At 40.8% G+C, this 66,136-nt stretch overlaps 1 protein-coding gene across 1 annotated transcript; it reads right to left on the bottom strand.

Moving 5' to 3' along the window:
* Positions 1 to 25,032: 25,032 nt before the first annotated feature.
* Positions 25,033 to 33,455, bottom strand: meox1 (mesenchyme homeobox 1). Its single transcript, XM_035403631.1, has 3 exons — positions 32,622 to 33,455; positions 27,082 to 27,254; positions 25,033 to 25,899 (listed from the first exon to the last, which is right to left on the bottom strand). Exons 1-3 carry the CDS (start codon positions 33,088 to 33,090, stop codon positions 25,777 to 25,779), a joined length of 765 nt encoding a protein of 254 aa, XP_035259522.1. The 5' UTR covers positions 33,091 to 33,455; the 3' UTR covers positions 25,033 to 25,776.
* Between the last annotated feature and the right edge of the window lie 32,681 nt (positions 33,456 to 66,136).

Raw genomic sequence — 66,136 nt, 5'->3', positions numbered from 1 at the left:
GTGACTGGTTAGAGAACTTTTAACTCAACAGCTTTTTTTCCCGAGTGGAGCACTGCTGTTGTACACTTCAGCAAGGTACTTAGCCTAAATTGCTTCAATAAAATATGAAGCAGTAATAAATCAGCTGTAAATAGAAAATAAGCTGTGTAAATCACTCTGAATATGAGCATTTGCTAATGCCTAAATGTAAACCGCCTCTAAAAGCATTTTTAGCCAGGTCTAGCCATTGCCTATCACATCTAAGTCCATTTGTTGAATGTTATTTTAAAAAGTTCAGCATTGATTGGTATTTTTTGTGCTATTTTATTCTTCCAACTGGTAATAAACTCCAGAGGAAAAAGGATTTAGTTAGGTATGTGCTCAATGGCCTTTGCTAGGCTGAAGTAGAAATGTTTGAAACCCTCCAACAAATATGCTTGCTCTGTATTTTAATTTCTCATACAGCACCCTTAGGTACATTTCCTAGCTCTTAGCTCTGAGTCCAGGTGAGTGTAAATAACCTAGTGACGCACGCAAAGGCACATGATGGTGATAAGCAGCAGATAAGCTAAAAGGGGATTAAACAATAAAAAGAGCTTTATGCACCACCACAAAAATATAACGACGTTCAATGTGTGTTCAGGTGATCGTGGATTAACACACGGCAGCTGGCTCATTTTGTTGTGGTTTTTTCTACTGTTAAAAAAAACTCAGACACTTATCATGTGTATTTTTTCTTAAGTAAAAATGCCAATAGCTTTGCAGTCTATGACAAGGTGAGTTGAAAAGACCTGTCATGGCTGAATGGTTTAAATCACAGGTGTCTGCAGTGTCTGCTGGGTTTTGATGTTTTACTACAAGTGATTGATTTAAGTTGTTGATTGACTGAGGAACCCACATACCTCAATCCCAAGGCCTTAACTGGTGCCTGACTGAAATGAAACTACATATACCTGCAGACACTGTGGCCCTCCAGTTTCCCACCACTGCCTTATGAACCACAGTGAGATAGCTTAAGCACTCCTTTCTGATCTTGCCATAGCACACCAACTGCAGGCACCTGTTACAGTTTGCTGCTCAATATATCAAACAATGTGATACTTCAGAGCAGTTCTTTGTGTGAGGACATTTTTTAAAACCATTTCTTCATCAGATTCATATTCTCTTTGCCAAAATCTCAATGGATTGCTGAAAATTCACAGTGGACGAATGAAAAATCAAAGCTTAGGGTAGGAAAAAACATGAATTTTCCCATGGTACACAGTTACACTTACTTTTACATCATTACTAAACAATACAGTGAGTCTAGAGAAGTGTTACTCAAACTCTTTGTGCAACATTATATTTTTTTGGTCACTGTAAAGTGTAGTGCAGTGATATCCATTTCAGATGCAAACATAAAATTGCTTGTACTGATTTCCTTCTGCTATTAAGAATTCAGAACTACAGATGTTATTGACCTGAATGAATGGAGGGAGACTGAAACAAACAAACAAAAAAACTGAACATCAGGATTCATTCTCATTGGTCAATACTCATGGCATCTCAGCAGCGCAGGCTTTTATGCATATCTCTTTAGCCAGCATTATGTAAAACTGAGCTGCGCCAATCAGCCTGGCCTTGAACCGTGCCTGTGGATAAGTAGAAATTTTCCTCTCCTCCATCGTATGCCCCACTGTGTCCGTGCATAATAGCAGATGACATCTACGATGGTGGGCCAACCAGTGACCTGATAGAAGGAAGGCCATTTAGCCACAATCAGGTTTACAGTGGCATCGACTGGCAAAATGGTCCAAAGAGGGCTGTGGTTTTTCGGTGGGGAAAATATTTGTTGTTGCTGAGCCAGCATTTGCACCAGAGCACCTGACTGCTGCACAGTCAGCAAGCCATTTGAAATTTATGTTTATAGGGCGATGGGACGTGGAACTGCTCCCGGGAGGGAGGGGCCTGCGAGCGCCGGCCTGACTACACGTTCACAAGGCACAAGGAACACGAGAGACTGAACGTTCTACTGACTCGCTGTGGTAGTACGTGGCATACTTAAGTGTATTCGCCTGTCAGGCCTTGTTTTTTTGCTGTATATTTTAAAAGGTAATTATTTCTTTGGTGTCTAAAGATTATGCATCAATTTGCATATTATCCCCCAAAAATAGATCCCCCATATGGGATGAACCTGCAGATTTCATCCGAACGCAATACACAAGAGTTTTCATAAATGGTGGAACATTTTTTCACCTTCCTTAGTTACATTGTTCACAGCCAAGAAAAGAAAAGAAAACTCAAGTACTGCAGTACAGTGGCATTTTTAAGTGTGGAAACACCACCGTGTGGTCATTTATGATACAGTTCTATAGGCGATAAGATTAAGATGTTTTTCAATTGTTAAAATAAATGTAAAAAAAGAATTACCAACCCATGTGCTCAAAGACGTTTTAACAAACCATATACCAAATAAATTGGTGCGTTGGCTTCTCAAAGATAATTATAGAAAGGAAAGACGGGAGCCCACACTCTTAATGAATGAGATATAAATTATAAATGTCTACGCAACAAGATCATCAGGAAATATAAAACAAGTATAAACTTGTCATAATAGCCAATTATATATATAATATAATTAGCTTCTAAATAATTGAATAATTATATAATCAATAATGACCAAAACCTGTCTTAGGCCAATGTATATGACAAAAAGGCTAGGCAATAATATTAGCCTGCTTAGCCTTTTTGTCACGTTGCATAGACATTTTTGATTCATTTATCTCATTCATTAAGAGTGCGGGCTCCTGTCTTTCCTTTCTTTTTAAAAAACAAATGTATACCATTTCACAGAGGTGCACAACAGGTTGCTTGAGTTTGTGGGATAGCCCTCTGCAGTATATAAAAAGTTTTCTGCCACACTACTTCTGGATTGCCTAGGAAAACCCACAGTACTCGGGAGTTACATGAGTCGGTTGGAGTTTGCAAGGTTTATTATGCAGTAGCACTAGCACCAGCTATTTTCATGGGGTTTCTGTAACATTAGTGTAAGCTTGGAGGTCTGGTGGTGCTATGTTTGAATCAGAGATGAGCCTATACCTATAGTAGTACATCCGAATATTGCATTTTATTTACGTTCTGGTAGCCACCTAGGCTAGCTGTCTACTACAGATGGATGTAAACAGAGGTCAACTGGAAGTTTGAACCCAGCATCTACAGTTGTCAAGGACGTTGTTATAGAAAGGTCAGGAGTTCAGGAAAGTACCCGGATGTGCAGCGGTGTAGCTGCAAATGGAAAATGGATGGCTGTTTTTAGGGGAACATTAAAAGAATTAAAATTATAATCTTACAATTATCATGTTTCAGAAATTCCTGTCGGCATTTGGGGCCCCTCTGCTCATCGGGGTCCATTTCATTTGAACCTGTCGAAACTGCCATGACACTCCTCTGCATTTCATGGAAGTGTTTATCTGATTATAGTGTTTATGAATTAAAGATTCAGATTAAAGTGTGCAGTTAAGACCATCAAAACTCATGAAGCTCCTCACATGCTTTTGAAAAGGCTTTTGTTTTTTCCCTTTTCTTCTCTGGTCCAGAGTCTGGTGGCATTTTATATATTATGAAGAGATATTTCACTTCTCTTGTTTAAGCATGTAGCCTCAGTAACATCTTCAAGTTTCATCGTTGCCTTTGTAATGGACTCTTTCAGTATTCATATGTGTATAATGTTATATAATTGACCAATGACAACTGATGAAAACTGTCGGTGCACTTTATTGCTGGTTTCTCCTTCTTCTTCTTCTTCTAATTATTATTATTCATTTCAGATTTTGTTTTGTCTGAAAATAATTTAACAGTTTTTTTGACAGTGGCTGTGCTTATTACACCTATACCTACAATCATCAATAATATTTTCAGATCACATGCCAAGTGCTCATTTCAAATGTAATCCTTAAGTAATCTTTAAAGACTCTAATCTACTGCAGGCGATGGAACATGTGGACACACAAGGCAGAGGTGGCCATAGAGGAGAGGGATGCTAGATGCTGCTCTGCAGTCAACACTAGGTGGCAGTGCTGTGTCAAAGATTTTCAAGGGAGCAGTCACATGTCTCATCGTGAGTGACCACTTCTTGGTTTAGCCTTGCTGCAAGACAGTCTTATCAATACATGTTACTAAAATGAACCAGACATGCATGCCCCTTCAGCCATTAAGAGCACTTTAGGGGAGGGTCAACTCTGCCATTGATTTTAAGAGGGCCTGCCTGTTGTGTGTACTGAGACTCTTATGAGTGGTACATTTGGAAAACTGAACCTGCCTTTTTGTGGAATTTCAGTGAAGTGTGAAAAATGTAACTTAACTGTTACAAAAATAGTAACTTGAAGGCTTCAGCTATGATTTGTTGTGCATTTTAATACATCTCTCTCTCTCTCTCTCTCTCTCTCTCTCTGTATATATATATATATATATAGAGAGAGAGAGACAAGGGAGAAAACAAAAAAAATACTAGACTGATACTGGTTAAGCTATAATTTATCTAGTGATAATTGTAATGTAATGTAATGATACTATATAGAAATTATGGGCGGCATGGTGGTGCAGTGGGTAGCACTGTCACCTCACAGCAAGAAGGCCATGGGTTCAAAAGACTTGGACCTTTCTGTGTGGAGTTTGTATGTTCTCCCCATGTCCAAGTGGGTTTCCTCTGTGTACTCCAGTTTCCTCCCACAGTCCAAAGACATGCAGGTAGGCTAATTGGAGACTCTCAATTGCCCATAGGTATGAGTGTGCGAGTGAATAGATTGGCATCCTGTCCAGGGTGTAATCCTGCCTCTCGCCCAATGCACGCTGGGATAGGCTCCAGCGTCCCCTGCGACCCTGCCCAGGATAAGTGGGTATAGATAATGGAAGAATAAATATAAATTATACATTATTAAGTATGCCTCTTGCAAGAAAAGGTTTTTGAGGAGTTACGAGTGATAATAATGAGCTTATAATTATAATGAGCATATGGTTTCAAGGAAAAATTAGCTAGGCTCATTCTTAAAGGGGCTTGTTGTGTTTGACACCATTTATCTTTCTGCAATGTATATATTACGGTTAGCACAGCTACAAATATGATGAATATGGACTACTTCAATCATGTTAAATATTTAGTCTTTATTTTATATTTTTAGCATATGTGAATTTCATGACTTAATTTAATAAGTTCAGAAGAGCAACAGATCTAAAAATGCATTTACAAACTGGTCGTTGGGGCCTGTCAATATCTGAGGCGATTAAATAGTCAGGCACGTGTCCGCCATGCTGGCGCACACTCCACCAGCTTTTTACCATTTCCTCTGTGGCCCAGAGTGACAAAGCAGCAATGACAGAATAATTGCGAGCTCTTCTGTAATGGGAAGAAAAGCAATAGTTAATAAAAACCTGGAGTATTGTCTGTTCTTGGCTGCCTGCTCCCACTGTATTTTTAGCTTTACAGGAGCAGGTCTGCTGATAGGGACATCAAAGCCTTCACAAGGTCCCACGGTTCCACACTTGCAGTGGAGAATCACAGTAAAAATAACACCGGGCACAGACACACCTTTATTTACAGAAGAGGGGTCTATTCTTTCGTGGTAGGCCACTCAGGGATTGTCGCAGTGCCAGGCAGGTGTACATGCCAGTGGCAAGTGATTTAGCAAGGGGAAAAATGAAGATAGTAAGTGCAATGATTTATTATTTCAAGAGTTTCATAAATATTTGAGTCAATCATGCATTTCAGAATTATGTACTCACACACACACACACACGCACGCACACACAAACACACACACACAACCACACACACACACACACACACACACACACGTGTGCGCGCGCGCGCACACTCGCCCACACTCAAAGCAAAGCGGAGCACTTATGCAGTGAGCTTACACAAACACAGAAACATAATATCTTGAAATCCATTTAGAAGGCGCCTTGAAATAAACCTCACCCTCATTGAGTTTGTCAGGACACTCAAGTTGAGACAGGGCTGCATGTTGATTGGTGGTTGGGCATAATAATGAGTTTCATTGGCTCTCCCTTTCTCTTTTCCTTTTCCTTTGCTGGTGAAATATGGTCTAGCATGACAAGTGAAATCCTGCCTGTGCTGAAACATATGGGCCTTGTGTGAAATTTGGCAAGATGGCAGGCAATAATGGAGGATTTTTAGGTGCTACAAGCCCAGTAGCGCTGTAGGTTTTATTTTTATTTTTTCCTGGGAGGGTGGGTCGTGGCAGAAGTTGACAGATCCCATATATCTCCCCGCCGTATCTGTTTGGGACCGGCACTTTCTCTTTCTTTACGTCTCATCACCAAATTGGAGAACCTTGCCTTGAAGCCATAAAAAACATTGAGATCAACAGTACTCATGTCTGGGGGATGGTCTCAGAATCTTCAGAATCCCTTTCTACTGTGCCCTGAAATTACATTGGAGGTTATCAGTATCACTTTAACTGAGCTGGATAATGTAGCTTCACACATGTTCATTTATAGTAGAGACAAGCAATGCAGATTGAGGAAAATGGATGATTGAATAAGTGTGTCTGTGAGTGAGTGAGTAAATCTGTGGGTGAATAAGTGAGTGAGTGAGTGAGTTAATGAGTGAGTTTGTGAATGGGGCTTAGTGATTAGATGAACAGGTGGGAGAGTGAATGGGTGAGTGAGGGAAAAAAAAGGTTGAGACTAAGAAAAAGGAAGAAAAACAGAAATAACAGAAGTAATATAAAGAAATATTAAGTAAGGTTTGGTAATGTGAGTATTTGTACCTTTAATGTTTAGCAAGGTAATAGGATTAATAAATACAGTTAATAATTATTTAACTAATGTTAAACGTGTTCTGTTCATGCAGTAGTTAATGGCTTATTTATGATAACCAAGACATGAAATAATGTTAGTTAATAGACACTTATTGTAAAGTGTTACCAAAATAAATAAGGAAGAATTTATTTGTGTAGGGACAGAAGGAAAGATACTGACATGATGATGGTTGATGAGGTATTTATAACCGATCTGTGAGCTGTATGTCTTATAACCGTGCAACTGACATTGTTAGAATCACAAATGTTTGTCGTGACCCGGGGGTCCATGTGAAGCCCCCCCGCCCCCATACCAGCCCCCAGCCCAATTGAGTACCCCTGCTGGGCCGGACCTGTTTATCTCTTCCGAAGCCGCTATGATTAATGAGGCCCTGAACACATCCTCTTTCCCCTGGACCTGGGGAGCGCTGCAGCTGAATAAACAGCTGCCGTTATTCCTGCCTGCCCAGCCCGGGAGCAGAGCCACAGGTAGCCGAAAAAAAACACCCCGCCACGCACTCCCAGCCCACGACCCCCCTCCCTGCCCCCCCTCCCCCCCTTCTCTCCTGGTACACCCCAGGGAAAGCAGAGCATGGGGAGCAGAATGGTAAGGGGCTGGCTGAGGCTATTGCAAAGCACCCTCCTCTAGCTCCATGAGGTCTGTAGAGGAAAGTGAGAATTATCACTTGCAAAAGTATCACTGGACTTTATATCCTTCCCTCATATTCCCCCAAATGATAAATTGCATTTATCTCTACCATGTATTTATAAACAAGCTAATTAGGCTCACCATATTAGGATCTATTCATTCTTAAATTTTGATAAGATTCTTCAAAACTGGCTGGTTAGTTTAGTCTTGTTTTATTATCTGTCATACTAGACCCATTTCACCCAGACTTACTATTACATTTGGTCTTCTAGAGCAGTGAGAATTGTGCCACCTGAGGTGACATGTTGGTGTTAATGGTGTTTGGGGGAACGGGGGAGACAAATGGATTGTTTTATGTTTTCTGGTTAGGGGTGGGTTGCCTTGACGCAAGATGAGTTTGATGTATTTTTTAATGTTTCATATCATTATGTTCCATTTTAAAGGGGGATTTTTCTAAATGGTCTCTGGCCATGTTTCCTATGAGATAATCCTGTAGCTGATCTCTTCATTCATGTGCCTTACTGTAGACATATAGCATCAAAGACCTCAAAAATGTAAAAATTACTTGCATATCCATTTCAATAGTTTTAATTTTCACCCTTAATTTATTTGGTCAAGATGTTATTTTTATTAATGCAATAGTAACTGTATCTACCTTGTTTACTTCCAACCAAATATAATTCATCTATTGTATGTATGCATTGCTTTGTACATCTAGGTGTCTGTGAACTCAGTAACATTAAAGGGCCGGTCCTCTTTAGGAGAGTGTTTGTTTAATGCATGTCCCACAGGGCAGAACTTATTTTTTTAAGGACACAGGTGCCAAAAGTTTGTTTCTTGCTCAGTGGCAGAGTGTCAGGAGTTGAGGTCCACCTCTCTACAGATGGGCTGCTCCGTTTTTTACTGTCCGTAACTAATCCAGTTTGCCTGTGCGTGCTGCTCCTCTCTCATTCTCAGGTAATGTGACTCCAGGAGGGGCCATATCTGTTTGTGAAGCCCATTTGCTCATGCCCGTTTCTCCACAACTCTGTTTTTCTTACTGGTTCTTGGCAGAAATCATTGAGCAGGACTGCTTGGGTGCTCCTACACACAATTGGCTATCCTCACTAGGGGTAGTTGAGTTTTGATATCCTCAGGGAAGATAGCAATTTTTTGGGGCTTCATAATTTTTATTTGAGACCAGTACTCATATTCAATTACATGTATCCTGATTACCATTTAGAACGGTTTAGAATCCTGGCTAGCAGAGACATAATGCCATCTTGCTGTCTGCAACCGCAAAGTCGCATGCCAAATTTCCTGCTTTAAGATTCCCCGATCAAGGGGGTTTGGGTAATGTTTGGAGAAGACTGGCTCAGAGTTGTCAATAGGGCCAGATGTTCTTGGGATATTCCTCAAAGTGGTGAGAGGCGAATGTGCGCCTATCAGCTCGCATTCCACCGTGCGGTTGGGGCGGAATGGGACTGGGAAGTAGGTGTAGGGGGACGCCCCAGACCCAACCTGCCCCGGTGGTGTGGGTGAGGAAGCACGTGAGCGCTGATGCAAAAGTACCCCATCCCGCCGCGGAGGTGTGGGGTGAGGAATGGGGAGCGGGCAGAAGCCGGGTGATTACTGTTGACAGGGAGACGAGCCGGCGGCCGGCGGCACTGAACGATGCGTGCGGTGAGCCCTGGCACTGGAGCCGAACGCGGCGTCTGGCTCCATCCCCACCCCCCCACCCCCCCCACCCCCCACGCCCTCATCAATATCTTTACTTTTTACGTCTGGTGACTGAACAGGAACCACTGGCGCCGAATTAGGACTGGAAACCATCAGGGTTGCTCTGTCAACAGTCGCGATTAGTGTTGTAGTGTTGCGGCGACCGCAAGCTTCTTGGTTTGAAATCCCATAAGATAGGCAGTAATGTATTCCTTGGCAAGATTTTACAAAATCCATTGTTTTTTTTTGTCTCAGAATATATGCAGAAGCAGTGTTTGAGTTGGAACAGTGCTGTGTGAAGGTTCCCCCCACTGCTTGTTTATGCTTGAGTCTCGCTGGTTGTGTGTGACTGTGTGTGTGTCTATGTGTGTGTGTCTGCATTTGCACGTGCTCATCGTAGGATGTCCCATTGTCTCTGTCTGAGCGTGTGCCCATGTGCACGCCCGTGTGGGCGTGGGGTCAGGTGTGCCCAAATACTGGCCGTGCTGCCCCGTGGATGCCGGTCAAGGCACCCTGGCAATCGGCGGAAAAGAGCGCTGACGCTCTTCCTCCTCCGTGGCGGCGCTCTTGCCGGAGCCGGGCCCGGAGAACACAAACAGAGGTGCAGCATGAAGCACAAATCCTCACTTCCTCTGAAACTTCCAGCCAACTTTTTTCCTGTCCAAATTCCACGGCCATTAAACTTTCCTGGCAACTGTACAGAAAACAACAGAGCCACCTCGCCCAGCCCCATCCCCCCCCACACTTCCCCACTTCCCCTCCCTGGATATCAGGGGTCTGTGGCCAGGCTCCTTAAAAAAGGATCTGACTTCATACTTGTTTTTTTCTTTCATGGCTCAGATTCCGTCCAAAATGTCTACTGGTTTTCACAAAGGGTCAGAATGAAGAGTGGGTGAATGCAGGGGCTCTCGTCTCCTCTATTTAGTCTAGAAGTCTGCCTTACTTTGGCCCCTGTGCATGTAAGGCTGATAATAAAAACATGGACAAATTAGCACAAATCTAATATTTGTGATACATTATGATTTCAAGGCAATTTTCCTAGCTTTACTGCTGACAGGCATTGCGAGTGGTCCAATTGTGTCACAGAGGTGCTGTAGCGGATTTTGAGACTTCAGAGTCAGTGAACATAACCTGAAACTGATTGTTTTCATCAGCTAAAGTCTGCCCTTTGAGGTTGATTGCTGTGGTATCATGTTCAAAATTCCCATGAAATGACCACTAGGCCACAAAGTGAACACAAACTTAGAAGGGTATAATAGGTGTAAAAATTATGGGGGGGGGGGGTCTTTCCTGTACAGTTTGTGAGCTCTGAGAACACGTTAGCATGTGCTTTGTACAGTCTTAGGAACTAGGGACTGAGGAAGAACCAGCTGCTTTCTGACACATTGAATTAATGTTATATAGAATCATAGTGCTGCCTATGAGGCTAATGTATACCATTCACAGGAATAGCTACTACCCAGAAAGCTTGTGATCCACTCTGGATTTTCAATCAATTGGCTTTTCATGAACAGGCTATGGTATGAAGTCCCACATCAATACAGCACTGAGTGGTGGGCTGTCAGGTTTAAAACTAATCTCTGACACCGTAAACTGCACACTTGGATGCATGGTGCTGTGGCACTGGGAAAAAAACTGATTCATCAGAGGAGAAGCTATTGACATGGCATTGAGAAATGAATGATGCAATTTCACTGATTGAACTGGTCTATCTCAGCTGTAAAGAGAGATCTTTCTTAGAATCTGACTTGACAATTGTATCTGAGATCATTAATGTTACAGCATAATGTTAATGTCCAGTATGTTCTGACATTCACTGAATTACTTGAATGAATTACTTCATGGATAAACATGGGCAACTTTTCAGTCCAAATCCATGAATCTACTATGAGCATAACAAGAAAGCACCAAAATTTCCTTGTGAAATATTGATAAAGGAGGGATATTCCTCTTAACTTTAAATTTAACCTTTAACCTGCTTTGAATATTTAAATTGATTTTGAGAATGCAACAGCATGAAATAATTAACATGCTTGATAATGAAGCAAAATAAATGAAAACAGTTACTATTACTCTTACACACATCTCATAGATCATGCCTTATCAGAAATTACATATGTGAAGCTGAAATGGTGTGGATTCCATTGACACTAGAAATACATTCCCTCTACAGTTGGTGATGCATAAACGACCTTTCACCACATCTTCATTTGATGAAAAGCAGATCCAAAAACACCATTACACTGTAGTGTAAAGATGGGCTCAGTCTTTCCCTCTGTCACTCACCTTGGACCCTATCTTTTTAACAATAGAAATTCTCAAGAGGTTTACAGGCCAAGCCATCTGCTCAAACCTGTAAAAAAGGCAGGAGTGGGAGGGTGTTGGAAGAGTGCTCTCCTTGTGGGACAGAGGCCGACCTTTACAGCTAAATGAGAACAATCTGGAGCTGCTCGTGAGTGGAATCGTGTGTGTGTGTGTGTGTGTGTGTGAGAGAGAAAGAGAGAGAGAGAGAGTTAAAGAATTACTGTGCTCGTCAAAAAAACCCCACATCATAACAGGAAGAATAAAGGCCCTGACACCTGTGCTGGGAGCCCGGCAAGTTTGGGATCTGGACCTGGAGCTCACCGCTGTGATGGGCCGCTCTGCAATAACTCAGCCGCCCAGACTGAAAGCCGATAGGCTGACAGGGATTCGTTTACAGCCCAAATGCTGGGCTCCTGAATGCAGAGTGGCGAGGCAGGACTTAGGAGCTTTCAGACAGAGGCAAATTTCACCTTAGTCACTGTAAGGGTAGATTTCCTGTCTTCAGCTAATATAAACTGAGGAAGTGAAAGCTGGTGGCCTGGGGACTTGGGTGATGGCAGGGTGGGTGACAGAGGGAGGTGTGTGACAATGCAGTGGTGAGGGTGGCAGGGGGGTGAAATGAGCACATGACGCCTTTGCCTTTGTATCTTCTTGGGGATTTGGATTGAATGTTGCGAGAAGTTAGAGTAGGTTTTCTGTTGGCAAGGTACCCATTTCAGATTTGGCATAATGGCATGCAATCCTGTTGTGAACGCAAAACAGTTTGCTCACAACGTCGGCGATTTTATAAGCAGCTGGTCGCTTTCCACCCTACCTCTGGGGTCCCTGAAAAGATCCCACCGCGTTTGATGAATAATTTTATCATGGGCTCAGCTTAAGAGACGTATGCGGGATTCTAATACCAGTAATCCGGTTGAATTTGATATTTTAATGCTGTTTTCGATTATGCCCTAAATAGTGTTGTGATGCGGTCACAGCTGCTGTGCATTCTGATGGGCAACCTCCACATACCCAACTACAGTTATCAACACTAGTACCACACTATGAAACTTGACTTCATCTACAGGGGACAACTTGAATGCAATGTTAATTTTCCATCAGAACTCAGCAAATACACACGCCACCTTGCACAAAGAGAGTGGAGAAACTGCCTTCTGTTTTTATGCAGCAAAACTATGGAACACTCTTCCAAAAAATATTTGAGAGGCATGCTCAGTTTGCATTTTTTAAAAGAAAAACATACCTATTCATTCTTGCTTTTAACTGAAAGTTTTATATGTTGTCCTGTTCTTACAATGTTATATTCCTTTTCGATTGCGCTACATTTAATATATGTCATCTTTTGCTTTATTTATTCTATTTTTAATGTATTTACTTTTTATTATTCTTTTTCTTTGTTTTTCCTATTTTATTTATTTTTAACATTGTATTTTATTAATGTTTTCTTTAGTGTTATGTTGTAATGCACTTTGAGCTACATTTGAGCTACATGAAAGGTGAGTTATAAATGAAGTGTATTATTATTATTATTATTATTATTATTATTATTATTATTACCCATAAGCCTCTAAGCCTTTTTACTGTTAGTGATGACTCACTGATGCACTCTAATTGGCATTGTCTTTATAATTTGCAAACAGTGCTCTGCATCCTCTGCTGCCTAAAACTTCCCAGAAGACTGTGCTCCCCATAGAAATGGCTGTGGATGAGTAATATAGAAGCTAGCAAATAGGGAGGTCTGTTATATATACAATAACAGGATTAACAATGGTCCACGTGTATTGTTGCTTTCTGGCATTCATGCGGCCCTGGGTGATGAATGTCTTTCCTCGCCCTGTTTGACTGTTGTACACCGCTGTGTGGCCCCAGTCAGTGTATGTTCCATGACCTGTCCCGGCCTACAAACCAGCCCATTTCCTCCAGAGGACCAGGACTTGTTATAAAATGTTTATCTTTTTTTATCTTCCCCGTTGTTTTTCTTATTATTTTTTTCAGTGCTGCCCGTGGAAAAAAAAAAGAACTAAAGAAAGAACTACGTATCTTGTGTCAAACAATGCAGCAAGGGGGAGAGGTAAACGGCTGGATAACCGACATTACAAGAAATTATATCAAGGGAGTCCGTTGGTCGGACTTGGCTGGAGCTTAATTAGATTTGTTCAGTTGGGCCTCAGTTTCCCCCGATCCCTCAGGAGAATCCTTGGGATATTCCATCTGTTGTCTTTGGCACAGTTCAGCTGTAAGGACAATTTAACCAACTGCGAGGTGTACAAACCAGTGCCATCGTTCTCTTTCACCACTGCGGGGAGTGGGGGCTTTTATTATGATACACAGTACCCAAAATAATAGTGCTGATGTCATTGCTGCTCTTGTTATTAATGAGTTCCCTCTACAGATTTTTGTGTGCTGGGTTATTCTAGCCAGTTATTCTAGACAAAGTCTGGGCAATTCCTCTTTCTCCTACATACCCACTGTATGTATTTATGACCCCAGAGGATACTCGCAGACATAACAGTGAAAGATGGTAATACAATTAGAATGCTGCATGACAGATTCCTTCAGTCTTAGAATGTACCACCAGCTATACAGATGTAACAGTGAGACTTTCAGTCTGTGGATAGCAGGCTCTTGGCTCTTGGATAAGGCACCACAGTCTGAACATTGCACATTTACTTATCATGATCATAACGCCGTATGTCTACGATTTTCATAGTATCTATTATCAAGAGATAAATATTGTGAGAATGGTGGTAAAAGCTGAGTGCAACTAAGAAATGAAACAGCTTAAAAGGTTATGAATTATTTTATTTTATTTAGAAAAAATATTGCAATTGTCCCAATAAAATAATCATGACCATTTAAAAAATCTTCTGAATAACTCCCCAATTCACTTAAACACGTCACTTATAAATATTTTCATGAATCTGTGTGGATTTCAAAGAAGAAATGAAATAGCATTGAGAGGATAGAACAAATTTTAATACTGCCATGCACCCCTCCCGTATGCCAATTTGAGTACCAGGAAGGCATCAGGTTGGAGTAACACAATATCCGTAACACAAGTATGAGTGGAGGTGAAAGGAGGCAAAACTGGGGAATCACAGACATTAGGATATTAATCCCATGGATTAGAGGGAATCCCTCCCAAACCAAACAGCTTGTTTTGTCAAGTTTGCCTGGCACAAAAAAGGTTGTGAAAACAGGTGCTAATAAGTGCTGGAGTTTGGAGTCTAGAGGTGGGTGTCTGAAGTGTGACATCACCGCCCCTGTCCCGTCGGGGGAACCCGCGCTCACAGGCCCTCCATTGTTCGCGTGGAAGGAAGTGCATGTGTTTGAAATCATCCTCCCACGCGCTCGCTGCGGTGGGAGATTTTGAGTGAAACCCTAAACTGGGCCCTCGTCTGGGAGGACACTTCTGATGAAAGACAGTGCAAGATGTAAAATAATAACGCGAAGGCTGGCCTGTCACGCGACAGCTCGGGCCCTGGCTGGCTGCTTCACCTTAGGAGCTGAGTGCTGGTTAGCATGTGGGGGATGGGAGAGGGGCTATGGTATGATTATATTCTGAGTACTTGTACAATTGGAGTAAGGCACAAATACAGTCAAGCACACACAGCAAAGTCTTCCGGAAAAGCTAGGAAAAATTTTACAAACAAAAAAAGAATGTATGACGATAACTCGCCTGAACTGACTGGGTTTGTGATTTGGTGATGCATCAGCTCTCAAAGGAAAAGATTTGAGACTCTTTAGGCACATTGCATGAGAGTGACAGAGGGAAAAATGTCATCCAGTGATTCACTATTAAAGATAGTATAAACCATGATATCGATAAATCTTTCTCAAATGCACATTAGCCATGCCCTGCTTCAGATCTGACATCAAAACTTCATGACCTGTCTATTGCTTAGTACGAGATAAAATTCCATCTATTTGAGTTTAGGACAATGAGATTATTTGGTTTGTAAAAAAAGTCATGTAGAGCACTGACAGGGCCAAAGATGTGCGGTTTTACAAGCCATGGACCTTGCGGATTCTTCTACTTCCTGGAAGCGCTCTTGCATGAAATCTGCTTCCCTTTCCCCAACTGTTCCCATGGCTAGCCTCTGTGATGGGATGACTTGAGTATCGACCCATAACTGGAAATCCTCCAGCATCACTGACACAGTCCACAAACCTTCTGCCCCACACCCCAACCCTCCCATCCCAGTGCCTGATTCCACTGCTGGATCCAGGTTTTTTTAAGAGGGGGTCTAGTGGTCCATCCCCCCACATTCACATACACCAAACCCACACCTGCACCTAATAGGGGAAAGCTCATTAAAGGAGCATTGTACCCAATTCACAACAGAAAAGCAATAAAATATACAGTACATATTTTGCAGATATAATTATTGAAGCTAAATGAAAATTTCCTACTCAGTTTACTGAGACTACACTCTCCCACAACTCTCCTTGAGAATGGAAAAAAAAAACTAATAATGTACTGAATAACTGTACATTTATTTTTGTCATCATTATGATCAAAAGATCCCACATTGCACTTAAATTTGAGGTGAGAAGGTAGAAGTAGAACATATTCAAATATCTCTTTGCTAGCACCAGTGATGGTGGATTTTTTTTAAATTTAATTTGAGGACTTGCAAATATAACTAAATTCCATATGTCATAATTTTTCTCTTGCATACAATATATTTTATCATAGTTTGGTGGAAAAAATATATTGGAATTTTTAGTAAACCTATTCTTTCACAAAGAAACAGCCTCATTTAGCTCACAAAGTCAGAAAAAAGTTTTGTTTTCTCTCCTATTATGTTTCTAGAATACTAAACAATGCTGTATAACTAAACAATCAAATGAAACAAGACAACATAAAAAGACAACATAAAATGTCAAAACTAGAAGGGACCTCAGATGAATCCTGCAGGAAATGAACAGGCATGACCAGAGCAAGGCTGTGGCCCAAGGTGCTAGCTAATTCTGCTGCCTCAGAAAGCCTGTATTTGAGGCTGTAGCCATAACCAACGTCCAAACTTCTTCTCTTTACAATCCCTCCTAGTGAACTGAAACTGTATGAGAGTGTTTCACAACCACTTATTTGTAGTCTGTAATAAGAAATGCTGAAATAGGCTGATAATTCTTACAAACATTCATGAACATGAGGACAAGCTTTAAATGAAAGCAAAATGAAAGCAAATTTAATCACTTGGATCCATGCTGAAACCAAAGGTGCTAAGCGTCATTCCAGCAGTTAGAGAGTTAAAGTTTTAATGCTTTTAACTCTCAGGTCATGCTCTCCCTGCTCCACAGATGTGCCACAGCATGACTCATCATCATGTGAGGCTAAAGTTGAAGCTGTATTGGATACAAAATATGAAATTAAGTTCATATACAATAAACATGTTTAAACATGATTAGCAGTATCAACAGTAAGTTGCTCCTTTGATTTATTTATTTTTTAAACAATTTATTTTAATTTTTAATACATTTTGAAATGTTTTCACAGAAAAAAATGTGAGAACTAAATTCTTTAATAATTATCAAAGCAATCAAGCATTACATTTCTGATAAACGTTTTTTGTGATAGTCGTTTCTGATGAGGTCAACACAACATATCATCGAGAAGCTCCTCCCAAGCGGAACATTTCATCCAAATGACCTAGCTATGATCTCTCAGCGTCTCCTTCAGCTGTCCTTGTGAATGGCGTAATGAGCTGAGAATTTCACTATCACAGTTCTGCAGTCTTGCTCTTGATCCCAGAGCTGAGAGCTAGGGCACAAGGGCATGGGACACAAAAGGTGTCTCGTATGTGGTGGAACATTACTTGCCAGTCCTAATGGTTTAACAAAGGCCTAGGTCTCTTTAGAAAAACAGACATCAATGCTGATGGATGATCGCGAGGCCTTCAGCAGCAATGTGGTGGTTCTGCCAGTAGCAATTTTCCACAGCCTCAGTCATTACAAATCCTACTTCTAAAGCTTCACTGCCTCTTTAGCTAATCCACACATTATGTGTGGGATCCTATTTATCACAGAAGTAGACTGAACATGGAAGCTACCCTCACAGTTTCTCATATCAAGGCTGTGGTACAAAATATTTTTGAATCCATCTTGTGGATCTTGTCTACCGTGGTGATTCATGGCCATAGTTTGGAATGAGCAGCTTCCTCACTCCATCTTCATTTAATTGCTGGAGTTGTCTCCCTTCCAATCATTGCAACAGAAAGTTAGGCCCACACATATGCTTTTAGGAACATCTGGTGGCACATTTCTCTTTTCCACAGTAGATCCTGAAAGGAAGAAGCAACATAAGCCTATCCTTTCATACTGTAAAACCCATAATCTGCTAGCTATATTAAACATTGATTAAAATACATGGCTGTTGGAGACTAATGTTGTAGCCCTGTTCACAGGCATTTCTAATTTGGCTCATGATTATTTATGTACCAGCCATTTTTTTATCTGGGTTTATCCTTTTGAACACGTTTTGTAGCCTGTTGGAGTGACAGCTATTCCTGTGCCATACAGATGTTTACAAGTGCTATTTTTCTGTATTGAACAGCTCTAGCATAAATTGCATGATCTCTGAATGCATGTCTGGTTTGTGGAGCATAGTTTTATGTTTTAAAGCAAACAATTTGCATTTTCTTTGCATTTTAAAAGAAAACTAGTTTCTCATTTGAAAGCTGAAATCTATAATTAACTAACAGGTTTTTTGAGAATAATTCTCTGGAAATGGCAAAAATGAGCTTTTCATCACAAAAGTACAGTATGACAAAGTAAGTATAAAGGGAGTCCATCAAGAATGTCACATAGATAATAGCTGAAAATAGCTTTAATAAATGATCTTTTCAAGGAGAGTATCATATATTAGTATAGTATCAGTATATTCTGGCAAGTGAGAAGACAATTGATTTACCTATGGAACATATAAATTGAAGAGAGATGATCAACTTGATTGTAGACAAAACAGTCAGGAAAATCTTCAAGAAATCTGTACTGATTCTCATATTTTATTCAATATTATTGTATATTTTACACTGCACATAATTGAATATTTGGCTTTCTAATAACGTGTAATGATTGTGCCCATATATAAATAAGTAATCCATTCTCTACATTCATTCATTATAAATATTTATATTTCTGATTATGAAATGGGCAAAATGAGTGCTGAAATATAAGTAGTCAAAGGTGCCACAGCATTGCCCCACTGAAGATTTGGGTCCAATGCTCCAACCAGAACAGCACAATGCTGTCAGCAGCATGTGATTTGTGTCCCCACAAGGCATTTGCAGGGCCCTTGCTCAGGTGACCCTATGTGGCCCTAATGGGGAAAGGTTGAACGCATGGTAAGAAAACCAACCAATTATCCCCCCTCCAAGACTATACTTAGAATTGTGGCCTGAAGATTTCATTCAAGAGAGATACTGTCTACAGGGGCTTGACTAATCCTGGCATCCATTTGGCTAAACAAACCATCAAAAGAAACCTTGGAAGAAAGCTGGATAATTTAAGGTTGTGCTGCATGACTCTTCCTGATGCAGATGGAGTTCTGCGGGGAGGACATGGAAGATTTATCTCACCCAGGGGATCCACTAATCATGGTGGTTTCAGTGCACGGCTGTTGTGAGACGGTGAACAATAATTGTCCTACATGCAAGCTTTTTCAATAATTCTTTCCATCTTCTCCATCCCCAACAAAAATGCTCACACACACGCACACACACACACACACACACACACACACACACACGCACACACACATACAGGCACACGAACCCACACACCCACACACATACACACACACACACACACACACAAACTTCATTTCCCTTATTCCACCTGATTGCTGTCTTGGGAGGATGTGTGGAACACACTGCACATTTTCTCTTTTTTCTGCCTTGTCCAACAGGTTTGTCCTTGTGCTGCAGGGAGGCCTCCCACTGAAAAGCAGACATTGGCGGCTAAAAAGAGGAATACATTTGCAGGTGGCTTAAAATAACAAAAAAGGAGATGATGTGTCTAAGGTTTTCTGGAACCTGTGCACACAGGTGAGTAGGGGGGTTGTAGAACAGGGCCTGTTAAGTAATATTTCTCCTGGGTCCATTTTCTTGATAAAAGACAGTCTGATGCCACATCTTTAGGAGTGTGGGGATATGTGAGGAAAACAAAAAAATTCTGAACGACAGGATAAAACACATAAGAATCAGAAATTCTTGGTGTGATATTGGAACTCGCTGAGTGTCAAGCACTGAAGTATTGGCAGTTAATGCATGATGCCAGTCTTCCTTCCACAGAACAGTTTCCAGAACATAATGAATTAGCTGGGAATGTCAAAAAAAGAAGAATGGAGAAAACTCAGGCTTCGCCTCAATGACCGGCTGAAGGCTGTATGTTTTCCCGGGTTCAATTAGAGGTGCTGGGCTGCTATCCATAATTCAACAGCAGTGTCCAAATGGCCAGGCCTTCCGATTGATCTTCCTCCTCTCCCTGAGTGAGCTGACTGAGTGCAATAACAAAAGACTGCATGGATAGTTGATTCTGTTCTTTTTAACAACATTATTCACATTTGAAGGTCATAAAATGTGATGTGCATTTGTTCATGTTTTTGATTTTTGGTTAGCTTTGCAAATCAACGTTTTTGTTGTTCTGTTTAAAGAATTAATAGCCTCAGTGTTCCGCACCCAAGATTTTGGTTTTCCCACTCATATTTTCCTACAATAGTTTATTTCAGAAATTGGATTGAAAGGTCAGTTTGATGTCATCAGGGAATTGTTGCCTCAGTAAACAATAACATAAAGCACAAGGATACAGCTTCACATCAAGCATATGGACGTGCAGGACATGGTTTAATTTCAGTGGCTTTTACTGTGACCTTCCTGCCCCAAACAATCCATCAAGGCCACATTCCCACTTGAGTCCTGCTTTGGCCAGGGTACTTCAAAATAGAGGCCCTTGGTCTGGCTTTAAGAACGCTGCCAGGACCAGGTGGTCAGAAACCCCAAACACACTGTAGAATGAGTACGCAAAAATCTCATTCTGAACCATTTCACATATTTTCAGAAGGCATGATTGGGATTCTCCTTGTGATTCTCCAGAGCATTCCAGAAGTCTGGATCCATAATGTAATTTTTCATGATTAAAATAAGTTGCCAGAGGGTTGAGACAATTGTGCTTTGAGGCATGATGTGAGATATCTTGCTGTTCTGCCAACTGTAGAATATCAAATTGAGATTATCTGTCACATTTTGAAAATCAACACAGCCTTTTCTTTACTTCTCTTAGCGGATCCCCAACTATTTCAAAACTTGTTTTAGTTACAACTGGAAACAGGGACCAGTGGAGATAGCTTCTTCTAGAGTCTGTCTGTGTATGTACCCAGGTAGATAGTGAAATCAGTGTATATTGCACAAGATGAAGTTGAAGGATAAGTTTTAAACTGGTTCAGAGGAAATTACATCTTCTCATACTGCAGCAAACATACAAACAAAAAAAGGATCCTGGGCCACCACAACACAACACAGCGACAGAACACCATCTATTGGATCCCATAAATTGATCATACATTAAAACCATTGGCCAACATCTTCAAAAAATAAAAAAATGTGAAAAAGTAAATCCCCATGTGAAAAAGTAATTCCTTCCTTAGTTACTCGATCAACCAATTAACCAAATTTAATTCATAATTGGATTCATCTGATTGATCATAACCAGGCTTGATTGCAGCCGGACCTGTTGACCTAAACCTCAGTCATATTGAACCTTACCATCAGATCAGAGTGAAGTAATCACCACAAAGTTTCTACAAGCACACTATGCCACTATCAAAGGAAATTCCAGAAGAGATTGTTGTTGAAATAAATCAGTCAGGGAAAGGGTTACAAAACCATTTTATAAGCCTTGGGTACTCCACCAAACCAAAGTGAGAGCCATTGTCTCTAAACGGAGAACGCTTGGAACAGTGGTGAATCTTCCCAGGAGTGGCCGGCCTTCCAAAATTTCTCAAAGGGCACTCCTCCCAAGTTGTACTCAACTATAACTTGAGAAAATAATACACAGTATAGTTTGTATTTGAACAGTCCGTATTTTTTGTTGTTTTGGCTCTGTAACCTCCATCACATGGTGATATTTATATCCACATTGGGTGATCTGTACAGGAATTACAACCCTTTTATACATAGTCCCCCATTTTAGGGGACCAAAAGTAATTAGACCATTACCTGCTCAGCATTTTCTTCTTCTGTGTGATGTTGCATCATTAGCTCATGCACAGAAAAGCTAGCAAAAGGAATAGAGTTGATTTTGCTGCTTTATCTCAACATGAGGACCAAAGACGTGCCAATGCCAGTAAAGCAGGCCATCATGAGATTGAAAAATTAGAATTAATAAGACATATCCAGAACAGAGTGTGTCAAAATCAACTGTTTGAAACATTGTTAAGAAGCAAGAATGTACTGGTGAGCTCAGCAATAGCAAACAACCAGGTACACCACAGAAACCACTGTAATGGATGACAGAAGAATACTCCCTTTTGTGAAGAAAAAACCCTTTTCAACTGTCAAACAGATCAAGAACAGTCATCAGGATCTAGGCAGAGATATGTTAAAGACCACCATAAAGAGAGGAGTACACAGGCAGAACCTCAGAAAGTTCACTGCAAGATGAAATCTGCTGGTAAGCCTAGAGGACAGAATAACCAGATTAGAGTGTACTAAAAAGTACCAAAAAAACTTTAGTCCTGGCAAAAATCTTATGGACAGATAAGAATAGTATTAAACTGTACCAAAGTGATGTAAATAGTATGGAGAGAATAGAGAACAGTGTAGAGAAAGAAAGGAACCAAAAGCACCCCCCCCCCTCCAATCTGTGAAGCATGGTAGAGGTAGTGTTATGGCTTGGCCTGCTCCTGGAACTGGCTCCAGGAGCAGCCCAATATAGATGCTCCAGGAACTGGCTCACTGCTCTTTATTATGACGAGTCTGCTACAGCAGAAGCTGGAAGAATGGTAAAGTGTAAACAAATGTCTTATCTGCTGAGATCCAGCAAAACCCTCAAACTCATTTGATGGTGATTTCACCTTGCAGCAGTACAATGACCCCAAACATACTGCAAAAGCAACCAAGGAGTTTTCACCAGGGAGGGAGAGAACATTTGGTGATGTCTATGGATGTCAGGCAGCCATAGACTTTAGGTTTTTCAACCAAGTACTAAATATGTTGACTTTATCTACAATTAACGATTGTTAATTCGTCCAATCACTTGTGGTCCCGTAATAAGGGGGGTGTGGGGGGGGGGGGGGGGGGGGGGGGGGATCTGGTTGTAATTCCTACATAAATCACCCAATATTGATGTAAATACCCTCAAATCAGAGCAGTCATATTCATTTTTTCATTTCAAAGTTTATCCTTGCTTTCAAAAGTGATATCTCCTGCTTGCACTGAAAGGTCATTAGATAGCTCCTGCTGTTACACTGCAGAGGGAAATAACTTGCTGTTCTTCCAACTGCTAACAACTGTTTTGTTTTTTGTGTGTGCATTTATTGTACTGCCCACAAAAGAAGCAGCAGAGGTCATATTCACAAAGCTTTAAGTCAGGAGTTATTTAAAGAATTTTCATTTTGGGGTCTGCTTTAATAATCAAACTAGATTTGATCATAGTAGAACTGTCCAAGCCTTATTTTGGTAGCCAGAAATAAAGTATTTTGAGTCTTTGCTCCAGTCAGTGGAGCTTTTGCAGTAATGAGAAATTTATTATGATTAAGCATTTCTTATTCCACACTTTTCTTACACTTTGCATATGTAAGCATTGTGTTCTGATGTCATTACAAGCTGGAGCACAGCATCAAAGACAAAATAAGAGTGATAGCAAGGAGAGTCTTCCTACTGCTTTTGTGCATTTACTATTCATTAAGACCTGTCGGCACAACTAGAATTAAGGTTTTATAAACTTTCAAAACACCCAAATGTGGATTGCCACATCAAATATCATATTTACATATTTCCTATATCTTGATATCCAGACATCACCATCAATTATACGTCTGTCTCAATGATTCATACTACTCAGCAAATCATCTTATCTTCTAATATAAAATATTAGGCTTGAACGTATGGCTGCGTGTGTTGAGGTAAACATTCATGTCTCTGGTTCAGGCTTCTGGACCAGCAGGGCAGTTGGGCAGTTAAACTGTTTGTACAAATGTGTAACATTTTAGCATTGGTTTGTGTATTGCCACTGTGGATGAATGTTTGCTTTACATTTTGACATGACTGAGGAAACAACCAGTACTGAACTGTTATCATGACCAGTACCACTATAAATCCTACCATTATAACAACCTATTATTTCCACTACTTTTCTCTTTAAACGTAGTTCTGATGATTTAGAACACAGGGCTATCTTTCGACAGCGGCTGTTGTTTTGAAGGGTCAGTGGCACAGTACGGGTTAAAGGCAGCAGAGGGTGTGTATGGAATCATACCTCTGTCAGCAGTAACCTCCAAGGGCTTTGTGTAGCAGGCCAAACAGCACATAGGCCCACCATTGTGTGTCCCCTGGACTCCAATGCTTTATGAATGTTTTCTTTGGGAAGCAGGAAATTGGATGACTGGCTACCTGCTACAACAACATCCTGTATTTGAGAACTCAGGTTTTCGCCCATACCCACCTATTATTTCCTCTTTCCATTGCGCTTAAGTGGTGAGACCAGAGACTTCTGGTCCGATCAGCCCCCTGCATGGGCTGGACCAGCCAGACTTCCATTCTGATCGTGATTGATTTTGCCATGTCCAGATGCTTCCCCTGAAATACCTGGCTTTGTTGGCAAAGAGAGTAAGAGAGGGGGAGAGAGAGAGCGCCCACCTTTACACAGCTGAGGGCACCAAATGACCTCATCACTTTGCGTGTTTGGTAAGACCTTTTTTATTTTTAGGCAGACAGCTCTTATTCCCTTCTACAAATAACTGCACACATGATGATCAGCTTATTTTGTCACGATCACCTTGTTTTGATTTACTGGTCTGTAGGAGTAGCCATTGCTCTAGATAAAATAGATCCGACTGAAGAAAATCATTCTCAAAGCACACTGCCAGAAAAGTGTGTAATTACTTCCCTGAAGATGTTCCCCCATCAAGGGCAGAGTGGGAGTGTATTTGCATTGCATCTGCAGAAATTCAGCAATTAGTTTAATGGATTTTTCAGGTTTGTGTGACAATAATTACATCCCCTTTATACATCCGGTAGATATTGCTGGGGGATAATTCAAAACATAACCAGCTGTGAAACTTACCGATCACATACACTATAGGATGTGTCCAATATGAAAGAATGAAAGAAAAACAAAAACCCAGTTGATATATGGATTGCGGTTTGTGGTTAAAGTTCGAAATAGTGTTCATTTTTTGCAGTGCTCTTTCGCTACAGTTGCCAAAACAGTCAGACCGAAAGCTATATAAATAATATTGCATAAGTAGTGTCTCAACCCTAGCCAAGAAATCGTAGCTTTGTGTCATTTCACCTCATAACTCACAAAGACTAGCTGGAAGAAATTCTCAAGGCCTTTTTTCTCTTTTTTTGTAAAGATTTATTCAAGCTTTTTATAGCAGATTTTAATATGCTACATCTGAATTTTATTTATCATTTCAAATGTTAAAACAGAAATGCAACAAAAAAGAAACACATGATAATCAAAAACAATCTCTACAGACAACCTGATGACACCGCAGAATAATCAAAGATTGAGGCACTCATGATTTGGCGGTTTTTGGAATGCTTGTGAAATTGCTCTTTGGTTTCCCGCATTTTGCATTTGGGAAGCAGAAGCCATGATCTCACACCTGAGCTGTGGCACAGTTTTCCAACAGGAAGTCCAGACAGAGAGTGATCCAGGATTTCAGTCACCGAGCAAACGGTCTCTGAACATGCTCAGTCATAAACGTCATAACCATAGGAAATAGCTCCCTTTTATGGGTGAGAAGACCAAGAGGTCAAGAAACAAATAATCTGCATTTAAATGAAGTGATGAGACCGAAGTTCTTCTTCTCTGTTTGTCCTAGTCCCTTCTAATCAGTGTTCCAGGGATTAGAGGCATAACATTTCAAGTTTATCACAGTCATAAAATGTGGACCTTGAGCCAAAGCATCCAGTCCTTGAGTAGCATAGCCACCCAAACAATATTATGGGACAAGGCATACTGCTGCTTGCCCCAGAGTCTAGACGTGAATGAAAGTCATAAGCTGATGGCAGATTCAGAGGACGTTCTGTCCAAGGTTATGCCCCTGGTAGCCAAGCATCCACGGATTCATTGTGAAAGCTCTGGGTGTCCAGCTGTTGTTAGTGATCTTCGGCCACTTCACTCTGAGCTGGGTGAAGCAGCAGAATCCACCTCATCTGCCTCCAAGTCATGGGGGGAGGCTGGCTGCCCTCCTTTGACTCTTTTCCATTTCATCCGCCGGTTCTGGAACCAAACCTTCACCTAAAAAACACAAATATGACCGATATAACAACGGAAAAATTAAGTGAATCTTTATTGTCTTTTGTGAATGCCATAGATGAACTTTTAAACACTTTTGAAAACATTTCTATCAATATCATTATCAATGCTTGAAGTTCCTGAACATAACTGTAGTGCTCTGAAATGAAAAAGCTGTCACACAATGTAAGTAATAATATAATTGTGATTGATATGCTTGATGGTTTTGAGTCAATAAGTTGTAAATAGTTAATAATAATTTAATGATGACTGTTCATACTGTTCCCAGTCATGACATAATTTCCTGTGGGTATAGCGTGCCTCCTTCCTGTGTGGGCTGGGCTCTGGAGAGGCTATGCAAGTCTGTTGCGCATCCCTCTTTGCATTCCCCACAGCAACACAGGAACATGGAAAATCTGTTCCCACACTATTTTAAGCGCATCAACTTGTCTAAGGATGTCAGTCACTTGTGTGAGAGCAGGGGCCGCTGCCTGCCAAGATGTGGGCTGTATCGGAAAAACACAAGACAGGGCTACAGAGGGGATTTGCAAGAAGCCCAGGACAGGGCTGGGATCTGGCTTGCATTTGGAACTAAGGCCTGGGAATTTCATTTTTGCTTGACCCGGGCTACATGTGGTCATTCCAAAATCACAGCTGAGGGCAATGGGGAGGCGTTGGGTGTGTGTGTGTGTGTGTGTGTGTGTGCGTGCGTGTGGGTGGGTGGGTTTTGGGTTTAAGAATAATATTCCATATATAAATTATGTCACAACAAGAAGTTCTCAGCAGTTTTTAAAGGTCTCGTTGTGGGTTGCCTTGCAATTTCCTTGAATGTGACGAGTGATTTAATCACCCCATTTGGAAGAGAATGTACTCAGATATATTTTGGAGAGAGGCGTCTTAATGAGATCCCTCTTCAGGTAAAGGTTGAGGTTGGTGATGTTTCCTGAGTATCCTAAGCATGAATAAAAGTGCAGTTGCACAAGAGGGAAGAGGGAGAGAAAAGACTACAGCCCTAAACAGAAATGTTTGGAAGACCTAAAAGACCAAGCCATGATAATGATAGAGTCACTGGGGCTTCAACAATAGCCGAATGAGATCATGACTATGACTCGGTGCATTTTTAAAGTAAACTGTGGCAGTGAACAGCAGTGTGGTGCTGTTCTAATGCAGAAAACAAGCTGTTACCTGTCTCTCGGTGAGGTCCAGGTTCACTGCAATCTCATAACGTCGCAGCCGGGTCAGGTAGTTGTGATGGGTGAACTCAGCCTCCAGCTCTCGGAGCTGCTCCTTGGTGAAAGCTGTCCGTTCCTTGCGGGCTTTGCAGTTGGAATCAGCCTTGAAGCTGGGGTCCTGGACCTCTGGAAGACCAACGAGTGGGAGAAATTAATACTGAGACCACACCTTTTATATCGGCGTTAGAGATCTATTGTAACTGACACACAGATGTCTCACACGATGATTTGGGCTACATGATCCATAATGCTACACTGTGAAAATACTATGCACTATCTGGACAGCAAAGTGTAATTATATAACCTTTATGTACTGAAGGTTTTCGACCTTTGATCTGTGTTTGTAGCAAGCATCCAGAACAGTGATGCCCTTGAGTTTCCGTGAATACTGCACTTTCAGATGTCCTTTGAAAAAAAGCCAGTGAATCACTAGGGGTTAGGCCCTGTGTGACGGTGCTTGACATTAATTAAGTATGCACTGTGACCTGCCCAGGCAGAAGAGCCGGACACACACAGAGCGTGAGCGAATGGCAGTCAGAGTGCAGGATGAGAGAGGGCCACAGAGGGCTTGAGTTAGAGAGGAATGCAGTGGAACATCGTTAAATCCACCAGACAAAAGAAAAAAAATATGCGTACAGTTTAATTGCAGGTACATTTTGTTATGATAGCTATTCCTTTGAGCACCGACTGATACCTGCCTCATTATAAATCGAGTGTTCTGATGAGGAGAAAATGAAAATACTAAATAATATTCACAGATTATTTCTTTCCTAGCCCCCTGAAGCCTAAGTCAAGAACAAGTGGTGAACTTAGTGGTGGAAATGGAAAATTTATTTACTATTTATTCTTTATGACTGTGCTTGAAAATTCAGCACGTCATTTTCCTCCTTATCCCAAAAATACTGTCCCCAGATTTTGCTCTTAAATCAGTTAAATCATAATATAAAAGTAGGGAAAGCTGCATATCAACTGCTGCAAATGATCAATAAAAACAATTTTAAAAATGAGAAATTAGAAATAAAAAAAATGTATTTATGAATCAAAGCAAGTAAATTCAGGTGAGTTCGTTTTTGAAAGTGTAACTTTGGATCATTTGGAGAAAAAAATATATAAGCTGATGTAATGCCTGTCAAATGCTTGTAATTTGTCAGCTTGAGAGCATCGTTGCCAAATGATGAGACAAAACTACAATAGGTTTCAGTCATGAGGCCAGATGTGAACAGAGTGATCCAGACTGCATGCTAACTATAGAAAACCCATTGGATCACATCAGACTTCAGAAATGTAACTTTCAGCCTTTGTATTGAGCAGAGAATGTGTCATTATTATTAGAATTACTTCTCTGCTTCCCCATTCAAAACCACATGAACTCAGTCCCACCGCTTTCAAAGTGTGCCCATCTGGACTGTTAATGTGGACGTGGGAGTAATTTCGGTGCGGACACCTGGCAAGCCAGGTTTCAGGCTTGGACACAGGCCCCCGTGGAACAGGTCCCAATAAATAAGTCCCATTAACTTTCTTAGTCACCCCTGCACCCAGTAGGGAGGCGCTGAAACAAACAGCATTTGGCAAATGTTTGGAAAGGGTGGTGAAATAATTTGTCCAAATTAAAACTGAGTGCTGCCTGCTGCTAGGCCCCACCATAAAGACATAAAACACATGCAAACAACCAGTCCCTGCCCCCTAACAGCACACACCATGTCCCCAATCCCAAATCAGTATAAAACATTTGAGCAATTATTTTACTTTAATGCCAGGTCTACGTCTTACTCATTGTAATGAAATGCAAATAGCTTTGTACTTTTTTGAAGGTTTATGTCTGATGTAATGGTTTTTAAATCCATACAAGCTGTATTAGTATGCTTCAGACTATTTACTAATTTACATTTATTTTCTTTCTTTGTTTTCCAGTACAACTGCATAGATGTGATTTTGCTCATAGTTATATTTTTGAAAGTGAGCATCAGGCTTGTAAAAAAAATATAATTTGTCTTTGCTCTAAACGGCCTTGATGATTGCATGCACAAGTAAGCCTAAAAGTAAGCATTATGCTTAAAAAATAAAATAAAAGAATGACCATAAAAATAGCCGACTTGTTACTGCACAGATACGTAAATACATGCATACATTGCTATATTTGATATGTTCACATATTGTGGGTTCATCAAATACAAAGTTCTCATTTTTAGTCTCTTTAAAATAGATTTGAATAAGAGACTTCCATTGCTTGTGAAAATGGAACATAAAATTGAAATTCTCTAAAAAAAAGAAAATCTCCAGGATGTGTGCCGGCCGATTATTGGTTAGGCCTACACAAATGCTGTGTTTTCTCAATAAAGACCACACCAACCTGTGGGAAATTTCACATCAGTTATTTAGAAAGTAGCCTACTTGCCGCGCTACCATATTACTGCTTCCAGGTGTAATATTGTCCTGTTAAATCACTTGTTAAGGAGCATTTGATAACCTTGGCAACACTTGGAGCGGTTTCTGGCACTAGGAACAAGACGGGTTTTTTCTTATGTAAATTTTACCTCAGCTGAGCCTACTACAAATGCTGCATATTCCTGTATGCACTGCGCTGCACGGTCTTCAGCGGGATTTGACTTACAGTTTAATGACGGGACCATGTCAATGGATAAGAATGTGAAAGCGGATTGCTGGAAGGATATTTTACCAGACGTGGTCTGGCGTGTTTATACCACATTGTCCGAGGGTTACGTAAAGGAAATTCTAGAACAAAAAATAAATAAATTAATTAAAATGGATTTCTTAAATGAACTAACATGTGTTGTTGCTGCAACTATGGTAAGGACTAAAAATTTAAAATTAAGTGTGGAGTCGTGAGTTTCGGTGCCCAACTATATAATATTAATGAATAAAATTGCTGTATAAATGTAATACTATTAAATACTTTTCTGGTAATATACTTTGATTTTCAACATTGAATTTAATCCTCACAGAGCTGTACATTTAATGACTGTAGAATGCTAAACACAGAGACGTAGTTTTATCTTATTTAGACGAGCATGCTTAGTTTACAGAGTAAGGTGGAGAGATCAACACGTGCAGACACACATCTAATTGGTCAATTTCAGGATTTCCTAGATCGTCACCAAGTGCCTTCTATTTGCCTTCTAACCACACTGGATAAAATTGCTCAATTACTTGGGTCACAGTGCAAAATTGTAAGGTTATTTAAAAAATTTAGGTTGTGAATATTATATGGTTCATTCACATTTCCAGGGGTTTAGCAGGGTGGTGAACCAAGTTAAAACCAGAACCATTCACAACAGATTTAAGTCTTCAACTCCTGACATAGGGAAGACTGAATAGTACAATATTATGACCACAATTCTTCTTCTACCCAAGGACCTATAACTAAAAACATTTCCCTGTGAATATGTTTACTATTCAAAAATATACTATACAGAAATATTTTAGAATGGTTTTAATTTCACACAGTATTAATCTCATCCCAAACCAACATTAATTTGAAAAGTTCTTTTAAACTTCAGGTTGTCCTCTGGCAAAACTTTTATTGTCTTAATCTTTACTGTTTTTGACTATATACCAAAGCTAATCAACTATAATTGCATACACTTGTCTTCTATTATTGCACAGTATATTGTATTCTACTCTTATTTTCTTAAGTTTGATTTAATGACAGATGCTAACTTGCTATGTGTCTGAGTGCACTATGCTAATTTCCATCACTGTTTTTTTAATTTTTAATTTTTTAAAATAATGAACATACATATACTTTGATTTGTATTTGAAGGTGGTGGTATTTTCAAAGTGAGGCACTCCCAATGACCCTATTTCTATTTGGAAATTGTGAAAGATGAACTAATTCCATGCACTGACCATACATTTAAAATGTGTGGAACTCACAGTTGGCTGGTCTAGCTGTCAGAAGGACACATCCAACCAAACTGCCATATCATTGAGGTAAGTCTTAAGTGTTTTTTTCCTGGTCTCAACAGTGTACAAAAGATCAATAGATTGCTGCATAATTGTTGTACAAAGGTTGATCTCACAGGTCAACAGAGTAATATCCATCCAGTGATTATGGTCATTTTCACCTGACTGTTTTTTTTTTTTTTTAAATAGAGGAACTAAAGACAATTGGAGGAAGGGATTGTTTTGACTCTTGTGCGAATGGAAAGAAATGTGTTGTGCCACCTACATACTTGCATACTTCCCTCTTGCAGCTATCATTCCTCACAATCTTTGTGGAACATATTATTTTTGTGGAAATAATGTCATTTTTACATATCAGGAATACCACAGCGTAACAGATCAGAAAACTATTTCAGAACAGAGCTGGGGAGTCCATTTCCTGCCAGGTTGCACCACCATTCTACTGTGAGCTATTTAATGACAGAAGTGTCTGCTTGTACTGGATGTTAATCCAGATGAGCCTGAGCTCTGGAAGGGGAACTCAGGTAGACTGCAATCGCGGTGTATCTGTCAACCGCTCTGAGGTATTTGGTCTGATTATCTGCTGATCGGTGACAAAAGTCGTAGAGATATAAAGGAGCTTTTGAATGTAAAGGCGCTGTAAAATATACACCTGTAAATACTGTAGGTTTCAATCTGTTTATGCACATAGGAACGAGTAGCTCTGCACTAGAGGAAGAATCTGGCTGTCACAGGCTGAGCAGTAATATGATCACAAGCACCAAGGGGGGGACACGTGTAGCATTGAGCCAGTCATTACCCATATAAAGTTCAGCAAACAGCAACAGAAGGTTAAAATCGTGAAACCAAAGCAACTGAAGCATGTTTCACGTTGATTTAAAACCTTATTTCAAAGCCACTGTCAAGCCTAGTTTTACAGGCTAACCTATCTGGCAATTAAATTGTAAATGCAATATCTACCCTGCTGAAAATTTCAGCTAAGACCAGCTGGGATTCTAAGCTGATGGTTTAAAATGTGGTTTTGACACTTCTAGCTTGTCATAGCAGCTCTGTAGCAGGACAGGCTAGTTAAAACTGGGTTTGCTGGAAAAGTAAGCTTGTGGTAAAACTGGTGGACTAGCTGACAATATAAGCTGGTCAACTGGTGAACAGCTGGTTGACCAGCTAAAAGCATAAAAAGCACATCTTACACCAGCTTGACCGGTTTAGGATTTTAGCTGGAATATTCAGTAGGGTAAGTATATATTGAATAAAACAATTATAAGAGAAATTTCATTGCTTATCTGTTGTAGGGGCAAAGAGTGACTACATGAGTCTAATGTGGGCAAGCATACAGTTTGTTCTGATCTATGTTGGCAATAAACACAAACACAAAAAATGTGTTTACAAGCATTGATGACAAAATACCAGTTCATGACGCAGACATAATATTGTTTGTTGCGTAGTTTCTGGCAGGTAAAGCTGTGCTGCAGTATGGCGCACAGCGCAGAAACGTTTGCTACCTATGATGCTGGCCCACAATGCCTCAGGAGGCAGCCAGCCAGCTCTTCATGCCACGCGCAGACCCACCTGTGATATCCCTCTTTCGCTTGGATGTCTTTTTCTCCGTCTCGGCGGGTGCCAGGCTGTGCGGTGCGAACTCTCCCTCCAGACACCCGCTCACGGGCCCGTGCACCCTGTCCCCACCCGCACTGTCCATCTCCCCCCCACCGCCGCCGCCGCCGCCAGCCACGCAGGGCTCCGGCCCCCGGCCACGGGGCTCGCACGCGGGGAACTGCCAGTCCGCCCGCTGGAACCCGGCATGCGGCTCGCCGTACAGCCGCTCGTCGCGGGGGTAGCCATGCGGCGCCGACACCAGGCAGGAGGCCGGGAAGTCCGTGTAGGCCAGGAACTCGGGCTTCTGGTGCAGGGAGAAAGGGCCCTGCTGGTAGGCCTGTAGGCCCGTCGCCGGCACCCCCGCGTGGGGGTTACGCATGCAGCCCCAGATGGAGCTCCCGGGATGGGCGCTCCTCATGCAGCTGCTGGCTGGTTGATCCATGATGAGTGCACGTGACAACAACAACAACAACAACAAAAAAGTCTCTTCAGAAAAGGCGGGCGGCTCGGTTTGCACTACTGAAGTGTGGGAAATAACATCCACTTGGTTTTATATGCGCATTGCCTGGCAGGGAAAAGAAAGAGTCAGTCTGAACCTCTGTGGGTGCCGCTGGACCTCAGTAGCATGTGCTGGATGGAGAGACCTTCAAGTAGCCGTTCCCCTCTCTGCCCGTCAGGCAGCTTTGAGCAGCTCCACTACTGTAAGCCGCCGTGAGTAATCTGACCGGTCGCGCGGCGCTGCATCCTCTCCCTGGTCCCGGGCTCTTTTCACAGTTCTAAGGCATTCCTGACAAGTGATCCCTCCTCTCTTTTAAACGCTTCGGTGGGAAAGAGTGGTAAGTTTATGGAGTGAAACGCGAGCCTGCGGGGGCGGGGCCCTCCGAGCCACATGTTGGTACCTCCAGCCTACCCTGCCTCATCAACTATTAATCACGGGGGAAATTTTATATGCACATCTAATGGGATTTCCAGGCGCTGGCTTTTAAAGGAACATTGTCTGTAAAATATAAAACGAACACCCACATGGGAGAGGGGGCAAACTTTCTCTCTCCTCTCCTATGCATGAGATGCGTTATTGCTCCCAACTAACTGTATGCAAAAGCATTGTTGCACCCCCTTATAAACCCCCTATCCCAAAACTATTCTTCATATTCTTTGAAAGACTGGTGTCTACAGCACAGAACGTAAAGCTCTGCATTGGTTACCAGTTAGTTTAGTTTTAGGATTGTAGGATGTTAAAATTATTTTAATTCATTTTAAAGTCCTTAATGGATTCGCACCTGAATCCATTTCCAATCATTCAGAACTCTGAGTTCTGTGCGAGCTAACCTTTTGTGTGTTCCAAAGGTGATGAAATGTCCTTTTCTGTGTGTACAAAAAACAGTTTTCCACAAACAAATAAGGAAAAATTTCCTCCATTTGTAATTGTAAGTCACAACTGAAAACTGGCTTGGTTACTTTTATGAAATGGTTCATTTTTACTATTCTTCTATTTTACCTCTATTTGTATTATTTTCAACCGCTTATTTGGTTTGTATGTATTATACCCATATTTTAATGTATTGTACACTGTCAAGCATTGTGAACGGCTTGAATCCTGGAATGAGAAGGCTTTAAATGAGGTTTATTAGATTTATTCATTTAGCATTGTTACTATTCGTAGCATTTATGAGCTATTGTGTTGTAGTAATGATTCAGTAATAATCAGGGTTAATTCCAGGATGCCTCTTACAGTGTCCCTCTGATTAGACCCAGTGATTGTGTTTCCTGTCCGGTTTTGCACTGTCATGCTGAAAATAGACTCACACTTCATTGTAAGGCTTAAACCCTTTAAGGTGTTACATCACAAATATGGGATTAGAAGGTTTTTAACTGAGCATTCTAACACTGATGTAACAAACAATACTGATAATTTTGGAGAAAAAAAAAAACATTCCAAAAAGGGTTAACCACTTTGAAACAAATATTTTCCATCTTACAGTAATTATGATGTAATTATTATTCAGTTTAAATTGAAAGTTGTGTCTCGTGGCATAGCCTGTAGAGCACTGTCCACATGCTCATTACGTTAGCGGTTCGAGTCCGACCGCGCGACCTTTGTCGCACGTCTCTCCCTCTCTCTTCCCCCTTTCTTCCTTTCTCTCTGTTCTGTCCAATAAAGCTGAAAAACCCAAATAAAAAAAATCAGTTCTTTTAAGTGATATTTTATGAACTAGCTGTATAATTAATGCAGTAAAATAATTCTCAAATTTTAGGGATGTCTTATAATCATTTATCTTCTTTTGAAGTGTCCATTCCACAAATTGTTTAATATATTACTGCATGTATGTATGGACTGTATATGAAAATCTTGCATTCATAAAGAAGTTTTAGGTCACTCCCTGTGAATTTCATGTATTTGACACATCAGTGGAAAAAAGCTCCAAATACTACATATTAATATATCATATATATATTCATAGCAGCTTCCCTACATTTGGAAACTATCCCAAACTATATTTGGAAACTATATTACCAAAATAGGAATATGAATACCTTTGTTTCTTCTAGATTTTGCTGGAATGATACCACCAGTCAGCACTGCCTGACCAGCATACTTTGCATTTACCATATTCAATAGCACATTGTTCACATGCATTCCTTGTTTGATCACTTTTGTATGAGGCCTTTTAAATTAGTGGGACCATGCATAAATTTAATCTTTCAGAAGTGGAATTGACAATTGTCTGGAAATTTAAAATACAATTGCACATTCTTACGCCTCCTCTCATATCTATTGGAATACAAGAAGTTGTTCAAAAGGGCAGCACTGAGTAGTGGTAGAAAATGTTAATCTCATAAGTATTTATGAATAACTATGTGTTAAAGTGAAAACTATGCTTTTTAAAATATACTGCAATATAATTCTTAGCATGTGTACAGTGTGCACATTTATGAACTTTGCACTGGAAATGTGTGGCTAAATAAATGCCCTGGGTAGTATAAGGAGGGGCTGTTGTATTAATATAAATGTCTTAAATAATCACTCAGCATTTTATTGCTTTTACTATATCCAGTGCTATTTTACCCTGACTCCAAGAGCACATTTAAATTGTGATGTCATTACTTTTAAAGGCAATTAATGGTTTCTTTTCACTCTGTAGAATTTGATCCTATTTGCAGCTGATTTCCAAGAGAAAGGTGGAGTATATGAACTGTCATTCACACATCTGCCATTCATTTAACTGTTAGACTTTTTTATATACACACGTCTACATTTGATTTCCCTCAAATGCGTTTAGGTATGTTGTGGCCATCTGACAAGTGAAGCACTCTTCTTTATCCTGTCAGTTAAGTAGGATTAGGACCCAGATGTTGAGTAGAGCAGAGCCAGACTCAGAGGGAATGAGCCAGTCCTGGACCCCCACACGCTATACCTCGCACACAAGCCAGTTGTGGTCAGATTCCCAAAAAATGTTCCTCTCAAGAACGAAGACTTGAAATCTGTCATTTTGGTTTTAACCAAGAAAGCAAATCCAACTTATTCCTTTTGAAAATGGCTTCATTGATTTAAAAAAGCATTTTTCACAACCAGGGTAATATTTCAATTTGACTTTAACAGAATTATTTTTCAGTATTTTATTTACCCACAGTCTATTAGTCTTCCCTCTGATCTAATACTCATATAATATAGTATATGTAATATAGTATAACATTTAGACTGGTGAGCAGATATTCACTCTCCAAGTTATGATCTTGCTTGTTTTTATAGTTTGCGTATATTTACATTTTGTTTTAAACGTAATATAACTAAAGGTGTCCCTCAAGGTTCTATTTTAGGTCCAGTATTATTTACAATTTATATAAATAATGTTGTTTCTTACATAAAGAGTTGCAATCTACATCTTTATGCAGATGACACTGTACTTTACTGTTCTGCTTTACATCACTGGAGATAGGTACTATACTCACCATTGTGTGCTGTATCAGAAGGTGGGCTGGCCCTCTCTGTCTCAGAGATCAACACTGGTTACTGTTTTTATATAAAGCACCAAAAGCTACCTCCTTCTATTTTATCTCTTATTGAATGAAGAGTTTGAGCCTATCAGACTCGTTTTCAGAGCTGGTTGATTCTCCAGTTGCCGTGGGTCTACTCTGAACTGGGTAAAACTGCATTTAGTTATAGTGCTCCTCATGCCTGGAATGAGTTACAGTGCACATTAACGCTGAACTCTTATTACCATGGACCAATTCAAGACCCTGATTAGGAAATTGGTTACCTTTGAATGTAAATGTTTGATTGCTTCTATTATTATTGAATTTGATTTGATTATTTATTTATTTGAATATTTTTTGTAAATTTTTGTATGTTTATTTAATCTCTTGGAACCTTTAGCTTTTGTCTGTTACACTGTTTTTTCTTTTGCCATCAAGGCTCCATTGAAAAAGAGACTAAGTGACTCAATGTGATTTCTCTGAATAAACAAAGGTTTAAGAACGAGTTCAGTTGTTTGCATTCCCAGCCTAGTAGATCTCTGTGTGTTATTTGTTGTACCCAGGGTAGTCTCGGTGCTCCAGAATTGCGAGTGTTAAACTAGTAGATCTCTGTGCATTATTTTCTATACCCAGGGTAGTCTCTGTGCTCCAGCATTGTGAGTTATAAACTAGTATATCTGTGTGTGTTATTTGCTTTTCCCAGGCTAGTCTCTGTGCTCCAGTATTGTGAGTGATAAACTAGTAGATCTGTGTGTGTTATTTGCTATACCCAGGCTATTCTCTGTGCTCCAGTATTGTGAGTGATAAACTAGTAGATCTCTGTGCGTTACTTTCCCAGGCTAGTCTCTGTGCTCCAGAATTGTGAGTGATAAACTAGTAGATCTGTGTGTGTTATTTGCTATACCCACGCTATTCTCTGTGCTCCAGTATTGTGAGTGATAAACTAGTAGATCTCTGTGCGTTACTTTCCCAGGCTAGTCTCTGTGCTCCAGCATTGTGAGTGATAAACTAGTAGATCTCTGTGCATTATTTGCTATACCCAGGCTAGTCTCTGTGCTCCGGTATTGTAAGTGATAAACTAGTAGATCTCTGTGCATTATTTGCTATACCCAGGCTAGTCTCTGTGCTCCATTATTGTGAGTGATAAACTAGTAGATCTCTGTGCATTATTTGCTATACCCAGGCTAGTCTCTGTGCTCCAGTATTGTGAGTGATAAACTAGTTGATATTTGTGCCTTATTTGTTGCACCCAGGGTAGTGTTGGCGCTCCAGTATTGTAAGCCTTTTCCGTCTGAAGTGAGGCAAGGTTTATGGTTCTCCTTTATCCTCAGACTGCAGCTGACCTTTCCTTCACGATGCCCAAAAGACCACACTTCCAGAGTTTGTTTAGGCAGCAGTATTGCGTCAGTGACAGCGTGAAATGTCTGTGGTCAGACTGAAATCCTTTCCATTTATCCGGCGAATAGCTGAGCCATGAAGCACCCCCCCCCCCCATTTTACTGCCGCACTGAGCGCGGCCATGACCACAGGGCGACTGGGTTACACGGAATTTGTGGCTGGAGTGGAGACAATCTGTGTGTGTGTGTGTGTGTGTGTGTGTGAGTGTGTGTTTTTGCATGTGTGCGTGTGTATGTGTGCGTTTGTGTGTGTGTGTGTGTGTATAAATAAACCACCACCCTCATATTTCAAGATGAATCATAGGTTAACAAACTACTGAATTTAGCATATTATACATGTTACAGTAGGCTACATAAAAGACCAGCTTTAACGATAGTAATTTCAACCCCCTGGTGCAAGTATGCCTGCATGCTGAGTAAAATTGCTTGGTACCTGTATGTTAAGTACATAATGGAGTGACTGTGTAAAGCCAGGTTGCTTGCACAGAGTGCGCATGCCATGTGTTAAGAATGTACAAGCTTTCACATAATTTGTACATTATAGTTCATGATTGTGCCTTCTTTCACTTTGCGTAGGAGTGGCAATATTATGTGTGTATTGATACTTTTTAGTGTTGGTGCTTGCAAACACACCCTCCTGAAACCTGTTGCTGTCAGTCCAGAGCTGTGAGTTAAAGGGGGTTTTGGGGGAGTGTGGGGGGGGGGGGTTGTTTTCATTTGATCCATCGTCATGACTCCGGGATCAGCACTCACTTCAGTCATAGCTCAGACCTGAGGTCAGGGGGCTACGGGAGAGCAGCGTCCCGCAGTTAGAACCCGCCCCTCTCTAAATCTTCACCCCTCTGCCTGTCATAACTGCTGTTTATTTTATTCAGCCTGTACCTTCCCTTAGTTACTGACCTTTCATTTGCCTTTGAGGCCTTTGAGAGGAACACAGCCATCAGGAGAGAAAGCACGGTGCTTAGTTGTGATTAACATTACCCATCGCTCAGGTGGTTGTGCTGTTTGTTTTTCATGAGTGGAGAAAATTATCTCATTCTTTAAATAGAAAATCTCACCCATTTCAACGGTATCGTGAGCCCTTTGACTGATTGAAGGCTAACATTTTGGTACTTGCCGCCATGAAAACCTGGCAGAACTCACCATTATGGTGGTCCTTGTCCCATACAGTGGCAATCTTTCCTATACACGGTGCAGCAGATAATGTGTGTGCCTCCCGTCATTCATGTGCTGAGTAATTGGTAATATAGCCAATCGATGCCCTGCACCTGGACTCGGAGGCGGGGCCTTGAAAGCCTGTGCCCGTTTCTCTTAGCATTCCTGTGCCAGTGAAGAGAACAGAAGGCTGTGAACATAAACACATAGCTGCTGCCCTCCAGTGGCTAAAGAATGCCTGGGCACCCCTTTGCTGGATTTACATGGAAATGGCAAGGGAGACTCGTGGAGACTTGTGGAGACTTATAAGAGAGAATTATTAGACGACCCCTCTAACCCCTCAGCGTGTGTTTACCAAATGTGAATATTTGTTTTAATGGTATGGGTGATTATGGGGAAATTATAATCACTTTTAGAATCCAATTTGATACAAACAGTCCATTATGAGGACAATTTTTTGAGGTAAACAGTCCATAGTACTGTTCTGGCGGCACAATTAAGAGAACTGGCATTTATCTTTCAGTTTTCTCATGGCTGATCTTTGGACAATGACATAATGGCGCAATTCAATAGCAACAAAAACAGACTATTCATTGCTTGGCAATTTCAGTAGACACGGAGCCCACAAAAATGTCAGCAACATTTTTTTCCATCTGCTAAACTACAAATATGGAAGCGGAGTTGTGCAAGTGGCATTGACCTCATCAGAAAATGTTTAAAAACAAGAGAACCCGTCGCGGCGGCTGACAGTGCCAAACCCAGCCTTGCTTAACGCGGACAGGAGCAGACAGCGCCGCCCCAGCAGAGCGTGCCAACGGTGTAACGGCCCACTCTAATAGAGCACGGTAACCCCCCATCCTCCTCCTCCTCCTCTCCGCCACTTGGCCCCGGCCTTTTTTTTTTTTTCTTTTTTTTTACTGCTCTTGGGAAATCCTCGCCGTGCCTGAGGGGAGCCGCGCTTCCGTATTCACGGAATACCTTCCTGTCGGGTCCACCTCTGCTTCCAAACAACACAGGGAAGGGCTTCCTGCCGCGCACGCAAGGGGCCTTTGAAGAGCCCGTCCGAGAGCGCTCCCTCAGGCTTTCTCAGGACCAGCCGGGAACAGGCCCTGGCGAGCACATCCTGTGCCACTGCGCAAAAAAAAAATACCTGACGACGCCCACTCTGGAAAGACACAAGGACGCGCTCCCCTCTCCCCTCCCCTGGCGCGCGCTGTGCTGTTTTTCCACTTGAGTGCAACGCACATGTGTTTGGGAGTGCTCCTCTTCTTTTTTTTCCCACTCGTCCTCACATCTGACTTCTGTAAAAAAAAAAAAAAAAAAAAAAAAAAAAAGGGGGGGATGTTGTTTCAACATAAACGGCATCCTGTTTTGCGCCCCGGCGGGTTTCGGCGCGGTGCGTCCGCGGCGGCCGTAAATCACCAACGCCGCACGGAGACGGCGAGTTATTCACCTGCTTGGTATTTTGTTGTTTACTGGAACAGCATCTGCAAGGGCTTCTGGAGAGCAGAGCCTGAGGAGAGGCGAGATGAGAGAAAGAAGCTTCACTTTGTTACACTGTCTGGGTGCGTGAGGCACGAGCATGCGGCGAAGTTTCATTTGAATCAAAGCCCCTTATTGGTTGGGGCTGCCGGCTCTGGTCCTGCAGGACAGGGAGTCTACGTTCTGCTGAACAACACACCCTGCATGCCTGCAGATTCATCTTATCAATGCGCTGTTTTGCTGTATGAAATTATGTCTTTGTACTCTCGTGTCCATGTGGTTTTCCCAAAGTCCCTTCAACGCTTATGAAGCACACAGTTCAACTTAAACCGTACCCAATAATTCACTGGCAAAGAAAAACAGATGTCTCATAAGTACGTCTAGGAGGAAAGAAAGTCGATTCATATTACTGTTTCCGTTTCACTGTACAGGTTTGTGCTTCTCCGGTCAAAGCGAGAGATAACTGCATTTATGATGAATAGATTGTAGCCTGTAGCCTCAGCATCAGAGACTTTAGTTCTTCAGCAATGTTTATTTTCTCTTGCTGGTGCTTGCTTTGACTCCACCAGAATATTTCTCTGGTTCTGTTATGAGGCAGACCTTGCATCAGTCTTGCTGGGAATGACAAAAGGCCAACATCTGCTTCTCCACAAATATGACTAATGAAGTGATGGTGATGATGGCTCTAACGACGTGGACAACAGGAGCAATAATAGTCATGCCACTGCCAGCAAACACGTCCAGAAAACTGATTTTCGCCACCGTGATGCCCAGGAGGGGAAGGGAGTTAAAAGGGCTTTGCATCAGTGCACAGGGTCCGACTTGATGGTGCTACACCTCGGCTAGCTCCAGCCCATTTAATTTAAGAAATGTTTCCTATCACTGAGGGTAGGTGTTTCTCCTCCGGGACATAAAAAAGTAAAACCAAAACAAACACTTTAAGAGAGAAAAAAAAACACTGGGAAAAAAAGTTGGAAGAGAGATGCTAAAGCAGTGACTGTGGTGTTGGGGAAGAGCTGGATGTCTGCCTGCCCACAAAGTGAGTCAGTCTTCAATCAAAAAGAAAAAAAAGAGAAAAAAAATCCCAGATGTCAACAGTAAACTTTGTGCAGCTCCGGCCGTTGGCCACAGGAGCCTTGTGTACCTGCCCTGTTAAATCCATTACCCTCCTCCAGCTTTAAAGCCTGTAGAGCGCCGGCAAAGAATTCTCGGAAGCTTCTGAGTCGGCGTACGCCGCTCCTCTTGGCTCTACCGTGCCAGGCCTTTCCGTAATCATGCGAGCGGCCGCTAATTCGACAGAGGGCAGGACCGCGTGCTCAAAGGTGTGGGAATCAAGGCTGAGTCAGATTTCCAGGAGATCGTTCTTTTTTTTTTTTGTATAAGTTTCGTATTTTTCACATTCTTCATGAGTATGCATATCTCACCCTGGAGAATAACTGGACAAGGGTTTGGGTAGACATGAAAGTTAGGTTAAAATTGGGACAATGAATTGCCTGAGGAACAGTGTGGTGCAATATTGACAGCATCTAAGGATTATTTGACTGTGTTTTTAATTTAGAAGGTAGCAGAGTAGCTTCTGGGATCCAGATACTTTATCCGTTATCTTTAGGTAGAAGATGGATTTACTCATGCATTGTCTGCAGTGGCAATGAAGCCGGTCCTACCAAAAGAAATTCAGTTCAACACAATGTAGTGTAATACCTTGCTGGGGCCTATAGTATAAATATACTTGTGGCGCATGGAGCCACCAGAAAATAGAGTGAAGTCAAATGACGCTGCATGGGATCGAAGGGCACAATTTGTGACCACCCAGTGATGTGTTACAGGAAGCTCTTGTGACGGCTTCTGATGCTGAAAATCACCAGCTCACTCTGTGAATTTCACAGACAGCACTGTGGAGCATGACCCCTCTCCCCCCCCCCCCCCCCCCACCTCTCAGAGAGCATACTGGAGAGAATATGAACTGCAGTCCCCCAGGTCGAGCGTGAGAGAGCGACAGACCCCTGCCAGAAAGCTGTTCTCTAGCCCTAGCACAGCCAGCAAGGAGATACGATCTTGGCTGGACAGCAACAGTACTGTGCTGTAAACCTGAAACCTCCAGAGCAGCGCCTTGTGCACACCCTCTCCATGTGCACATCCTCTCCACATGTGCACCAACTCCACATGCACACCCTCTCCATGTGTACACCATCTCCACATGCACATTCTCCCCACATGCACACTCCCTCCATGTGCACAACGTCTTCACGTGCACATCCTCTCCATGTGCACACCCTCTCTATGTGCAGATCAATTTTTACTGTTTTTGTTTTAAGAAGTCTTGTCTTCCTGTCCTGCTTTGTCAACAATGCTACATTGACCACAAGTTTATGACCAAAAACACTTCCTTTCCAGGATTTCTTGATGAACTTCATTGACCTATTAGATGTCCATCCATCCATTATCTATACCCGCTTATCCTGAGCAGGGTCGCGGGGAGTGCTGGAGCCCATCCCAGTGTGCATTGGGCGACAGGCAGGAATACACCCAGGACAGGCCGCCAATCTATCGCAGGGCACACACACCATTCATTCACACACTCATACCTATGTGCAATTTAGAGTTTTCAATTAGCCTACCTGCATGTCTTTGGACTGTGGGAGGAAACCGGAGTACCTGGAGGAAACACACGCAGACACAGGAAGATTAGTATGGGGTGAAATTCAGTATACTGCTGTTATTTTACTTTGTTTATTTATTTTTATTTTATTTTTTTGGGGGGGGGGGGTGTGGGGTGGGTGGGGGGGGGGGTATTTAAGTTTGTGGCAATTGGTGCTGCTGAGTAGTCTAACTTCCATTTTATATTTGACATAAATTGAAACTTTGTTTGGGTGAATTTGTCATTTAAATGTTTTATGCCCTCCATATGAAGTTAAAAGTGGCAAACGGCTCGATGCACTGATATTTATTATAGCATGAAGCTGACAGAAAGAGCAATGAGTGTATACTAATGAAAATGTTAGTACCTGTTTTTGCACATCATTTAGCTGTAATGACACTAAAAGGCTCTGCCACAGAATTACTCTTTAAACTCAAAGCCATATCAGGTCTAATGTAGGTTGATTGGCAATTTATCTGGTAAGCTTGAGTATGCTCTATTTGCAGATTTTCAAGATATCTGACCATTAAATATAATCCTATGGAAAAATATTTGAAAACATGATGTTTCACAATAATGGCTATTATCAGAACTGTAAAGGAGTGTGAAGCAGAAGGAGTCACTCATCCATGTTGTCAGCTGAGAACTGTTGCCCTCACAGTGTCCTTTTAGGCCGCCATATATAATTTTAAAGGCAACACTTAGACTGTTTTGTTACTATAGAGCTGTATACTGTTGTTGGTAAGACCGAACTTTGATGACACAAATGCTATTCCCACTGTCCCCTAGAAACATACAGATTCTGAAGTTACGAGATCTATCAAGTTCAAGTATTTATTGTTGCATGTCAATTAACAGACCTTCATTATTCTAATGTGCATGACTGTTCTAGTAAAAATAAAAATTTAACTGGTAAATATTTTCCACTCCATCAAAGTTGCTGAAAATACAAGTGCACCCTACTATCTTTTTCTATTGACATTGCTACTTGTTGCAGAAAGCTCCTTCTATAGTTACCAGAGCCTTGTCATAGCATGGAAATATTGCCCTCTGGTGGAGGTTTTCACTCCACTATTTCTAGTGAGTGTTTCTGGTTTGTTTGAAATATCATGTGGTATTTATGGTCCTTGCTCCTGTCTTAAATTTGATGTAAATTTAATTAGACTCGGATAAAAGTAAGGTATATTTCTGTTTTTTGATTTAGTGTTGTCTAATTGTCTTTCCAATTGCTCTTCATTCTCAAAATATACATCTGAGGAGTCAAACAGTCCATAGGCACACTGTATTTATTATCTATGCTATAAAATATTTATAGGATTGATGTATATATCAGTCACATACATGTTATTTAGGTTAAACTGCAGAACGATACAAGATGTTTGGTACAGTCTGTTCCTGATCTCAGTGCCTGCTGGAGGAGCCAAGGGAATCATGGGTATGAGACAGGTTGTGAGTGATGGCATCCATTACACAGTCATTTACATGGTGATGGTGGTTGTGCCGACTGCTCTAGCACCAACACCAGTTTAAAGGTATACTATGTATAATTTTGCGGTCCTAGTAGACTCTACTCACGCCTCCTTATTCCTCAACCCCACCCACATGTCCATTGAGAACACACCCTTGAGTGCTACAGGCAAAATGACAAGAACAATATTGAGAATAGCATTTTTTGCGACTCGAATGATTCCATACAGGTAACAGTAATTATGCAGTGCTATAACGATCTGTACACTGAGTGCACCCCTTAGTGTGTGGGAACAGAAGGTAGCCTACTGAGTAGAACCCACGGAGCTATTTTGTGTTTTTACTTATTTGTTATTTAGCTATTCTAGGCCCTGTTTCACAAAGCAGGATTACTGAGTTGGCTGGATAACTACACTGAGTAAAACACGGAACCCTCCCAAATCTGGTACATGGACAGAAGAAGTGCAGTTCTGGGTTTTACTCAGTAAAACTTTCCTAAAATAAACTTTTCCTCAGTTTTACTTTCCTAAAATATCCCCCTGGACATTTAGTCAGAATTGGGATATAAACACGGAATCGTGTGTGGAACAAGTAACATTAGTAGGCCATAGGTCTATCACAGCCAGCTAATATACTTGCAAAGTGAAGGATGTTTTCATGAAGTTATCCATAGCCTTTTCAAAGTTGTTAGCAAATTTGTTAGTGAAGTTGGCAACACGTAACATTAGCTAGATAGCATGGAATCTGTATCAAATTTATTTTGCCTGATTTAAATAAATGCAGGTGAATTACCGAGCCAGCTAAGTTGCAACTATAATCGATAACAGCGGTTTCTATGTGTTTCTATTTTGAACGAGCCCTGTCAGCTTGTCTTTTTGCTTTGCTGTATTTAGGCTTCTTAGCATCTGACATGCAAACTAGCAAAGACTTTGTAGGAATCTGATCCCGAAACCACAGGCTCTGTATCTACGACCCCCCTCCCCACACAGAAAAGGGAGCCATGCCGAGAAACATCCCAAACACACTTTAGAATAACACACACAGGTAAAGGGTGCACAAATTCAGCTAAAGTGTGTAAAGACTGAGATTGCCAGTGCATCAAAGATATGCATTAGCATAGTTATTTTATTTATATTTTCAAATAAAAGTCATAAAAAATCAAATAAAAAATCCTGCATTGTATGCCTTTAAGCATCAGCCTGGCATATGGTCAAAAACCCTGCTGTGCTGCATGCATTTCAAATGCTGCCATTCATACCAGCAGAAAAATGAAAACTGGCTTTGGAAATTTTTTTTTTTTTTTACAGAGAACCTACTCTTCAAAGGGTTAAAGGCAAAGGCAAACACAACCCTTTATATCAGTACACTGGGGAATGTCTGGGGAACATTTGACCGTATAAACTTTCAGGTCTAAGAGTGACATCATCATATTGTGTGTAGGAGCATAATATGGACACTAGAGTCCAGCAGGATGGTAATTTTCATTATTTTCTCAAAATGAGCATGGCTTAAAATGTACTAGCAAAGTATTGAACTCACAAGAACATCTGCTTGAAATCAAGAACAAGCCACAACTATTTTAGACACATGGGTCATTATGAATGTGAATTAGTATATTACATAATTTTATGACATCATGTTTATCGAATGTAGAAGTCTGCCTTAGCCAGGGATGCCCATTTTACATTCAAGAGGTTTATTTTATCACTATTTTTCTGATACATGTTTTAAAGCTTGTGTTATTTTTCTCCGCATTCTTGTCAAAACAAGAAGCCATTTAAGCCATTTAACTTTGCCATTAAATTAAAGCTAGATTAAATTAAAGAATGGCATGTCTGACTGCATATGGCCTGATTCTGGCTTGAGATAGTGTATTTGCTTGAATTTCTGTGCAGGTTAAGCATGTGCTTAGCTTTCTGTGATGCAGCCTGGTTTTTGCTGTATTAAGTGGGGATGTGAGTTGTACTTTTACAAAAAAAGGAGCGTCCCATAAAATTTTGGCATGAGACTTATGTGCTTCTTATCTATTTTTATCTCCACAGACTTTGAACACACAAAAAGGAGGAATAAATATGGCAAACGTATTTACCAGCATGTGAAATTACAGCTCAACGTATTTTTTCCAAACAAACAACAGTTTTATTTGCATGTGGCAGGGCTCGGTCTGGGAGAGGGAATTGGGGCAATGTGGGGTCATGCCTACCGTTAAGTGGGCAGACACACCTGGATTGATCGCTATCTATCTTGTTAGATGCAGATGTTCCTCTGGTTTGCATAGTAGCCTGCATAGATACAGCTGTGTATCTTGTGATGACACTAGTGTGTAGGCAAGTGACCGCGGGGCGCAGATATTGTGTGTGTATGTTAGGACCTTAAAACTGCTAGGTGTGTCGTGGTAAGCCAAAGAGAAATGCAAGGATAAAGTAAACATCAAAGAGGAATGCAAGGATAAAGTGAACACAGTTTATTGTGCAGTGTTTTCAATAATGGCAATATACAATGGTGCAAAATGTGTGTGTAATGGAATGGCTATATGCAAATGACATGCAGGAGACTGTTGAGAAGTCTCCCCGAAGCATATCAAAGTAAAACCCCAAGTCATCAAAGAAGGACACACTCACAACAAAACAGTACATCAACAATCCTGCTTGTGCCTATCACACCGGGTTAACCATTGCAACACAGCCTGGGTGTTGACTCATAGGTACCAACATCTTTAGTTAGCGCCCACTGTACCACATCACCAAAGACACCAACTTGTTCCCCATGGCATCGACTTCCCAAAAATACCAAACATGATTACACTCTATTATGTAAAACCTAATGCTTACATAATGCTGATCTAGTAGGATGTTTTGCAACTGAGCACTGCCTCTTAATCAAAACTTGCTGACTCCCTGTTAGCACCATAAACACATTCTGTTTTCCTTTGGGGGTTCTGATAAGTGGCACACTTCTGTAAACTGACTATTTTATAATTAAAGTCACCCCTGCCTTGTAGCACTGGATTTTATAATGGACAATAGATACAGAATGAGATCTATGGGGAAATTTTCCATCTGTTTTTAAAGTTTTTTAATTTTTAATTTTAATTTTTATTATTAAGTGTCATGCTTTTCCTCCACAGTTTAGAATGCCCAATTGTATTAGTGCCAGCGCTTCCTCCACTGTCAGTTTGGGAGAGCTCAGTTAAGCATGTTCTCTCCTATAAAGCACGTGGTGTCAGCCACAGCTTCTTATCACAGCACAGTTTGCAAGTTAGGCTCATGAAGACATGATTCAGAGGACGACACTTCATGTATAGCTTAACAGGCAGACTTATGAGCACCCAACTGACCAGTGGGGGTCACTGGTACATGATGAGATGTGATCAACCCAGCTGACCGAAACTGTCCTATCCCTGGGCAATGCTAGAACCAATGCATCACCTTGCTGGGTTACCAGCCACAATTAGCACTGGCACTATCCAGATTTGATACCAAAACCATACTTTCACAGGATGAGCCACCCTCAAATTTAAATATATTAAGTGCAAATAAGGCAGGACCACCTATTTCAAATTTAAGCGGGTGTGTATCTCAACAAGAATATGCATATCTCTGATGTTCTTTAGTCCTGCATAGCTGGGCATTTATATAAAAAACTTAAGCTCCTGAAGCCAGGATCAAGCTCATAAGGAATAACAGTATAGTACAATGATTAGGTAAGTGGGCTTAGAACTGAAAGTTTGCAGGTTCGATTCCCCGCTGGGGCGAGCACTGTCATTGTACCCCCAAACAAGGGACTTAGCCAGATTTGCCTCAGTAAAATATCAAGCTGTAAAAATGGATTGTATGTAAAAATGCAATCTATATAAGCGGCTCTGGTTAAGAGTGCCCATTAAATGCCACAATGTAATGTCACCCACACTGCCAATCTCTGCCACCAGAGAGAGCCATAGCACCATTATTCCAAATTAATTTTCTTAACCTGCCATTTGAAATATATCAAATCTCCTGTTCTCAGAGTTCCCAGAGTAGCTGGGAATAATATAATTACACATGGTGTTACATGCATAAAAAATTAGTAAACTAAAGGGCAAAATTTTATCTACTTTTTTCTTACCTAAGACACCACATCAGTAAATATATGCCCAGTAGTTTTACCAGCATTTTTTATAACCAGCTTTGTTTCATGTACACAGGTATGGTGGACGTGTTGATGTACAATCTGGAGTTGATTATTTTTCTAGAGACAGGCAATGTGACAGAATATACATACTTGCACAATAATAATTTTTCTGTCAAAAAATGTACTCTCTTAGTAAAATGCACAGATTCAGGTCTGATAAATAAGAGCTTCATTCTTCACTCACGTGGTCCAGACCTGCCATGAGGCTCTCCTGAATATGAGAGGTTGTTGCTTGTGATAGGGAGTGTGGACAAGGGCAGAACTCTCGGCCCAGTCAGTTGGGAAAAGCAGTGCTCGAGTGGAGGGACAGGACAGCTGAAGATTTGGCCTGTTCTAGAGCATAATGTGCTGCATGACAGACATCTTGGATGCTGTCTTCACACTATTTAATCACTTCTGGGACTCCTTTGCCTGCGCAAGAGAGTAATGTCACGCATTATACTTCACGAATAACAAATAAATCAGATTTACAGTGTAGTCCATAAGTATTTGGACTGTGACATTTTGTTGTTGTTTTGGCCTGTACTCTAGCTAACACATTGGATGTGAAATGAAACAATGAACATGAGGTTAAAGTGCAGACTGTCAGCTTTAAGGGCATTTACATCCATATCCAGTGATCCATGTAGGAATTATGGGCCTTTTATACATAGTCCATTACTTTTAGGGTACCTAAAGGTAATTGGACAAATTAACAACCTTAAATAAAGTCATATTTAGTACTTGGTTGCAAACCCTGTGCATTCAGTGACTGCCTGAAGTCTGTGATGCATAGACATAATCCAGACGTTGGGTATCTTCCTTGATGATGCTCTGTCTGGCCTGTACTGCAGGCCATCTTCAGTTCCTTTTTGTTTCATGGGATTTTTGCCTTCCGTCTTGTCTTCAGCAAGTGGAATGCATGTTCAGTTGTATGTAGGATGTGAAATTGACTTTGCCTGTCAAGAACATCCACATTTTGGCCCTGAAAATCTCCTTAGTTGCTTTATCAGTGTGTCTGGGGTCACTGTCCTGCTGTAAGGTGAAGCGCCGTCCAATGGGTTTTGAGGTATTTGGTTGGATCTGAGCAGATGAGGTGTTTCTGTACACTTAAGAATTCATCCTGCTGTTGCCCTCAGCAGACACATCAATAAAGACAAATGAGCCGATTCCAATGGCAGCTGTACACACCCTGTTTCAAAGATAAGGGGGCTTTGGATCATCAGCAACTCCTTTCTTTCATCACGCTTTCCTTTTTCCATCGCTTTGGTACAGGTTAAGACTTACCAGTGATTCGAAATCTTGTGGTGAACCCACGGATCCTATGCTGGTGTAGTCTTCTCTTCATGGTAGTCTTTGACACATCTATACCGTGATCTTGATCTGTTCAACAGTTGAAAAGTGGTTCTTCTTCACAATTTAAAGTATTCTTAGATCATCAACTTCCGTGGTTTAGCAGGTTGTTTGCTTTTGCTGACCTAACCAGTGTGTTGAGCAGTGAATTGTCCCAGTAATTTTAGTGTATGCATAAAAAGGGCTGTAATTCCTATATGTTTCACCCAACATAGATACAACTACCCACAAATTAAAGCTGACAGTCTGCACTTTAAACTCATTCCAAATGCAATGTGCTGGAGTACCAGGTAAAACACTTGATATACACTATACATAATGGGACCAGTGTCATCTGAAAAGATGCACTCATCTGTCCAAAGAACACTATCCCAAGGCTTGTAGATCATTCAGGAGCTTTTTTGCAAATGTAATTCGAACACTGATGTTTCTCTTGGTTAGCAGTTTTCGCCCAGCTACTCTCCCATGAATCCCATTTTTTCAGAGTCTGTTTTTTATTGTGGAGCCATGAACAATGACCTTTGCTGACGCTAGAAAGGCTGTTCTTTGGATGTTCTTCTGGGATCTTTTGTGACTTCTTGACGAGTTGTCACTGTGCCCTTGGAGAAATTTCAGCAGGCCAGCCACTCCTGGGAAGATTTGCCACTGTTCTAAGTGTTCTTCATTTGGAGATAATGGCTGTCACTGTGGCTCAGTGGAGTCCCAGAGGCTTAGAAATGGCTTTGTCACCTTTTCCAGATGGATATATTTCACTAACGTTTTTCCTATCTCTTCTGGAATTTCCTTTCATTGTGGCATAGTGTGCTTATAGAAACTGTGTGGTGACTACTTCACTGTGATGGCAGTATTCAATATGAATGAGGTTCAGATTCAACAGGGCTGGCTGCAATCCTGCCTAGCTATGTTCAGTCAGCTGAATCTAATTATCAATTAAATTTGGTTAATTGTAGGTTGCCTAAGGTAATGTGTGATATGGGTGTTTGATAACATTTTCATTAAATAAACAAAATGATAATATAAAAATTGTGTTTTGTGTTTACTCAGTTTCCCTTTGTCTAATATTATGTTTTGTCTAAAGATATGAAACCATTCAGTGTGACAAATATGCAATAACAGAGGAAATCAGGAAGTGGGCAAATACTTTTTCACGCCACTTTACTGTACTTTCAGCCCTGTGCGCCTCTTTGATACATAAGACATATGTTTCTGGGGCAGAATGTGTCATATCTGTATCTGAAAATAGTCACAAAAGCAGTAAGTAAATCTCGCCTTATGCCCTTCAATGGGTAATCTATTTATCTATCAGTCTGTCAGTCTGTCTTTCTGTCAGTTTCATATTTGTATCATGCTCTTCAAACCAAGATGACCCAGGGAGGTGAATAGTTAAAAATAATCTACACCAGCGAAGTGCATTCGGTCAGTCAGGCAACCAGTCTGACTCCCAAGAAAATGGTCCTCTCTTGTCTGCTGGAGTTCGGAGCTCTGTTCAATCACCCTCATCTAAGAAAGGCCACGGGGCCCCCTGACCCACAGAAAATAAACAGGACGTCCTTCGCAGTTCATCAAGTGAGCGACAGCTTCTCCTTAATGTGCCAGCCGTCACCCCACCACAGCCTCTACCCCCACGCCCACCCCACCGACCCCACCGCGCCCCGCTGGTGCACTGTAGCTGCTACATGGAGCGTGTCCAGGATATTCCTGAGAAAGAGGAAAAGGAGGCTTGTAATATGTTGCAGCCTTCCTCTCTGTGGAGCCTAAACCAGCAGCAGTCCATGCCTCCTGTTTGTGTGGCCCCAGGAGTGCTGGCCTCTTGTGGCCAGGATAATGCACTCTGCAGGATAAGAGGTATTCTCATAAAGCCGCACCAGCAAGGTCAAGTGGGTGTCCTCTACAGTTACAACACAGGCTGAAGTGTGATTCATTTGCAACAATGTGCTCTTAAGCTGCTTTTTCCTGGAGGCCAGATGCATTTTCAAAATGGTGCATTCTGAAAGGTTTTCCCACATAAAATGTATTAATCAATACAAAAATAAAATTTAATTACACTATACAGCTTACACTATACAGATGCAGACCTGGACATAGCACAGACACATGCATTTCTGATGCATCTGTGAAGCATACTGTTTTCTTTTTGATCAATGGGCCAGAAGTAGGCTTACGTCTGGAACCAGCTCCATTTGGTCCCCAGACCACCATTGAGAGTAGTTCTCTATCATATTGTTTCATAAAATTGCAATTCAGTACTTGCACATGTGTATGTGATGTGGATTGGCAAAGTGAAAGCTTTGGACAGTGAAAGCTGTGGATGCAAGCCTTGAGTTGGACATTGCCATTACAGTTTTGGAGAAGACCAGTATTTGAGTTAATTTCTACTTGCCCAAATTAATATTATCATGCAAGAATTACCACACTGAATATGGGCATCTTGCTAAGTGAATGACTGAAAGATAGTTACACATTTCCGACAACTAATCGGTGCAAGTAACTGTGTGCATGTGCACTTGTTTCCCTTTTTCCTCAACAGTGCACACTTTCCATTACCATCTCAGAAAGTAAACAGAAAAGCCATCGGAATGTTATCTCAAACCTCCTAATTTGCCATGATTACATTCATATTTTTCAGTTGAAATTGGCCTTTTCCCCTTCCTTTTGCTATTGTTTATTTTCTCTCCCTTTCTACACTCCTCCTTCCCTCTCACTACTCTCTCTATTTGGAGACAATTAAGGGTGATTAGCTGGCAGACAGATGCCCTGCTGTTCCACTCAGGCCAATGGCTGTGTTGGGATGGTCCAGCTAAGACATGCAGGGTTGGTGGGAAGAGGGAGGAATAAAGCAAATGATCATCATTCCTCATGCTGTCTGGTCCATTAATTACTATAGCTCTGCTTCTTTCCTCCCATGAGCATCTTGTGGTTGCATTGTTTCAAATAGTTCCAAACTCACCTGCTCAATTCTATGATAACTCTTTTCCCTCTCTGAAATTTGGGATGCTCAGTCATAATTGTCGGCTTTTCCCGCCGTGCCAAAATCCTCTGTCAAATCTGAAGGGCGCAGTGATTTCAGTATCTAGTCTTGATTCTAGGCTTTTGATTGCCTTGGTAGTCTATTATTGGTGTTTAACATGATGACCCGTCTTGTGCTAATGAAAGTAAAGGAAGTCATTATGAGGCTGATAAAATGAGAACATCAGGCCATAGGTTAAATCATAGGCTTATCAAAACCAACTGTTTGGAACATCATTAAGAAGAGACCACTGGTGAGCTCAGTAATTGCAAAGGGCCTGGTAAGGCTGAGGAATACTTCTACATTTGATGAGTGAAGAGTGTTCACTATGATGAAGAAAAACTTCCAATCACCTGTCTGACAGATCAGAAACACTCTTCAGGAGGCAGGCAGTTATGTGTCAGTGGTTAATGTCTGCAGACTTCACAGACAGAGCTACTGAGAGTACACTGCAAGATGCAAAGCACTAGGCCATACTTAGCAACTGGTGAGGTTTATGAGTCACAGACTTCAAGCAGTCATTGCATGCAAAGGATTTTTTTTTTTTTTAACCTTTATTTACCCAGGGTAGGTTTGCTGAGCACGGATGCTCTTTTTTGCAGCAACGCCCTGCTTCACACTCATACACATTCACACCTGGGACCTGCCCAGTACAACCACCATCCTCTATTGTTGGCCCCTGAGCAGCTCCACTGGAGGGAGAGAACATTTTTTTTTAGCCAATTAAATCAGGGGATGATTAGGTGGCAAGTTTTTGCGAGAGCCAGATTTGGGATTTTAGCCAGGACACTGGGGAACCCCCTACTCTTTCCAAATAGTGTCATGGGATCTTTAATGACCACAGTGAGTCAGGACCTTGGTTTAACATCTCATCCGAAAGACTGCATCTCCTACAGCACAGTGTCCCCGTCACTGCACTGGGGCATTGGGGTTTATTTGACCAGAGGGAAGACTGCCCCCTGCTGGCCCACCAATACCACTTCCAGCAGCAACTCAGTATTCCCTGGTGGTCTCCCATCCAAGTACTGAACAAGCCCACACTTGCTTAGCTTTAGCCAGTCAGCAGGAGCAGAGTATATGGTGGTATGGCTGCTTTAAATTCTGCTCAGGGTCAAACACTGTGCTGTACCATGTGGTACTGCATACTTTTGCTTTAGACAGTTTAGCAGTGTTGCCAGTCAGTTCTACATGATGTTTCTTTCTTTGTGCACTTGTCATTCAAAAAATCACTCGCATACCATCCTTCACACACACACACACATCTTTGACTGTGTGTGCAGAAATATTTTATTAGCTTGTTTGTTTCAAGCTTTCTTTTTTCAGCAATGAAAAGTGGTATCTACAAAGGGTAGACTTTGAGTACTTCTTTAGTCTTTGATGAAACTAAAAACGATGGGTCAAACCATAGGGTGGGGAGAGAGAAGAAAGGAGAGAGAGATTTAGATATGTTGTTTAACTGGCCGGGGTGAGTTTCACACAGAGAAGGATCCCAATATAAACCCTCTCTCACTTTCACTTTCATTTATCTGAATTCTGTCTTCATTTCTCAGGATGATTATTTGCCTCACAGACAACCCTAAATATTTGAAAAGCCAGGCAGTTTCTTTCGTCTTGACAAAGTTAAACAAATCGGCCCGAACAAAGCTCTTCAATATGTAACTCATAAATTGGGCGTAGCCTGTTTGTTGTTTAATTAGAAAGATGGAAAATGAGCAAGAAGAGATTATCTTAATTTTGTCAAAGCACATTGCTATCAATTACATCACTGTTGCAAATAGTATTGTTTTGCTTGAATTTGATCATGGCCAGTGCACCACGCCATGGGCGGTTTCATAGTTCTGGGCTTTGTCATAGCTTGAATGAGGTAGTTGCTCATATAAGATTATATAAATGGTCATGTTGTTATGGCACAATTTCATATGATCCAGAACGCATTAATTAATTCATTTGAGAAACGAAGTTATGCCCATCTATAGGACAAGAAACAATTACAAATCATACAATACATTGTGAAACAATCCCAATTCCTTGGATTATTGCCAGTTTATCTGTAAGAAATGTCCTTTTCTGCTTATGTTAGTGCAAACCGACAACTTCCATTATATATAGGATTTACTTTATAAAGAATTATGTGACAAATGTTGAACCATAAGCTGGTCACTATTCCACTTCCTCTTCCAGTAGTTATACCCTGGCAGCCGCTTGGGATTCTGGGATATGTTTTCACTTGCGCCTGCGTGTGCCCTGCATGTGGAAAGGAGTCCTCATGCAGGGAATTTTTCCATTCAGCCAAATTGTGGCGTGCTTATCTCCCCCAGCTCCTTATCTCTGCCTAATTGCAGACTTCCAATTGTGATGTTTACAAAACTCTGGGATATTTTAATCCAGTCCATTCATAATGTTTGTTCTTTACCACCAAAAAAGATGGGGATTTTGCAGATTACCCTTTAGTAGGTTTCATAAACCGGTTTTGTTTCACACTCCCATTGACAGATTCTGTCAGCAGTTGACTAACTGCTAACATTGGACAGAAAAGAACTATTGAGGATCGTTTAGTGAGGAAAAGAGTCTTCAGTTACTGAGAAGACCTCAATTTCTGAACAGGTGTCTTTTTATGAAGGGGTTATAGCATTTAAGGAACACCTTGAAATACAATCCACTCTCTTCTCTCAGCACACATCTTAAAAAGAAATTTATTTGAGAACAATATATTTTTTAGAGCAGCAGGTTTTCTATAAGATTAAATGAAAGTTTTCCTTCATAAAGCTGAAATATTGACAACATTATTCTACTGTATATTGACACAAAACGCATATGCAATGATTTAGCCATATACTATAGGAAAATACGTTACAGAAAATATTTGTCTGAGACTGAGAAATATCTTTGAGAAAACATCTCTGTCTGTTTCACAGACTATAGAAGGTAATTTGTGAATGATTCATTCTTTTTTAACAAAGCTTTTTGTATAAGGAAATGAACTGTGTCACAGTCATGGAATGATTCTTTTAATAACGTATTCACCTGCAACTGTACACCAGCACACTGGATTTGTAGTGAAACAATGAGTATGAGATTGAAGTGCAGACTGTCAGCTTTAATTTGTAGGGATTTATATCCATATTGGGTGAACCCTTGTAGAAACTGCAGTCCTTTAAATATATATTCCCCCCATTTTGGAGGACCAAACATCATTGGTTAACTGGTTGCTCAGCTGTTTCCTGGCCAGCTGTATGTTGTTGCATCATCAGAAGTTCTATAGCTAATTCTAGGTGTAGAATTTGCATTTAGAGTCTGTTGCTATTGCCTCTCAAAATAAGGACAAAAGAAGTGTCAATGCTAGTAAAGCAGACCATCAAGTGGTGGGAAAAGCTAAATAAATTTGACCAAAGTCACAGCCAAAACATTGAGTGTGTCAAAATCAACTGCTTGCTATGAAGCAGAATGCCCAGTAACAGCAAACAACCTAATTAACCACAGAAGACCACTTCAGTGGATAGAAGACATTTAATGGTGAATAAAAACCCCTTTTCAACTGTCAAACAGATCAACAACACACCAGCATGCAGGCATAAATGCGTTAAATACTGCAATAAAGAGAAGACTACACAAGGGCTCACCGTACGATGTAAATCACTGGTAGGACTGAAGAATAGAACAACCAGATTAGAGTTTTAGCAGATGAACTTTAATAATTTACTTAACCTTGTTCCTGTGATCCCACACCCTGAGTAAGCCAGAGTCCCCCCTTAATGAGTCTGGTTCCTCTCAAGGTTCCTTCCTACATGACATTTGTGGAGTTTGTTCTTTTAACTGTTACCTCTGGCTTGCTTTTTGGTGGTAAGGCCATGGTGGTGTATACTGTGGAGTGTATTGTGTGTACAAATGCGCTATGTACATAAATGTCCTTGAATGATTGATTGAATCAAAGAACTTCAACCTCTGAGAGGAACTGAAATGGTTACCACAATAGCCAAGACAATGCCAAGTGGACTGAATAAAATCTCATCAAGTAAATATCAATTGACAAGAACTTCTATTTCACTCTCTTCCCCATGCTCAATTGTTTGTTTTGTGTTTTATGACATTCTCAAGAGTTTCAACTTGCCTGTGCACATACACTACCAGTCATAAGTTTTAGAACACTCCCATTTTTCCAGTTTTATTGAAATTTAAGCAGTTTAAGTCCAGTGAATGACCTGAAATGGTACAAAGATAAGCGGTAAACTGCCAGGGGTAAAAAAAATAGTTTAGGTTAAATTTCAGACATAAAAAACGCCTTTTGCAGGGAACAAGTAATGGGTTAACAACTTACAGCTTTTCTGCAGCAATGCAAGTAAATTATGCCTTGAAAGTTGATGCAAACAATTCCTACAGGTGTCCCAACTTTTGTTGATTACTTACAAACCCTCTGTCTGTATAAAATCAGTGTTGGAACAATCTGTGTTACTACACCCTCTGAAGCATTATTTGGACAATATTGCACTGCAGGAAGTAGTATATTGCTATCATAATGGGGAGAAAAAGTCAATTAACAAAGGAAGAAAGACAGACCATTATAATCCTTAAAAGTGTAGGTCTTTCCTTTAGAGAAATAGCAAAGAAAGCCAACGTGTCAGTGAGTCAAGTTTCTTACACTATCAAAAGGTACTTGGAAACTGGAGGAAACACGGACAGGAAGAGGTCCAGCAGACCCAAAGCCACAACAGAATTAGAAGACAAGTTTCTGACAGTCAACAGCTTGTGTGATAGGCAGCTCACGGGACAACAGCTTCAAGCACAGCTTCACAGTGGTCGAAGTAAGCAAGTCTCAGTTTCAGCTGTAAAGAGAAGACTTGGAGCACTGTTCCAAGTGTTTTCCTTTTGGAGATAATGGTCCTCACTGTGGTTCAGTGCAGTCCCAGAGCCTTATAAATGGCTTCGTAACCATTTCCAGGCTTAACTTCTTTTCTCTTCTCGTCTGGAAAAAAAAAACCCTTCAAAGGATTAAGACATGGCAAAATGTTTGCACAGGCGTAAGTATAGAAATTCAGGCCTTTCCAAAGCCCATCCCACATTTAACTGCAGTGGACATCACTCTGCCTTCTCGTCTTCACTGCTCAGTCCTCTTGGTAGGAAGAGGTGCAGTGAGCGAGTAGACAAATACAGACCCCCTCTTCTCTGTTAAAAAAAAATCTATTGTGAGTTTGGAAGGAACCCTAGGGCTGTGACGACATCTGTTCTAGTGAAGACCATTAGGTCTTCAAAGGACACATCAGTGCCCTTAGCTATAGGGAGAAAAGCGGAGAAGTAATACATAAGCATTTTATGGCAAATGTATGCAAACTTTATTGGTACTTTAATTGGCACACTGTTTACAGCTGCCAAAATCTGTCATTCACTTTGTATTATCAACTGTCCACCATAGTCCAGGGTTACCATTAAAGTAATGACCATGAAGTGCTTCAACCATACATTCATAAGAACTTTAACAAATTAATGTAGAAAGAGGGGTAAGGGAAACTGATGTCAGAAAGTAACATGAAATGCAGTCCTCAGAGAATATGACACCTTCTCACAATGACAGCATACTGTACTTTTCATCAGGAGTGTATTTCTCTGCCTGAAAAATCACCAGTAGACTTTTAAGAGCTAGCCATTCCTGTAAGACATGTTAAAGATTATGAAAAAATACCCAAAACAAAAACTGTTCTCAGAAAAATTAGCTCAGCTGTGTAAATTTGATTTACTGGCATAATGGAATCTGCTGACCCCACTTCAATGACATCATCAGGGGAGTCTGAGCCAACCATGAAGTCATCCCTATAAAAATGAATATGAAAGCACAGTTTGAATGATTTTAAAATATTTCAAACAACTGATTCAAAGGTCCCATCTTATTATAGTTGTTAGAAATGGTTAACTACATTGGAAGTACAGCAACACAATATACTGGTACACGTATAGTGACAGTGCGTCGCCTATAGCACCTCTGGATATTTCACTGACTGTGTTCATATTTCATTGTGGTTAGCCAGCTCAGCTGCAGCTGGATAGCCTACTTAATTGGATCACTGTATGTATAAAAGTTTGCATAGAGTCCGCAGTAAATATATATGTAGGCATGTTTCTGCTTTTCTCAGTAAGGATGTTTTTCTCAGATTCACCAAACACCAGGCCAACACCTGTTTCTCATGATAAATCTCATGATTAGCATGAATGTTTGCACATGTGAATGCACTTAGTGCCCACTCCTATATTTATAACGCTCACTGTTTACAGTTTTTTTAAATTATTTTTTTATATACATAAGTGACATAATTATTACACTGGTGCAACTACATAAAATGTCTCAACATGCCCTATGTTAATTTGTGTTGCGTCTCCCCAACATTTTAACTATGGTGGGTTGTTTAAATTAATCGATTAGCAACAAATAGCAATCTGAGTTGGAGCTTGATCTATGAAAGTAAGCTACCATATGTGTTTTGTGACATTTCACTAAAATGCAGTAGGTGCTTTTATGCTTAGTTTTGGGTCAGTGTTTTTTCAAACCAGTTATATACCCTTGTAGGCCTATCCGTGACAATGTCAGTACAAAATGTGTTGCCTGTGCAAAACCCGTTGCCTACCATTTCCGGTACTGATTTTTATTCCTATTAATCGACCCCTTATTGGAAACAACGCTAAGCACACATATGTAGTTATTCATGTAGGATATGGGTTGGATAGTTTTCCCCATTATTAGCCTGCTGGCTAAAGCACTGAAATCAAAGTTATTAGCTAGAGCAAGTGAACTGTTGCAACGTCTGCATGGAAGGCCTAGCAGTTAGCGAAAGCAAGTGAACTGTAGAAAGGCTACAGTTCACTTGTTTTATCTAATCAAATTTAACATGGCTTTATCATTCGCATGTTAGCAGTAGGCTAGCTATCTACAGACAACAGATTTTGCACTGACACCACTCCTGAGGTGCTGGAAAAATAGCATGGTAGCACAGTCATTAAGTTACTCTAACCACAGCACAACAGCCTAAATAATCAATTATGCTTATTTATTTATTTGTGAATCTATTTGATGAAGTATTTATTTAGAATTTAATTATTTGCACATTTATATAAATATTATATTTATATAAATGTGCAAACCGAGTGGTTCGCATAATATATATAATATTATAAATATTATGCGAACCACTCGGTTGCTGCCCATTTTCCGCCGTGGTCTGAAGATGCATTGTTTCAGACTGTATCTGGACTAACTATCACTACCCTGCAGGGCTCTCCTTCTATCTTGTTCCTCTGGCACTTTCGGGTTAAACTTGTATCTCCATCCAACACTTATTTTGCACTTGTATCCTTATCTTGATGTTGTAGTTCGCCGTCATGCCTCCTTCTAGTTTGACTTACCATAACTTTCTGACCTAGCCTATGCTTACTGTGTGAACTTGACTTGAAGTTCATGGCTATGAATAACTGTTACATAATAAATATTGTACCTTATCCGACCTGTGTTTTGTAGTTGTTCCAATGACCTGCAGTATGCACTTATTGTATGTCGCTTTGGATAAAAGCATCTGCCAAATAAATATAATGTAATATTCCCACATTTTCCGTTAATTCATTTATTGATTGACAATGGCTGTACAAATTTTTTGAAAATCAATGGAATCAATGCTCTAATGACTCCTGACAGCCCTTGCCTTAAATAGATTAATGTTGCCTCGTTTGGAAATAAAAGACAAAAATCCATTTGACCAACAGAAGGACGATGAGTAGGCTACTCGCACAATACGTTGTCCCAAACCTATAGGCCTAGCCACTCCCACACTAGCTCTGATGTGCAACAAAAAAAGACACTCTTGTATTTTCGCCACTTCATGGCAACTGAAGCCCCGGCTTTTTTTTTTTTTGTCAGTATAGCATGGGAGCACTGCATACAGTATATAATCTTGGACTATGCTATTTCATACAGTTTTTATACATTTTTAATAATCTTATTTCTATACTTCCGTGGTGTTTTACCTTGCAAATTTAGCTTTCTTCAGAAAAAGCGTCGACTGGGACTTTAAATTAATTCACTACTGGTCACATCCCTGCATCTGACACAATTATATATGGCTGCAGGCCAGAGTAAATGAGTGTGTCAACACTTATGGGTGTATTGACACCATTTTCCCACTTACCATTTTTCCTGAAAGGTGAAGAAAGGCCATGTGAACAGAACTATTGAGAAGGTCTCTTAATGCTTGAAGCACTGAAAGCTTGAAAGCCTCCAAGTGGTTAGTCATCAGTTTTTAAATGTAGTTTTTTTAGAGTCCCAAAATCGCCTGTGCACCCATGTGAAGCCCACAGCTTCTTGTTTCCACTTGAGTATACCGTTGAGCTTTAGACCGTTTAAGGCAGTTTAACTCACTTCCAGATTTGCCAATGCGGTAAGAACATTTCACTTGTCGAGCAAACTGTAACTTAAAACAAGTTTATATTTTACTTGAGAGAAGAAGATAAAAAGATTTCAGCCCACTGAAATGTCGGTATTTTGGAATGTGTTTTTTTTTCTTCTAAATTCCCAGTCAGTGTTCTACAACTCTAGTGTGTTCAGTTACCAGTAGTGATTGTTACATCATCATCAGAATGTTCAGTCAAAAACATTCCAATCAAATACAGTATGTGCTGTTACACCTTAAGTCATTGCAAGACTAAACGCTTGATAAGACAGACTTTTTTTTGCAGTGAATGTGTTTTATCAATACCACACAAATGGAGCGGCCTGATCTGTCACGATATTCGGCCTGTCTGCAGCCCCTACAGCAACACACCAGAAGCTCTTTATATTAACACTACCACCAAAGCATATGCAGTTAGTTAAGGAAGGCAGCGCATTCTCGCACATTTGGAGGCAGTCATTCATTACTGTTCTACAGTACACTGATCCGGGGGACTGTAAGCAAGAGGCATGCTGGTTGAACACCGAAGGAACCAGTTCTGATGCATGTAGCTCACAGCACACAATTGTCTTTGTGCAAAGTTCTGTATTGCAGTAATCGCTGCTGCGCATACTTTGGATTGCCATCGGCTGTTATGTTGTTATGACAGATCCTTTCCTGTTCCTGCATTGCACAACTGTGCAGAAAATCATTCATGTGTGATCTTAAAAATCAGCTTTCTTTTGCTGTGCTGAGAACATTAATGTACATTTCAATTTTATAATTAATTGACTCACATTGATGTTGTTTGTATAATTGAACCGTCACAGACCCTAATGCTTTCAGTAACAGGTGAAGTTCATATTGCTTTACCATATTTGTAGTCGTGTAAGTTCTTTTACTCCATATGAAACTGTTTTGAGCTCCATAATCTTTGGGACAAAGATTTTTTTTTCTTCTTGAATTGGCTCTGCACTCCACAATTTTAGATTTGCATTCAAACATTGCACATGTAGTTCAAGTGCAGATTCTCAGCTTTTATTTAATACATTTTGGTTTCATCATGTAGATATAACAGCACTTTTTATACATACTGTAGCCCCCCATTTGAGGGTGCCATAATGTATGGAACCTATATAGCTTCACTGGTGTTTCTGATTTGTTAGGTGTGTTAAATTGCTTCTTTAGTGCAAGTATTCGAGGCTTTTAATTTAACTTTAACCACATATGAATTGTTTGATCAAATCTCAAATTATGGAGTACAGAGCCAAATTAAGATAACATTTTGGCTTTATCTTAAACATTGAGCTCACTGTAAGTAAAATATAAATAGGTTTCTTATGACTTGAGATTGTATGAGAGATTCTAAATATTTAAAGAACTGAAAGCAGGTTATTACAGCTAGGATGAATATTTTAATTCTTTTGATTTCAACTGTGCATCCTATTGCTAGTTCATAATAGAGTGCTTCAATGCTAATCAAGTTCTCTGTTATACTGCCATCCTCACCGAAATCCTACCATTGTATTTTTATTGCACTATATTGCAGCTGACAGACATAGGCAGCATTCTTTATGAAGTTATCTTAGTTTTTTGTTTTTGAGAACACAAATGTAAGCTATAGATCAGTTAATGTCATACTTGTCTTATAATGCTGCTTTTTTGAAAGTCAACATATAGAAGAAAATGAATGGTCCAATGTGATCCTTGCTTACATTATACAAAACAAGCAGAGCCATTTTAAAAATTTAGGCTAGTTAGTAACTAGTTATTGTTTACTGCTAACTTTAATGCTTGATTGTAAACTGGTGGTATAACACAGGGGCACTGTATAAGTTAAACTATATGTTATATTTAATAATATTGTATAATATCTGAACATTCCATATAATATGCATTATAACACAATTTATCTCATTTCAAAAGATTCCGAACCATAAGAAATTCCATTGGGGTGCCTTATGAAGACAAATGTGTATTTGTGTACATGGTGGAATCTCACTAATATAGGGATCTTTCTGGTGTGACATTCCTTTTGGACAGATACATGATTCACAATACAGTTTGCACTAAAAAACTCCTTGGCAAGCTTGAAAAGTTGGTAACAGTTTGTCTATATTTCATTCCAGTAGTTTCATGTTGCAGAATATGTCCTAATGCTATTCATACAGACATATAGACTTTAGTGATAACTTTTCTTGCAATATGCATACATTTCTGGTTCTCCAACCATAATAAGTATTATTCTAGACAGTGGCTGGCAAAGTACTGGGTACGAATTCTTCAGAATTCATTTTTACCAAGATACAACACAAGGTTGTGGACTTAATTCATTACCAATTGCTAATATTGAAAATTCTACTGGGTACTTTGCACCAAAACAACTAATAGACCTTGTACGAGCTTCACAGTGTTTAGAGAAGCTTGTTGACATACAAGCAGTTGATCACAGATGGGCCTGGAGCTGGACAGCACAGGTCTGACAGAAGAGATTTTAAAGGAAATATCATAAGTTAATTAATTTTAGCTCAAAAAGAGAGATTAAACAACAAATAGACCAAAAAGAAAATGTTGTTAAACTGCTGCCGTGAAAAAATCGGCCACATTGTTGTATGCGGGTAACCAATACCCCACAACCTCAACGGTGACTAAATAAATGTAAACCATCTTGAGCTTATTCTGGTGAAGGCCTGCTTGGAATTAGGTTCTGGATTGACTAAATTGCCATAAGACTGATCTCCTGGCCTCATCCCTCACAGGACTTTCTAGGGCAGCAGCTTGGGGACCGCCATGGCAAAGGGTTCGATTCTGGCGTCCTATTCAGAATTAGCATCAAATTCAAACCCTAAACTAAATCTGTATGAACATGACTCTGAGGGGTTGAAGACTATATAATTTTGAATGCATACATTTGGTTGTGAAGCTCTCCAATAATAGAAAAAACTAAGAACCAAATGAAACCAGTTTTGTTTAATTTTGGGAGAGAGAAAACAGTGGTGGGGATGTGAGACTGGCACGCCTGGCGGAATAGCTGAGCTCACTGCTCCGGATCAGCCAGGCTGGCTGGATCAGACAGGCTCTTAACAATCACTGCACCGCTCAGACAGAGCAAGAACGAGAGCGAGAGAGAGCGGGGGTGGGGGTGGATAATAACGCAATGTGGGATCCGTCTGTCTGACTGCCATTCGAAATTAGAGATGAAGTGATGTGTGACCCGGCTCCATGGTTTCAGAGTTACACCCAAAACAAACAAACAAAAGGGCTTAGACACCATGTGAGCCCGAGATGGCCACCGAGCATCTCCGTGCGTCCTCGTGTCATCCTGCGCGGACAATCTGAGAGGCAGCTTAAAGTAAGCCTCCTGAGCTTTCATTAATGGGCGAGCCTCGCACGGAACCCGTCCGCCTTGCACCTAGCGCTCTGTGCCAAAAATCATGCCTCACATCTTACTGACAGCAGGCTTTGCATGAGCAGTCTCGTTTGTCTTCATCCCGGAGGAGGTCCCTGGACCCTGGTGGGATCCCCTCACAGCCATGTCCTGAAAAGCAGAGGTTCCTCAAGTGAGGACCTCAAGTACTCGTGGCGGGTACAACCGCTGCGATGGAGGTGGAAGTGAAAATCTCACTTGGGTCACCGTTCACGAGCTTTCGGGAACTGTCGACGGAGAGCTGCAGCATGCTCAAATTCCACTGCGACGCTCCTCCAGGATTTACGCAATAAGGGTTTATTTAGTTTTCATTCGCTCTTTTTTCCTCAGATGGAATAATGGAACTGTACATTCGCTCCAGATTTTTGTCATCTAACATTTCAGGTTGACCACATAAGGAAAGCCGATTCCAGAAGTTGCTTCATCTCAGATTGTTTCAATAAGAGTGACCTGGAGACCCCAGGGTCTGAGTCAAGCCTCCGAGGGGGACATAGTGGTCCTGGCTCGGTCTAGGAACCGCAGAGCAGGGGAGCTCTCTGATGATGTTATACACACTCTTCCCCTGGCTCCCCCTCCACTCCTGTCTCACCCATTGAACTTGTTTTCTGTCCGCTCTTAAAGAATTACACAATGTTGAATCACATTGGAGTTATTTCCTTTTTCTCTTCTTCAACGGAAGTCCTTCAGCTAGTTAATTACCACAAAAAAAAGATATTGGCCTCCCTGCGCCTTCCGTCATTCAGCAAATGCATGGTGTGATAGGAACAAGGAGGGAAAAGGTTTTCATTTGTTTTGATGAAAAATGTAACACAGAAAAGTAGAATTAGACATGTTTTCATTAAATGTTAACTTGAGGTGATGGCGGGCGTGGATGCTGATAATTGAAGGGGAATAGAGTTGGAAGAGAACACAAAAAAGGGCCTTTTCTGTCTTTTTCCAATTTTTTGGGAACAGCTTCAGAGTACATGCAATCCCCCCATCCCCCTCCCCCAGCCTCCCGCTGCCCTCCCCTCCCCTGTGAACCTGTCAGCAGCGG

This window comes from Anguilla anguilla, chromosome 2 (assembly GCF_013347855.1).
Source record: "Anguilla anguilla isolate fAngAng1 chromosome 2, fAngAng1.pri, whole genome shotgun sequence".
NCBI classification, from domain to species: Eukaryota; Metazoa; Chordata; class Actinopteri; order Anguilliformes; family Anguillidae; genus Anguilla; species Anguilla anguilla.
This window is presented reverse-complemented; position numbering and strand designations above follow the sequence as displayed.

What these genes read in the sequence shown, in the direction of transcription:
- meox1 (XM_035403631.1), bottom strand. Translation starts at nt 33,090, where the DNA reads ATGGATCAACCAGCCAGCAGCTGCATGAGGAGCGCCCATCCCGGGAGC. An exon ending in GCGAAAGAGGGATATCACAG is followed by an intron (nt 27,255 to 32,621) that starts GTGGGTCTGCGC and finishes TTGGTCTTCCAG; the next exon opens with AGGTCCAGGACCCCAGCTTC. An exon ending in TGGACCTCACCGAGAGACAG is followed by an intron (nt 25,900 to 27,081) that starts GTAACAGCTTGT and finishes TGTGTTTTTTAG; the next exon opens with GTGAAGGTTTGGTTCCAGAA.